Source organism: Dromaius novaehollandiae, chromosome 7, assembly GCF_036370855.1.
Source record: "Dromaius novaehollandiae isolate bDroNov1 chromosome 7, bDroNov1.hap1, whole genome shotgun sequence".
NCBI lineage: Eukaryota > Metazoa > Chordata > Aves > Casuariiformes > Dromaiidae > Dromaius > Dromaius novaehollandiae.
The window spans coordinates 13,769,633-13,829,055 of record NC_088104.1 but is presented as its reverse complement, the minus strand read 5'-3'; the positions used below and the strand labels follow the sequence as shown (position 1 = coordinate 13,829,055).

Below are 59,423 nucleotides of genomic sequence, written 5' to 3'. Positions count from 1 at the left end.
CACCGCAAAACTGCATGATCTCTGTGAAAGACTTTTTCTCCCTAGTAAGTCACCAGTAGGACTGATCTTAAATTGCTGTTAAAGGTGGTTTATGAACTTTGATAAATCAGTGGAGGTAGTCTGACTTTCTCTTTTTTTCCTCCTAACATGGTACTTCCAAACAGGATATGTCCTCCTTCTGGCCTGCTTATACTAGCAGGATAAGATCAGTTGGAAGGAGTCTTGAAAAGTAATTTTATTATCATCATTTATGACTTCTGAGAGGCATAAAAATATTACAGAGAAGGCCAGTTTGGAACAAATACTTTCTTGGCCTGTAGATGATCCTGTTCCTGAGCATCACAAGTTATAATAGCATTGTGTCAGGTCTGTTAATCAGAAATGGAAAAATACAGCACAACTAATCTCCAGGGCTGCCAAGTCAGATGTGTGCCTGTGATACCAAAAGACCTGGTGCTTCCCAGGAGAGGGATCATCCAGATTCAGAAAGGTACCTGAGGATCATGGAAACTTATTGCGTTGCTCATTGTGCTGAGAAATACCGATCACCCTTCCTGTGCGGGCTTACCCCACAGCACGAGCACTTGTGGGGCCAGAAACATTGTTCTGTGCTCGTGCTCCCTTTCACTACCAGTAATTTAAAAGCAGGCGAGCAGCTGAGTACACACCGGATACATACAAGATAAATACCATTCAAAACGTAACCTCTGTCCAGTTTGACAGGTTCCGCAATCAGTTTGTTGCTTATCGTAGCAGGCTGTCCAGGATCAAAGAGCTTCTAATGTTCCCGGACCGCAGGCTTTTTAGGACAGGGCTACAGCACCAAGTACACATCCTGCTCGTAACGTAACACAGGGCGATTATTTATGGACCTGCTTTTTAGGAGGGTTTGTCTGGTTCAGAGGAAATAGGCCGTGTTTACTAGGAACCTGGCTGGCAGGTGTTTCCTGTGATACCTAGAAAAACCCTGAGTCTGAAAAATTGAGTAGTTACACAAACACAAGATTGATACTAAAATTCAGACTTCTTACATATAACATAAGAGGCTCTTTGCTCTAGCCCTTTTTAACAGCCAGGGTGACTCAAGATACCTTGATTTAAAGATGTGACTGTTCAAACAGTCCATGGCTGGTTTTGATTGCTGTGGAGAAAATCACTGCACTGGAAAAATACTTGAAAACTTTCTGGAAGCTGCTGTATTTCTGTGGCTGGGAAAGCCACTCATCAAAATTAAGCTATTAGGCTTACTGTACTTATGTCTTCTTGTAATATAAATGCCACTGGAGGTAATGAAGGGATGGTAGCTGAACCATTTTGGTCATGGAAGAAAAAAAACGTGCTGCAAGTTGTTGCTTTTTGTGTGCTATGTGAACGAGGCTTGAGGCCGTTGGATGCAGACCTGTTACGAGACCGTCAGAGCATCTTTCTCCGGCAGCTGCTCTGCTTAGGCATCAATTTACTAGAAAAATAAACAAACAGCAAACTATAAAAGCACAGCCACATGCTATTCAGTGGCTGTTCAGCATGTATTTTGGGGAATAAATTGTTGCCTACCTCCACTAGAAATAGCAGAAGGGAATTCCAGGTCACTTGAGGAAGTCGAGCTACTGCCTCGACAGGCACTTCGCCAGCTATTACTCACGACAGTGCTCAGCGGTGTGCTGCCACCCAAATTCATTTGGCTCCCTGCACTATTCCGCGCAATAGGGTGAGTGCAAGCTTTCCTGTGCATTGGGGCAGAGGACTAAGGACAGTGCTTTGCACTGGGTTTCCCTCTTCTTTCATGCCCCTATCCAGGCTTTTTTCTTTCTGTGATAGCCTTGACTTGGAGAATCTCATCATCCATTGAATAATCCCCCAGAAGAAGGGTGTGCTGGTGTCTCAAGGGGCAGCAGAAAGTGCTGCGCAGGCCCAGCTCTCATCTGGGAGGACACAACTGCCTCCTCCTTTCCTCAGCTCTCCTCAGTCTGCAGAAAGGACCTTGTGGCTCCAGGTGGTGAGGGCTGACAGGGCCAGGGAGATGAGCTCCGTCTTACTGCTGCAAGGATGGGAGAATAGGTGCACAATCTCACATTTTCACCGAGTTACTTCATTTTTAATATATTCTATATTGCATCACCTTCAGAACCAGGCCACTGACTGCAGAATAAGTTAGGAAATTAATCGGAGCTATCTAAATAGCCATAAGACAGGGGTCTAATTCCATCAGACACTGTCTGGGTGCAATGTTCTGATCTAAAGAGATCGGAACAACCCAATTTGTTAATCCTTCAGTGGGTAGCAGGAGTGCTTCCTCTCTGCTGACAGCAGGGCTCTTTGTAAGCCTCTTCCTGAGGACAACGAAAGAGTGAACCTGCTTGCTATAATGTTTGGTGTGGCTAAGGACTTCACAAGGCTGCCCTGGAAAGCAGTACCTTATTAAAGAACTGTGAAACTAATGACATCAGAGACACGGAAAAATCTTACATTGTAACTGCTAAGTTTGGAGGCAAGAAAGAAGAAATCTATGCAAGGAAGCTATCTGCTGTACAAGCAGCGTGCACTGTGCCATGGGAGAAAAGGCATAGCTAGAAACAGAACACACTTCTGTATGTCTTGGGTATGTGTATGTAAAGTCTCCAGCTGATACAAAAAATCCAATTTCCTCAAGGACAAAATAAAGCAGTAAAACATTAGAGAGGGTGGATAAAGAGAAAATATAGCCTGTAAGCACATGTTTCACTGTTGGTTTCCGCCTCAGTGTCCAGAGTAGTGCAACAGGCAGCAGCGGCTGTGGAAGAAGGACAAAGACCTGCACACGGTGTGGCGGCCTGCTTGGGCATTGGGTCGGAGGTGACTTCACAAGACTGGAGTTACCAACACGGAGGTAGCCCCTCTCTACCTTAATTTGTGGGTTTGTTAATGTTAATTGATTTCTGGACAAATATACTAATATGTTTCCTTGTGTGGATATTCTTGTAAAATGAATGCCTGTAGCAGGAATATTTTGTTGATGGGAAATAAGATTGATTGGTTTTGTCTTTACCATGTGGATCTGAAAGAAAAACATTTATGGACTGCTGAGATCCACTGTCCAAAATTCAGGCTCCTTTAATTTAGCCTCTGGAGTTATAATCTGGCCTTTGCTGTATAAGTTGCAGCATGACATTTTGCTGATCTTGTAATCACAAGGCCACAGTCAGTGGTAATGTCAGGCTGAAAAGGTTAAAACCCTCTCTGCCTTTCTACCATTGTTCAGCTTCAAGTAATTTCCACGCTGAGGAACTGGGAGAGGGTGGGCCTTACAGGCGGGGCTTTGTGCCCCGGTTTCAGCCTTCGCTTCTGGCGTGTTGGGGACTGAACTGCCCCGTCAGGACTGTGTCCAGAGCGTAAGAGTTTGTGCCAGTCCGTTGTTGCCTAGTAATAATTAGAGAAGCATAGCTGTAGCATCCTCCCACTTGCATTAGGACTAGCTTCTGAATTGTCTTCAGGGGTCCAAGGAATGTACATAGGCACACTGCTCACCTGAATGCGATCCACGCCAAATGAAATACCAATTTCAGAAAACAAACGAACCCAAACATCAAGAAATACCCGCCTAGAGTCATTGAAACATAATTATTAAAACTTTTTATGTTAATCTACAGTACAATGTAAATTGCTCCTTTCCATTAAATTTTGAAATACACTAGATTACATCTTTTAAATAATCACAAACTTTTAAGTTCACTATTAGTGGTAGCAGAGCTATATTTACATACAGTTCTGGAATATTTCAGATGCAGCGTTATGTTCCAGTCCCTAAGTCAGTTAAATAACAGACTAAGTGGAGGGAAACTGCTCTTCCACAGGGTTCTAGACACATTTGGGGTGTATGTGTGAGAGAGCAAGAACTCCACTTACTCTTGTCTGCTTTTTTTTGTTTGCTGTGTGCATGCAGCTGAATCTGAGCAATTTGATACCTACATGGTTTGGAATAAAGACTTTTCTTTTTAGACAAGTATTTTGACTGAATGTACAGAAGTGAATAATGAAATATAATCCTTAGGAGTAGTGGTGGAAATCATCATTTTTTCCAACCTTCCTCCTGTTGGGTAATACTGCACCTAATTTTGACCCTGACTTTACCTAATGCTGATGAAATATAGTCAGTGGTGGAAACCTCTCTCACACGGTCAAAATCGGCTTTCAACGCAATCCATGCAATGGCAAGCATCATACACCATTCTCCCACAGTGCAATATTAACAAGTAAAATTCAGTATTTTCCTCCAGAGGTTTGCTCCTCAGGGGAAGCCTATTTGTGTTTATACATCAGCCACAAACAGACTGTGAGTCCTAAGGCTGGAGATCAGAATTAGGCTGTAACACTTGGTTCCAGTGCTGCAAAGAATTACCAGTTGACATGGGCCAGGCTCCTTCTCGTGTTCTCCATGGAGGAAAACCCAGAGCAAGTTCGAGCCACTGAGTCTCTCGACGGGCCTTGCACATGGCCCTGCTCAAGCTGAGTCTCTCCTGCGTGCCACCCGCGCTGGACTCAGGGCCGAGTGTGAGGAGTGCTAATCATGATGTTGGGCAGCGCGTTCCGCCGCTTCTTCCAGGAGCCCAGCTCCCTCGAGTACCGCCTGATCTGCCTGAACCAGTGGTGAGTCCGTGCCCGGTCGCTGTCCCGGAACACAAACGCCTCCCGCCTGATCTCAATGAGTTCAAAAGTGTCGTCACAGTCAGGATCCGTGGAGACGACGCAATTACTCAGCCTCAAGGGCTCCCTGAGCAAATGGAACTTCCCATTATTTTTGTCCCTGATGAGCACCAGCACAGCATCTTTCACGGGCCCTGGCTCAGCTGATTCCAGGCTGGACTCAGACACGCGCTTCATGTTCACCAGGAGGAGGACCTGCATGTTCTGGAACTTCAGGGTCTTGCTGCCTTTCTTCACCCACTGGCCATCGGGGGGCTGGGCCAGCTGCAGAGGCCCTTCCATCACAAATCGTGTCTCTTCCCGCAGCCAACCTACAGTTTTGAGGGCAGTTTCTCTCATTTCGATGTTGATGACTTCTCTTTTCTTCTTGCTGTCCTGGCGAAAAGAGCGCAGGGTCCATGTGTTCCCTTCCTGCTTGGTTTTCATGTTGATGTGCTCCAGGTGGGATTCGATGCGGCTCTTGGCCTCCCGCAGGCTGCCGTGATCTGGGTGGTACTCGGTGGTAGCCTTGATGATTCTGCTGAGCAGCAGGGGGTACTTGGTGACTCTTTGCAAAGGGGCCATCAGGAAAGACCTCAGGTTCATCCGCCGCAGTGCTGTGTTGTCATTCTGGGAGACGTTGAGGAATATTCTGCAGGGATTTAAGAAGAGCGAATGAAATGGTGGCTGTTCTGTCAGCAGATGCTGCATCCAGAATACAAATGAAGAGTGTGGTGTTGACAGATGCTGAACGCCACAACCCCCCTTTGGTTTTAACGGCTTTGTGAATTCTGTGTTCTCAAAAACTAACAGCAATTTCTGCAGCTGTGCTCAGCTGCAGAGCAGCGACAAGGTGCCTGGGACACCAACATGTAATATCCTAGCCGTCCTCTATTAAATTATTTTAAAACAATGAGGGCATGATCTTTCCCTGGTACACACTGACGTAGGACTGTGACAGATACATCAGTTTATATCAGATTACATTAATTCATAGGTCCTTTCATCATTAGATTACAAAGTATTCTGAACAGGAATTTGGTAGCATCATCATTTTATAGCTGTTGCAGGGAAAACAGAGAAGTGACTTGCCCGTCTTTATCCAACAGGCTGGGGCTGGAGATGGGAAACAAACTCAAGTCATATGTGCTTCACACAGTGGCTTAAGCCTGGTGCAGAGATTGACAGCTGTTCTCAGCTGGGTGTTATTTGGTGAAATTTCAGCCCAGTGGTCAGTGGGCAAACACTGGTACCACAAAATGCAGTATACAGCTGGGGACCAACTGGATATATCAAGGACTGAATATGTTCTGGAGAGTAAATTACTCTCTTCACCCCAAAAGAGAGCAGCTCATGAACAACAAATATTAGGCAGAATCAAAAACTTTGATTTAGCCGAGCTGAACAAAGGCTTCACCCTCTGGCTGGTGACTTTCATTCCCCAAAACCTGAAAAAAATACTCTCAGCCCTTTTCTTACCAGAGCAGCTTTTCTCACCTGAGCAACTCTTTCTCCTTCTCCAGTGCGTTCAGCATATTCACAGAGGAGGACTGCTGAAGACAGTAGGTCTGAAAGGCTGGCAGCATGTTGACGAACTCCAGAAAAATTTCGCCAATGCAGACGGTCATCAGGTCATCGTCACTCTGCAAGCATGCAACACAACCCTGCTGGGTTAGCTCAGGAGAGGTGGAAGCACAGAGGGTGTCCTGCTAGATCCTCTGCTCAGTCCTATGAACACTCTTACTTTAATTTATTTGGTGAATACCAGGCCAAAGATGGAACTGGGCTCACCTTTTGTGGTGGACAGGCAGTCCCTGCCGGTCTAGGGGTCAGCAGTGCGTGGGGAGGGGAAGGAAAGCTTGTCTAACTGCCCATTCTGCTACACGTACAGAGACCTAGGACACTCTGCTTCTGCAGGCTCAGCCAGGAATCTGGCCTCGGCAGACTAGGGGCTCAGAGGCCAGAATGAGCCTGCTAGGCAGGAGGGTGCACTGGGGCCCTCCTTGCCCCAAGGTCTGCCATGAGGTTAATGCAGCAAGGCTTAAATTAACAGCACTTGAGGAACAAATGGGCAGGGTAGGCCTGTAACTCAGATAACAGACCTGGTGTTTAACAGCTTCTGCATTTTTTCTGAGCAACCAGACTGGCTGGGAAGCAGAGTCTCCTTCAGTTGTGCTCCTACTGGCTACTTTGAGGCCTAAGTAAAAAATAAATGTCATGGAAAAAAATCTTTGATTTCTGGATGTGTAATAGAATAAGGGGAATAATAATAATCTGGAGCCATGTAATGCTATTAGCTTTGTCTAGGTGTATGCTGACAGGCTCTGCAGTTACTGCTCATTTCAGCAGCGAGAGAGGGAGCAGTTCTCTGGCTGCTGATGGCCTTTCAGTGCAGTGCTGAGCTCTGACTGCAAAGGGCAACGTGGAGGCAGAGACGGGGAGAGGAACCAGGGAAACCAATAGCTGTTTGTAGGAGCCATTGTCTCAATAAATTATTCATGGAGGACATCATGACTGCAGTACACAGCTGTCCTCACTGTGACAGGCATAAGAGAGTGGTTGTCAAGGTTGCCAGTTCTTGGGATGTGTGTTGCTCAATCTGACATGCAGGCTTTTGGAGGGGGAGATGACGAATGTGTTTCCTAGAGAACAAAACATCCTGGCAAAACTGATATAGCAACAAGTGAGCTGTGGTTCCTTAAAGAAAGGAGAGAGTGGAGCTGTTTATCTGTCCTTTGCTGTGACTGTCTGGTGCTCTGGAGTCTTATTTCTATTGCTTTGCCCTCTGACCACCATGCTGGGGGGATAGGGAAGTCCCTTGTGCTGTCATCAGAGCAGGAAGCACCCGTTGCTCCAGCAGCCAGCCTGGAGGGAAGCTGCAATAAACTTCAACCCCAAGGCAGGCATATCCAAGACAGCTTGAAATGAGCCAGCTCAGGGTTGGAGAAGAGTGTGGCTGGCTAGCTTGGTCCCCTTCACCCTTCTGGTGGCCAGATCAAGCTGAGCTCTATACCCCCATGGTCATACTCTTATCAGTGTCCAAGCTAACTGGCTTAAAGCTAACTTTGGTAACAGGACAGAGTTAGGCTGGTGGTCTGCTAATGTTAGCAGCATTACCACAGCAGAGGAGCAAGGCCAGCAGCTCTGAACTGGCAGAGGCCTACTGAAATCACTTGTTTACAACAGCTGAGAGAGGAAGGTATTGGGCAGATGACCAGAACCCAGGAGTCCTACCTCCTCATTCCCTGCTCTATGCTGCCTTCCTAATACAAAACCTGGCCCTGTGTCTGCCTAGTCCAGCCCCCATGGAAAATCCAAGCATTGTACCTGGTCAAAAGCCCGATCGATCTCCTCCTGGAGTATCTCCAGGAAGTTCTCATTGAGGTCGATGAGCTCCTGGATGTTGCTGAAGACGCCAAGGAGCTGTTCCTGGCTCAGCAGCCCAGCCGCCTGCATGGGGAGGTAGAACTCCTCTTTGATGATGCGCAGGTCCTCTCCGTAGCTGGCCTCCGTATTGACAAACTCCAGCACAGACTCCTTGCGCTCCGTCCTGCGCTTGCAGCACTTCTCGCAGAGGTCAGCCCGTCTCTGGTTGCAGTTCTGTGCATCCGTCTCCACTGGGAGGTCCCTCTCTCCACAGTCGGTGCAGGGCCGGTGGGCTTCCCAGGCCTGCAGGGAGCTCAGGGTCTCCGCTGCCCTGTTCCTCCACTTCCTGGCTGGTGTCTGGCCAATACCACTGTCTGCCCTCGCCACCTCCGCCGACCTGGTCCGGGTGGCCTCACTGGGATCTGGGTTGTCCCGGTCTTCGTTCACACCAACAATCCCACTGTCTGTGCTCAGGCTGCTGACGTTGCTCCAGTGGTGCCTGGAGCGGAGGGAGCCACGTGGGGCACGGTGCGTCTCATCGAAGCTGCCGCCATGGCCAAGGTTGGCTTTTGCTACCACTGGACCTGAGAACAGACACAAATCATTACAGGCTCTGCCAGCTGCAGAGAGCTCACCTGGGAAGTTCAAGCTGGCACAGGGGTGAGTGTTAGGAACCCTGGGGGCGAGATTTGGTGAAAGCAGGGCTGTAAGCCATCTCCTCTCCTGTTTTGCTACTAGGAAGATGGGATCAGAAGCAAACGGCCTCCAGGTGAGGCCTGGGGCCTGCCACCCCTGCACTGCCTATGCCTGTGGACTCGCTTGGGCTCCCTCTCCCCCTGCCATCTGCCAGGCACAGACAGAGACACAGCAGAGTAGATCCTGATATCTTGCACACCCGTGTTAAATCCAGAATGCCTCCCTTCCCCAGGTCAGGAGAGTTACTCCATATTTACACCAGCATAGCAGGGCTCAGCATCTGGCCCATCAGCCCTTCAAAGTGTGCAGAATGTGGGTACCATAGTCCCGCTCCTGCCGGCGCTTCTGTGCATGCTGCCGTGCTGCAGCCGCAATCTTCAGCTCCAGCTGCTTCCTCTTCACGGAGTCTGTTGGCATGGGGTCACTGAAGTGCGGCCGCAGCCGGCACTCTCGCTGGGCCTTGGCACTGTCCGTGCTCTCGTGGACGATGTCAGAGCTGGATCGGCGGCAGCCAGGGCTGGAGGTCTGTAAGAAAGACAAGTGGGCTTGCAGTAGGGCGGGGTGGACCCACTGCTGGGTGGGAAAAGCAGGGCCTGGTTTGCTGCCACTGCATTTCATTTGCCAAAGGGAGGAAAAGGCAATCCATCAGTGGTGGGGTTGTAAAGCCAGCTCTGCTACATGACCAACTGTAGGGAAATCTGTCCTCCCAGGTCCCTCTGTCTTGCTCAGTCCTGACAGCAGGGATCTCTCTCCCTCTGCCTTTGTACAGCACTGAGCACAGTGGCTCCATGGTGGCCAGCTCACATTTGTCAAACAGCCAGGAAGAAGGGAACAGCATAGCTCTGGCCAGGGACCCCCAGAAACGGAAGGTCCTAAAGTGGGAACCGGGCCTGTCCTCTGGGGATCTGAGCTAGCTTGGCTCTGTTCTGTGACTATTTCGGTGCTGTGGGTTCAGGAACTCCTTCCTTTTAGCCTTACGCTAGTGGCTTGACTGACTGGAGACTGAAGAAGGAGCCTGGCTGATCTCCCAGGCAGTGCAGCAATGAGGGGCTGGGGGCACAGGGGGGCTCATGAAGGGGTTATTGCTGGACTCCCTGCAAGCAATGTAGTGGCAGACAGGCAGGGGCACATAACTGACTCCTGTTTCATTAACTGTAATAAAAAAGGCATTAGAAATCCCATTTTTTTAACAAAGTTTGATTGATCATGGGAGTTGGGGTGACTTCAGATCCCAGGCTGCCAGCCTGCCCAGTTTTCTACAAGGGAGGGATCCTTCAGAGCCTCTGACAAAGAAAAAAAAGAAAGACAGCTCCTAAACACATGCTCGAGGTGACAGGGGAATTCCTCTCCCTTACGTTCCCAGCAGGTTGAGCATCGCTGGATGCCTCATTGCTTGGCTTGTTCTCCCAGGTCTCTGTTGCCATGGACATCACTGTGGGTTGCTGGCTGTCCTCTGGAGGTGGGAGATTGTCTTTCCTCAAATCACACTGTCCCTTGGCGGCGGATTTGGCAGCAGTCTCGGCATTGCAGCTGCAGGGGAAGGAGAAAATTCTGATTAACATCACATGTGCAGGACCTGCAGATCCTGACACAGATGAGGCTGAGCGGAAAGCCCGGGTTTGAACAACCAGCTGCAACAGTTCAGGGAAAGTTCAGGCAGAAACCTAGACTGGCTGGCATAGATCAAACTCCTGGTTAATTTTAGAGCTGTGCATGTGTTTAGGGACTCTAAACACAGCTCAGTTATACAAGCACAAATTAGCCAGTTGCACTCATGCCACCTTCAGTTTGGGGTATCAAGTCTCAGGTATTCACGTGACATTTTTGTGTCCATAAAACATGAGGTTCTCGCACAGGGACTAGAAAAAACTCCGAGTAGGCCATATCCATTTTTTGCACTATTTAAAGAGATGTTATCAACACAGAAATCATACTGCTCATCTGGAAGAAAGTCACCTGCTAAAAAACATAATACTTTGAAGAGATTAGAGGATTAAAGGAGCTTTCCCTCTGTTTTTCATCTCATATGATCCAAAGCCCACTGAAACCACTGACTGGGTCTTTTGGTGCACTTAAGAGTCCTGAAGGGATCAGCAGAGTCTGCTGTTCCCACCTGGCAGTTCTGGGATGCTCCTGCTCGCAGCTGTCCTGTCTGGGCCTGACAAGGGCCTGGCCTGCCTGATCCGGGCAGCCTGTTCCAAGCCCATGATCCCCTCCTTCTAAGTCACACCATCTCTCTAGTCACAGAAAGGCTGGTGCAAAACCACTGACTTGGCAGAGGAAGACACTACTTAGTTACACTACTTAGGATTAATTTTTTTTTTCTAAGATGCCTTATTTCCATGCGTAATGAAGCCTACTTGGAAGAACATCCAGATTTTTCTTTCATTTGAGGCTTATTTAATTTTTATTGGCTTAGATTCCTTTCAAAAGAAAGGCTGTCAGGCCTGGATGGGGATGCTTCCACACAGAGGGAGCCAGGGTCAGGAACATATTTCAGGTTATGCATGTATTTTATGTTTAACGAAAGTCTCCTATGATAAAATTTGCTTCTTTTAAAGGCTTCACTTATAAGCTGACTCTGGTAGGTCATATTGCTAATGTGCAATTCCAACACTGTCACCTACAAGCAAACATACGAGACAGATGGGCATTTTCTTTATAATGAGTGACAGTTGGCTCTGATAAGAAACCATCAGCCTGTACTGAAACCACTGAAGAGGGAACAAATGTCCCAGAACACAGACTAGCTCTGTTGTCAGGCCAAAAAGTTGGTTTGCAACTTTCCAGCTGATGCTTTTTCATCTTTCTCCATTTATGCTTCCAGGTCCCAGCTGACACTTCCAAAGGATTTACAAGTTTATAAAAGAGTTTAGCCATGGCTGTGCACATAACATGGCTGTGATGGCACAGTGTTAACAGGAGGCTCCCAGCTTTTACTTTTTGCTTGCTACTTCCCTGCCATGTGGATTCGGACAGGTCATTTCACCTCTCCAGGCCTTTCTTTCCCTGCCTGTAGAAAGGGAGCAGTCTGTATTACAGACTGTATTAGACCCCTTACTGGGCTGCAGTAAGAACACTACAGACACACGCAGCAAGGCCACAGTCCCTCGGTACTGTCCTGTGGCTAATCAATTTAAGAGGCGCCTGTCTCTTCCCTCCCACCTGTCCCCAGCCATGGTTGGAGGTACCAACCCCTTCAGTTGGTCTGATCTAATTGTGTGGCCATGATCTAAGAGCAGCCTGTGAAATGATCTGGGTTTAAAAAAAATACTCTCCCTCATAGGCACTTATTCCAAACCAGTTCATTTCATTGATGCTGTTTGGGGTAAGGTCTGAACAGTTCAGCAGGGCACAGCAGAGGGAGGGAAGGCAGAGAGCAGGGAGCAAGAAACCTCTTGAAGGGGATCTGCCACTGTCAGCAAACCGCCATTTCCAAAACCTGCTCCTCCCCAAACAGCTTCTGGCTGAAATACACAAAAAGAAAGGAACATGCTAAGACATGGAAAGGTCACAGGATGTATCCAAGGTCAGTAAAAGAGCTCAGAACTGGGATATGATCTTCTCTTCTTGACCACACCACCTACACACCGTATAGCCCATGCTGTCAGGGAGAAGCTGAGCTTTCATTTGTCATTTTTACAGTGCTTCAAGATCATCCACTGAAACATGGAAAGTTCTCTAGAGTATTACTGCTCCTCTAAATGAAGCTGACAACAGCTTTCCACCAATAAGGTCTGGGAACCATGTGCCATTGGTTACTGTGGTTTCCATAAGCCACAGGGATATTTAAAAAAAATCTCCAGACATGACCTGAAGTGGGAAATAAGAACCAATACCATTCAGAGAGCTGAGTTAAGGAAGAGTGATAGGATATTATCTGAGAAATTAAACCCACTCCATGGTCGGTCACTTAGAGGTAAGAAAGGCAATGATGGCAGAGCCCACGCTGTGTGAATAGAGATTTGTTCAGCCCTGGTTTGACTGCCCTACTTCTAATTGTGATTAACTATCTCCGCTATGACGTGCTGGCCATGCTGTGCACAGGTTACTGCTGCCACCACAGAGCAGTTGCTGTGCGCTGCACTGCCAGTGTGATCAGGAGGATGGAGCGAAAACAAGGAGGACACAGCAGTTTTGTAGAACCACAACTTAGGGCTGTTCCTTTAACCTTTGCCCCAGCTTAGGAGGGAGAGGGGAACACGGCCAAGAAAAAGGGATACTGTCCCCTTCCTACCTGCAAGCAGAGATCTGAGCTGCCAGGAGTGGTTCTCCATCAATGCCTATTTGAGCAACCCCCTCTGCTCTCACACAGAGCTGCAGAAGGACTGGGGGGCACAAGCCAGCTTTAAGCCACCTTTCTGCTCCCCCAACTCTGCTGCCAAGGGCCCAGCTCCTTGTGCTTATCTGACTTCTTCCACTTTTAGGTGGTTGCACAGCAGTGCTTCTGCTTGCATCTACAGCGGGGATCATTGGAAGGCTCTGGATGGAAAGGCAATAGCTAGCGGCATTTACATTATTCTTTGGGGCATGTGGCCTGTTTGCATTCACCTTCAAGCCTAAAGTGATCCCAGATCTGCCTGTGTGGTTCCTGTTCTTCTGTGGGCTCCAGAAAGGTATTGCTACTGTATGTCTGGAGATCAGCAGGCTCCTTGGAGACACAACCATCCCTTTCTCTCTGTCCTTCTCTCCCCTTTCTCTGACCCTATGCTGTAGGCCCTTCTTTCACCACATCTCACATTACAGCATTTCAAGTCCTCCGTCTGCACACTCACACCAGTAAGACCTGGTCTTCACTTCTCTTTCCCCAGCCAGGGCCCTCCCATCACACCATTAGCGACAGTCTGCCAGGCCAAGCTAGATGCTGCTTCTTTCCTCTCCCTGCTCTCTCAGCCTTCCTCTCCCTTTTCTATGAAATTCTTCCTCCAGCTGTACAGTTTTACCTGTCAGCAGACCCTCACTGATGCCAGCTTCCAGTCTACCATGGTCTCTGTTTATCTGAGCCTTAAAACTTAACACGCTGGTTTCTGGTATCACTCAGATGACGTACACAATGGTCTAAACTGAGTTTACTCTGGGTTTCAGAGCATCTTTTCTTTTACACCTTCTGCATTATTCATCTTCTCATCTCTGCCTCCCTGTGTGATGGTCTCTCCTTCCACCATCTTGCTATACTCCCTGCCTACTGCTTTTTCCTTGTGCTCTACTCTCTCTGCCAGCTGCAGTTTGATGGCTGTAAGCGTGACTGCATGGCTTGTGGGGATCCTGCCACCTGGGCCCAGAGACTGTCATCCCTAATGTCAGATTTACTGCCCCTGCTCCTTACAGTAATGTAAGGATAATGACAAAAGTCCTTACTGAAACCCTTAGAGTGCCTGGCATGTTTCCTTCTGTGGGATCAAACCACTTCCTGGGATAGGAGTTATTCTGGTTGGGGATGACATGAATTTTTCCCGTTCTCTCCAAGACACACGGTAGGCTCAGACCAGCACTGGGAGGGTAGGCTTTTTCTGAAAGTCCTTTTACATCTCTGGGCCATCATCTTTCTCTGAATCTCAAGGCAACAGAGGCACCGGGTCTGTGGTGTACAATTGTAAATGCATCTGCTTTCTTTCATTACCTCTATGGGATCCTTCATAAATGTATCATCTTCCAGGCCAGCACTTCTCAGCCCTGCCTAAATCTTTCTAGCTAATGGGAACATTCTTGTCCCTTCCACCACTGGCACTTTCCTTCCAGAATTGGGATTCTTTGCTGTGGGAAGCTGTGTCTGTACCCACCATCCTTGTGCCATCCCAAATAAAACCCAGTCACTCTTTTCAGAAAGCCTTCTTCCTCAGTTGTGTCCTTTCTTTGCTTTTGCAGGTTTTCATTGTTACCTTCTCACTCCGTTTCATAGACAGGAGTCCCTGGTTCTTGCCTATCCTTATCCTGAGCTCTTTGCTGCTTAAACAGGTTCAGAAAGTGGAATATATATTAAAATGCCTAAAGGATTTCCACCAAGATCTCAACACCCCTTCCCAGATGGGATTACAACCTAAGCTAAAGGTATCTAGCAACTCGTGAGGGGATTAAAGCTGCCATCATTATAAAGTTGCAAATCAAACAAATGCTTACTGCAGAAATATTAAGCCATTTAAATGAGTTATAACTAAATAACTACGAATTACCGGGGAGACAATTAAGTTGCCAGACAAAACTGCTTTGTAAAATTGTAACACACAAAACCACCAGAAAGAGAAGACAGTCTCAGCTCTCTTATTCTGTGACACTCCATCACAGCCTCTATATCAAAAGCTTGACCTTGTTCTTGCTGGGCTCAGTACCTGTGGAAATGGGACTGAATGCCTAGCTTTTGGCTCATTTCATTTGAGACCTAGAAAAAATGTAGCCTGGACTCCCGTGAGTGTAACTTGACAAAAGACCCAAAAAGCCAAGCCTCTGCAGTGAGAATCAGGTTGAGTTATGAATGAACCCTCAGTCAGTTTACAGTCTCAGGTGAAAATGACAGAAAAGTGAGAAATTTCTACCCAAAGGAAACTGGAATTAACCACTTCTTTGCCAACAGATCTGTTTTTCTACTGTTATCCTGAAGAAATGACAGCCTTTACCATTAATTGTTATTACTATCTAAAATAAACAGGCAAGGGTGGTTCCTCCGATAAAACAATCTCTCTAATCATGGAACCACTGTCGCTCATGTTTTCAGATGAGTTCCCATTTTCATGTTAATAAAACTACCTTATATTTTTTAACAAATCCAAGTGGAGAGACTGGGCACATGCACAGAAACTGAAATGACTGAGGATATTAAAAGCACAGAAACCACAATGAAATCATAAAGTCCCTTAGCAGAAGGTAGTTGGAAGGTAGGAGAGTAGTAGGAAGAAATACCATATGCACTACCCAGTTCTTGTACACCTTGCTGTGCATGCACCTCTGACTCTGGATACTAGTCAGACCTTTGATCTGCCTAGAGACAGCTGTTCGTATGCTCTTACTCACAGATTGTGTTATTAATTTCTGTGTATTTCATTTCACATCAATGATAAAAATAGCCTAGCCAATGAAAATGGTTGCATACCATACCTTTCTCATCTATTTCTTCATCAGCTTTTCATGCTCTAGTACAACAGCACAAAGGCTGGACTGGACAGCTGAAGGAAGCATTTATGGTTCTGACACCACCTATTTCCCTTTGGATTACAGAATTGCAGAAGTACTTCTGCTTGTCACTCTGGCTCTGTCTACACAGGTAGCTTCAACTCCAAAAAATGCCTTTAGGTGACTGTCATTCCTGTGTAGAAGTCCCTTTCCTCTAAAAATTGAGTCCAGCCCTCTAGCATTCCAGAAATACCATCCAGTGTTCAAGGTTGGAGCCCTGGCATTTCACACACCACATATGTGGATGTTGGGAGCAGCCAGGAACCATGTCAAATGTAACTCTTGGAAAAGTCAGTCCCGGAAGCCCAGTTTATGGAAACAAACGACTCCACCAACACCTACTCTTCATTCTTCCATCAGCCTTATCTAGTGATTAGCTAGTGGTAACTACTCCAAATTCCTAGCTCCTCTCCCAGAGCTTCATTGATTCCTGTTGGGCAACCTGCCTGTATAGGAAAGGGTTCCCTTCAGAAGGCAGGAGCAAGATTGCAATGTCCAAAACCAAGCTGGAGGAAGCAGTCCTTGTGAATGCCTTACCTAGAGAAGGGAAAAACCCTGGGTGGAGGAGAGGGAGGAAGACACTATGGAAGTATTTTCAGTCACTGCTTACACTGCCTGAGTTGGCAGGAGGATGGTATTTGCAAGCACTTTCACTCATTGTCTGTGCTGGTCTCTGGAGGGTAGTGAAAGAGAGAGAAAATGAGATTTTGCTCATGCAGCCATCCTACTCCCGCTAGTTTGCCAGTTCACTATGTACAGGCAGTAAGTGAAAGTGCTTATTCCTTTATGTCTCACCACCTGAATTCATGTCCTGTGGTGATGGGACCAAACACTACATCTTTTTTCTAGGGGTTGTAGTAATACTTTGTACCACTCTGCTTTCTCTGCTTTTAATAGACATTCAAAAAACGACCGATCTGTCAACAATTGATTATGGAAATAAAATGGGTGGGAAATTGGGGCATCAGGACTAGTACTGGCTGCTGTCTGGACAGGATTAAGGTGCACAAAGAGCAAAGTCTTGATGAAAATGCTTTTTGATGCTTAATTCCCATGCAAAGATGGAGTTTAAGCTCAAGAGCATAAAGACACATCCACGTAGATATCGGTCCCTAAAACAAGAGGCTCTGCCTGCAGAGTGTTCCAGCTACAGGATTTACATGTACATATCAGGAGACTAGATTTTTATAAGGGAATTGGTTTCAGGTGACCCCACAGACCATGTTACCTTTTCTTAATAAGTTCCAGGGCTGAACCTATGAATTCATCCTTCATTTTTTGTAGTTTAGCTCCATAGCTGGATAAATCTGTGGCTTCTAACAGCAGCGATGAACAGCAAGATGACTGGGCTTCAGAAGCTAGCGAATGCCCTCTAAGGTGAAGGACATCATTCAATTGTCTTGTCTCTCCTTTCCGCTGCTCATCACTGATGGTCTCCTGCCCAGCCCTGCAGATCGCTACTGCCTGCAAAGGTGATCGTGGAATTGGGCTAGAGCAAATGGGGACTGGGGACCTATCCGGGCTGGAGATCTGGTAGGTCATGTCCTTCACCTCAGGGCTGCTCATCCCAGAACCATCTGATGCGGCTGGATAATGGGAAAAGCCAGTAGAGATGTGGTTTTCATGGAACACATCATCATCCTCCTCCGCTGTGACAGTGGCTTCTTTCACAGCTTTGGTTTCCAGAGCTTCTGGACAGACGTTCTTATTGTTCTCCTCCTCCAGGGTCTTGTTTGCAAGAAGTGCCTTATTTGAGCACTTTGTTGGCCCACTGCTGCTGGCAGATGAATCTGCCTCCTTACTTCTCATTTGCTTGAATTCCTCGAAGGTGGGGATGTAAAGCCTCCCTTTGCAGCGGTCTTTCTGACTCTGCCCCAATGTCACTTTGACATCCGTTTCCCCATTGCATTGTTCCAAGGATTTTGCTGTTCTGGATTTGGCCACCTCATGGCTTTTCCCAGCATCTTGAAGGGGCAAACTGGGGGAGCTGTTCTGCCTTCGGAGCTGAAGCCTTCTCTGAGCCTCCTGCTTGATGTCTTCTGGACTGGTGATTTTGTGTGCAAAACACAGTCTCTGCCTCCCTGTGAGGTCGTGCCTGAGAGCAGTGCGTTCCACCAACACTGTGCAGCAGTTGAGAGGACAAGCATTTTTGTACTGCCGGCACGTCTGGCATTCAAAGAACTCCCGGGCCATCAGGTCAGTCAGGGCTGCCTGCGGGCGCACTGGCTTGCTGGGCTCTGCCACCTTGGTACTGTGCAGCCTCAGCTTCTCCTTCAGTTCTTTTTTGGCATCCCTGTGGAGGGCTCTTTCCTCTGCAGAAGGGAAGAGCCACTGAGGCACTTTGGCAAAGGGAGGCAGCAGCACATTCTGTGCCGATTGTGATGTCTGTTTAGCACAGAGAGAAAGCTTCCTCAAAGAGTCTGATGTGCTCTGTACCGGGGTCGCATCCACACAGCCTTCTGACCAATGCCTGGTGCCTTTATAGTGAAAAAAGATCTCATTATCCAGGCTCCGGCAGTGAGAATACAGCCCAGAGTCAGCTACCGTTGCCCAGTGAAGGTTCTCCACGCTTCGATACATCCGGTGTTCCACAGGATTTGCCAAAGGTGCCTTGCCTGTGTGGCAGGAGTCTAGGGTGTGGAAGTCCCCAGAAAAAATCTCAGTATCTAAGTTCTTTAGTGGATGCATGCTGCTAACTGAAAAATCCTTTAAGCCATGTTGTGCATAGAGCTGATTATTTTGGCAGCTCAAGATCACCCGGCAGTTTTCCTGTCTCTCATCAACACTGATGTATGTCATAGCAAATGTACATGGAGGCTCTAAGACACTGGTGTCTAGGGGGAGAGGAGGGAGCTGGGGTGTTGCTTAGATGCCAGTCAACGTCCACAGACCACAGACAGCAAAGCGTGCTGCTGGGTACTCACATTAGAGAGCTCTCACATGGGTCGAGTCACCATGCGCAGACCTGTGAACGGAAGGAAAGATGAGTTACTGAAGCAGCCTGGTCATGGCTCCCAGGATGCAATAGCAAGTCTGCTTCCAGGGAATGCAGAAACCAAACAGCCAACAGCGTACGGACAGAGCTGCATAACTAGGTGATGAGCTGCAGGACTTAGCGTCCTGCCAAGGAGAGTCTTTTCCACCTCTAGTCAAGCCAGAGGTGGCTTTACACTACCCGTTTTAATTTTGAAGCGATTCTTTCTACCATCAGCTATTCCCTCACAATAACACTGCTCACCTATAGTAACAGGTACCTCAGAAGTGCTTGCTGGGGCCCAGCTTACTCAAGCAGCAGCACTAAGGAGACAGGAGATTTACAAGAGACAATGAGGTTCTTTTCTTCAAGGGGGTTGCAGACAGTACTGTGGGGAGCTGAGGAGGCGGCTGGGGTGGGAAAGGATGATGTTGTCACATCATCCTTGAAGGTGTGGTCTCCTTGAAGGCTCAAATAGGAAGGGGAAAGAAGAAGGCTGACTGGTGGTGGTTTTGTCCCTGAGACTAACACTGCAGCCCTTTAATGCTCTGATTCACCCTTCACAGGGGAGGTGCAAGTGTTTTAGTGACAGGGAGACAAGCATTTCCAAGCCTTTTCATTGAAGAGCCTGAGGTACCTCACTGATTTTCATGTATGTACCCTCCTGACCCCTTAGCAATAGGCCTGAATGATCACCACGTGTTACAGCTCAGTGGAGGCACAAAAGGAGAAAGTGTGGTTTCCAAGGCTGTTCATATGCACTGTGTTCAGCATCGCAAGGCTCAGGGGATCCAGCTGACTAAATCCCATATTCAGAGAATGCAGAGAGTTAAAATCCAATTTAAATTCAGTGAAAGTCAGCAGGATGTAGGCTAAGTGTCTAAGTCATCCTTGAAAATGGAAGGAGCCATCTGAATCAGACAGCCCTCCTTGCAGTGAACTGATTTCTCCTCCTAATTTCTCTTCAGGATTTAGGCCTCATGAACTCACCCACAGTCACACAGAGCTTGTCTGCTAGAGCCTTGTCCACTCCCTTGGCATCTAAAGGCAAAGGCAATGAGTGAGGACCATACATACAGGAGGAAAGAACAAGACCTGGCAGGCAGTGTGGGGCTAGCCTGAGCTTCATAAGGCAGCACAGAGCTAGGATGGAGGGAAGGGAGCTCTAATAATGAGCCAGGCAAGAAATGGCCAGGTTGAACAGCCAGGAAGAGGTCTTGGTAAAGCTAGACAATATGACCATGTAAGTTACAGCCCAGACTGTTTGGTCTGTAGTGGGCATGGGTTGTCCACACACTGCCAAGCATTGAGGCAGCACAGACATCTTGGCCAGGAGGAGAACGAAGAGACTTGTTACTCTCTGAGGGCTAAGTCACCCCACTTATCTAACCATGTGTGGCACCAGCGGACATCTTCCATCTGAGGAGAAATCTGAGGCAGTGAAGATTGGCCTGGGGCCAATCTTGGTCATACCCTGGTAGCTTGATTCTCCCCTTGTTTACAGTGACTCAAGTTAAGGTAACCCCCCCCCCTCAACACATTAATGAAACTTTCTCTAACCTAATCCCAGAGAGGGAAGGCAGAGCCTCCTGTGGATCACTGATGAATGGAGGATATTACTGCAGTCCTTCACAATCGCTAAACATGAATATTAACTGAAACTAGCTCTCAGGGTGTGGCTGTTTCCCAAGATGTCACAGGCACTTCTCACCCAGTCTTCTCAGGTTGGGACTGGAATTCCCCTTCTTCACGGCTCCGGAGGAGCCCACAGGCAACAGCAGAGAAATGTGAGGACCAGGACTTTCTGTGATCATAGGTTATAACATGATCTGTCAAGAAAGAGAGAATGAGATGATATGAGAGCCAGACATGGAGCAGGGAATAGGGCTCCTGGTTGTGCTGAAAGGCTCCTGTGAGAAACTGTTGTTATGAGAGATGTCATGGCCTGTCAGGCAGGCCTGTGATCTGGTCACAACCACAGGACTAAAAGCCACAGTGGGCTTTCTGCACTCTCCTTTCAGACTCAGTAGAAAGAGAAAATGACCCTTGCTGTAGTGACAGCTGCAACCAAAGCAGCCATTGCCCAAGGCAGTGAGCTATACAGTAACGCCCGAAGAGAAACTACGGCCTTTGTGAGGCAGGTTCCCTGGCTACACACACAAGGATACCTACTTATTTGGTGAGCTCTGCGTGTGTCTGTGTGAAAGAGAGACAGCCAGTGAAGAAAGAGCAAGTGAAGGAAGAACACAGACAGGAGGAGAAGCAGTCATGAGAAGAGCAAGGAAGCAGAGAAACTCTGAGGCACAGAAATGACTGAGTGCAATCTGTCTGTTGCTACTTCTTTCAACTGAGTCCAGGACTTTGCATGCTGTCTTCATAAACAGATGGGGCAGCACTGAAAATATGACTGACTTGTGTCATCACAGTCTTTCTTCAGGTAGAAATTCACTGCCAAGCACTGTGGCTCTAACCCATCTTTGAGCTGCAGGACAGCTACAGAGCCACCAAGCTTGGGTGGCTGGAGCCCACTCTGCCCCTGCCTGCTCAGCGGCATGGCACAGACCCACCACACCGCATGGGTATTTGCATCCCTTGAGCTGACCTCTCTGTTATATGGGGGAACATTTCAAACCTGCTGAGAGGAGAGGGTACCCATTTGCCCTGCAGAGACTGATTTCCTGAGTGGATGTGGAACATGTTAGTGCTTGCAAGCTCCGCTGGGCAGCAGGGACCCACTGCTGCTTTGTCAGGGCAGGATCTTCTGGAAGGACATGTGTGTGCGGTGGTGGAAGTTGCTTTCACGGACGGAGCAGCTGGGAGAAACCTCCTGCTGGAATAGTGGAGTAGGCAGAGAGTGAGAGACAGAGAGGGGGAGCTGGAGGCAGGACTGCAGAGTGGAAGACCCAGAGAGGACAGGAACAGACAGAGTGTATGTGCGAGATGGAAGGAGGGAAAGAGAAAGACTTTCCAGAGGAGTTTGCTGACAGGTAGGCAGGCACCAAAAAATACTGGATTAAGTAAAGGAAGAGGGGAATTTTGTTTCCAGATCATTTGTGTTAATCTTTGTCACCCATCACAGCTGAGCTTTCTTTCTCTGAAAGGTAACTTTGAGCTCTAACAAAACACTTTAGACACTGAAAGTCCCTTTGATACTTTCAGTGGAGCTCAGAGCAAAGGTGTACATGGATGTACCTCAGAGGTCAGCACGCAAAGGAGAGTTCAATGCCCTGGGTAGACCGACGGGAGCCTCAGCAATAGGTGAGCTCTGATCCACCTCGTGCTTGCAAGCCAGCTGTGAAGATCTCATAAAAAACAGCTTGGACAGAAGCACCTCTCTTTCTTCTCACTCCGTCCTTGAAAGAACCTCTCTTTCCTACTAAACTCTTCTTATCCTACCCATTCCCCTCATGTCACCACCCTGAGGGCTACACACATCGTTTTAGGTGTCAAGCTTAGTTTCACTGAACACACAGGCCAACTGCTGCCCAAGCCATGATCTGGGAAGGGGCTGTTCATGCTGCTGCACAGCCTGCTTCCCCTACTGTCCAAAGACACTGGCAACAGGAGGAAAGCACCGGTGTTTGTAAAATGCCACGAATAACTGGGGTAATTCTGACCTAGACTGTAACCAGGAAACACCGAACCCTTTCCTCTCCTTCCCCAGCTCTTGTGCTCCTTTCCTGACAGCACACAGCAATAGCATCACAGCTTCAGCTCAAATGCCTAAGTTTGTCAGATCAGTGACACCACTACAATACAAAGCACGTGTCTTCAACCTCGGCTCTAAAGTAATGTTACTGCCAGCATGTTCTAGACACTGCTGGAGGAAAGTGGGAGATGGAGACAGAATAAACCATCTGAGTTAATATGCTTCTTACGTTTAATATGTTGAAAGATGATTTTTCAGCACATCCTCCCAGCTCACTGTACATACAGAAGAGTCTAGCTGCAGTCATACATGGTCGCCATTGAGCAAATACTGGGAACTGCAGGGACATGGAAGAGTTTGTCCTCCCACTGCCTCAGAGATACAGCTACAGACTGCAGGGGATCCAAGGTATGGAAACTAGCAGATGCCACAGAAGAAGTGGGAGGCAATGGAGAGAAATAAGGGCTGATCTCCTGCATGGTGTCCCAGGTCAGGGTCCTAACTTACCTTTTACTAAAGGTACACAGCAGAACTAGTGCACCCTGTTCTCTTCCAGTTAAACCAAGCAGTGACCTGCCAGTTCTCTATTGCTCCCAGGCATACCTGAGCACCGTGGGTTGAAGCTGCACTCCTTTGTTTACCCACCTGGGCACTTCCTGGCTGTCCCATCTGCACTACTCCAAAGCCGAGGCTTTCCTCTAGCCCAGCAATCCCCCAGGCCAATGCTAGCTTATTGCAGGCCAAATAGCAAAGAAGGGCTTATTGCTTACTGCTGCTGTGGGAATGACTCTTTGATCACATTGTCTGTGCAACATTTGCCTGTTCCCTGGCTCAGGGACTGAAAAGCTTCTGGTTGTTCTAAGCCACACGCCTTAAGTGAGCGCTGACTAAAGGCATGGTGCGCTCAGTTTATTTCCTAACATGTGATTCTGTTTAATCAACTTGTCCTCACTGCTACTCTGATAAGTGCCTGTTTGGAGACTTGCCACCAACCTTCATTTTCCTGCAAAATCCCCCCAAAGAACTTATTTATCAAGGATTAAAGCTTGAAGGATAAATTATTCCTTCCCATAAACACGAGAACTGTTCTGCCTGGCTGACCTTCCCAGTAGAGCACCAGACAAAATGTCAGGAGGACAAAGCAGGCAGGAACAAGAATAAGTTGTTCAGTTCTGGTGAAAATTACTATGGGGAGAATCCGTCATGTTCAAGGACTCTGGGGACATCAAGACAGGGGACTACAGAATCTCACAAGTTCTCAGGAAAAGAGGTCACAAAAATCTGGCAGGACTGAGCAGGTTTGCTAGTGCTGCTTTGCAGGGTTTACTGAAGCAAGATTTTCTTGACAGACTTGTCAAACATGGAAACTTGTTCCATGAGATGGTGGACAGCAGCTTGCTACTTTCTGGCCTCTCCTGCCTTGATCAGAGACATCAAGTGAGTGTGGTACATTTTCCGCTCTCCAGACCTGGAGTGAGAGATCTGAGTTGCAAGTAAATTAACTTATGAGTCATGCCCATCACGCCAAACTGACCCATGGCATCCTATTCCGAGGGACGGGAGGAACAGGAGCCACCTTACTGCAGCCTAGAATAAAGGACTGAATGAACCTTCAGGTCTTACTCCAATTTCTCTAGTTGAGGTTTTGCAAACTGCACCACTAAATGGAGGATGGTTTATTCCAGAGCACAGTCTCCCTCTTATTTGAGAGATCCAATCAGCTAGAGGGACGGGAAAGGCACATTTCAAAGAGCTGCACACTGGATTTTAGCAAGCTATGATACTGCTGTGAGTTTTGTGCTATCCGACACAGCAAACCTCATGGACACAGCATGATGTCTTTACTGCCATGTCATGCATGCCACTCCACTTTGGCTGCTTAGCAGATCACCAGCAGTCTCAAAGGAACGAAACACATCTATTTTCCAAGTCAAAGGCTAACAAGAAAAATAAAGGTGCCTTGATTACATTTGCTTTCTTGACTATTCACTTAGCCAGAGCTGTGCTACAAGAACTAGTTGACAATATAGGAGGGTTAGGTGCTTGCAGTTACATTTCTTGTTTTTTTTGTTCTAGCAGCTGAAGCAGCAATAAGGCTTATATACTGCCTGTTAATTGCAGCAGGAGAGGTACAGCCACAGCAGCTAATTTAAACGTGCAGTTTCTTTTCTTTCTTAGGGGAAACAGATAAGTGTAATGTTCCTCAAATTTATAGTGCCATCACCACTTTCAAAGTCTGCTCCATGGCAAAATCAGAATCACTAACAAGAGAAACAAGTGACAACTTGGTCTCAAAACTAGATGATACAGAGAAAACCATATCCACGACAGACTGTTCACAGTTTTTATAGTCCTTGTGTTCTCAGCTGAATCAGAAGCATGGACTATGTCTTCCTAGAGCCAGAAAGATGTCAGGACACTGTATAAATTGTCATGACAAAAGACCATGCAGATTGGCTTAGTAAAGGTGCCTTTATCAACGAAAATAACTGGAAAATCGGCCTTTTCCATTGCTTGGGTCCCAGTTCTGTCTCCTTGCTTGGCACATGAAACATAGTCTCTCTTGAACCTCTGAAGCTCCTGGAGTCAGATGACTCCAGTGGCTGATAATACACTGCAAATAGAGAGCTGTTTTAAGCAACCCAGAATGGTCTCAATCTGAGAATGCACTCTGCATCTCAGTATATGAGAAAAGGAAAGATTTTCAGTGTTGCCACATTGTAAATACTCTACTTTTCACTAATTGTATTTGTAGCTGATAATATGCTATTATTGACATAACATTTTGTGTGCAATACTGTACATCTACAATTATCAAGGCTAAATTAGCCACTTAAATATGTAAAGAACCTCTTAGAACAAGTGATACCTCTTCTTTCCCCACTGCCCAACCCGCTCTCCTCTTGGCAGGACAGACAGTTTAACTACACTGGCAACATCCCCTGGTACATCTGGAAGAGAAGAGAGTAAGGGGGACCCCCGATAACATGGAAAGCTCCCATGAGATTGTGCATTTCAGTGGGTACCTCCTCATACTCCCAAAGGTACTGTCCAGAACAAGCCACATACAGAGCAGCCCAGGGTCTAGAGGGGAGAGCACATACAACGATATTAAATTTCTGCAGTGAAATGAGCTGCTTGCCTGTCATGTTGTCTGTCTGTTTCCCTCCTTTCACATAATCTCTTCTTCTCCTTTTATTTCCTGCTTCCCCAACTCTTCCTCCACCCCACTGCATTCAACACAAGTTTACACAGCCCATCTCTGGCAGAAGCCGAACAGGTACCACTTCAAAAGCAACACCATCATTTACATTGCCTCCAGAAAAAAAAAAAAAACAACTTTGCTCTGATCAGGGCTGGCTGGTCAGTGCAGCTCGGAGGTATAGACTTGCCAGCTGAATGTGCCAGAGGGGAAATATCTCTCTACGTTATCTGTTGGTCATCATGGGAAAATCCTGCTAAGGGGATCTACCCACTGTTCCACTAGGGACAGTATAGGAATCGCCATAACTTCATGTGAACCTCTATTTTAGTTAGATTGGCTCCTAAATAATCTCAAGGCAGTGTAAGAGCTAATCTCAAAATTTTACGGAATCACTTGAAGGTCTTAAGCATTCTTGGCTCCCCTTCTGTGAAGTTTCTTAAGTTGCATGGGAAATTTGCTGTATTAACATGAAAGGTTTCACCTGAGAAGCCATACTGCTCCATACATCTTTGCACTTGGCAGTGGTGCTTTTGATGAACTTTTCTGGCTGCTCTCTAAGTCTCAGCAGCAGCTTTTTCTTGCGACACAGCATGGTTTTCTTCTTGTATTCCTCCTTCAGAAAGGACGTGATGACGTGATACTTCCAGCCCATCTCTGAAGGTAGGCATTCCAGCACACTGATTTCAGGCAATGGACTTTCAAGATGATCCGAGTTCCCACTTGTTTCCTTGCTCTGGGAGAGAGTATCCCCCTTTTTTTCACTGTTGCACCACACCATCTCTTGGACAATGTATTGGTCCAACAGTCCTCCTGACATAGCAGCTGAGGGGATGGAGCTTGCAAGGGATTACTAATCACCTTGCAGCACAGGAAGGCTGAGTACGTTAGCTACTCTAACTAATGCTCCTGGAGACACTGCCATCACACCTCCATCTTGTGTCCTAGTTGCTGCTGCTCAGCAACATTGGCTGTGAAGTGTCCCAGGAGACGGCATCACCCATCACCTCCCCAGCTTTGAGCGGATCAGGACCCTGGTTGACCACAAACCTCCTTCGGCTGAATCCTCCTCAGGAGGAAGAAAGGCCTATTTAGGAATAAAGTGCCCTGCTAGCACAGATCACCCGCAGCACCCATGAAGCCACCGCATGCATCATCTGACTGACAGATCCTGTACCTCACTGTAACACCATGAGCCGCTCTGCTCCCTTCTTACAGGTGGAGGGAGAGTCCAGGGGGGGTTTAACCAAGCAGAGCCAATGTTTAGATTGAGTCAGCTGATGTTCAGGCCCCAGGCAGCTTCCCCTGCCCTGTGTACACACCATGAACCAAGCATTCCCATGCCTTTGGGTCATATAGAGCAGAGCTTATCCACCATTTGCCCCAGCCCGGGCATATGCAGAGCTCTGTTAGCCTAGTCAGGAGCAGGCCTGAACTGAGTGCAGCCTCCAGCCTTGCTCCACACCTGGCTCCAAGATTCCTGGCTCAGACTCAGGCAGTTCATGGAGGCTAACCTGAGCCAGGAAAACCCATCCAGGCCCTCTCTGAGATTTGGGAAGTTCAAAGCCACATGTGAGCCCACTTCACATTCCAACATCTCTGCTCCTCCACCCAAATTTCCACTCTGCATAGACACAACATCAGCACTAATTGCAGCAAATGACAGCAAAATGACTACAAGCAAATTTGTTGTTCCTCAGCATGACAGAAAAGGTCAAGGCTGTCACTTCAAGCTCAGCTCTAGCAAAGGGTCCAGCATCAGCTCTAACTACCCAGGACCAGCTCCAGACAATTCTCCTCTGGCTTCCATCTGACAGAGGTGCACTCCTGGCACAACCCCACCAATGCCCAGCCAATTGCAAGACATGTCTTTGTGACCCAGCCCAATACTGCCAACCTAAAGTCCTGTCTCCAGCAATGGTCAGTAGTAGATACTTAGAAAAAGGGCAGACACAGGTAGATCTTTTCTGCATCAAAGTCCCCACCTCCTAGCAATCAGCACTTTAGGAATTTCCAGAACTGGAATGTGCACTAAGACCTTCATGTTTACTAGCCACCAGTGGTCCTGTGCTCCGTTATGTATAATTCCTTTTTGGATCTATTTAGACCTTTGGCCACCGAAATACCCCGTGGCAATGAGTCTCAGAGTTTAATCATGCTGTATTTTAAAGTGGACCCTTCAGGTTAGGCCCTGTCTCTCTGGCGAGATGAGGAAGAAACCCTGTTGGGTATGAGGTATGGGGACTGTCTTGCGCCAGTCAGGAATGGGAAGTTGGAGAATAGATGTTGTTAGGACTGAAGCAGAGGAAGTTTTGCAGGTGTAGGAAGGAAGGCTAATGAAAAGTAGCTAAGTATTTTTTCAGGTAGCTAATGAAAACGAAAGGAAGTAGCTTTCTGAGCTGCGAGTGGGACCTACATCCCAGATTATCTAAAAACTACCTTCATCCTTTGCATGTGTTTTATGAAGGCAGAGAGGATGGTGCATAAAAAATGCAGGGGGTATGCTGGGCTGGGGAAACATGGGAACTGAGAGAGAAAAGTAAATCAAGCCAGTAACAGGAAAGAGCTAGCCATTCCCTTCCCCATGCAGGATGTGATGAGGATCAATACAGTGTTCATCTAAGCAGTCAGCTGCGTTTTATTCCTGTGTGCACTGAAGACTGGCTTCTCAGCTCACAATTTTCACACACTTTCTGGCAAGAGCAAGCTGAAAAGTCAAGCTGAAAAGTCAAGGAAAAAAATCAGGCTTTTTTAACATCATAATTTAACTCATAGCTTAATCTTGTGATCTGCAGAGCTTGGCTCATGATGCTGAATTTTTTCAAAGTGAAAATACTCTTGGTTGGACTAGTGATACAAGACCAACAGGGGACAGGGTGTTAGCATGGAACCACAGCTCTTCACATGTTCAGCTATGTTGCCTTGACCTATCCCAGGCAGGCAACAGAAAACAAGCCCTACACAATCAAATCCATTAGGGTTGTTGAAGGGATTCTTAATTCCTTGTTCCAACATTGCCCTGAGAGTCTCAGTTTAACCCTCACAATGCACAAGGCAGAGAAGAAAAATCACACATTAATTCTAAGAATAAGATCTAAATGAAAAATTTCTCCTCCCTCCCTTGCACCGGGGGAGGTATTTTGCAGCATGATCATAAATTTCAAACAAGAAGAGCATTAGTGACTTATTGCATTGGTCTTTCTGACAAGACAACATGGGCCCTGACTCTCATCTCACTAGTGGGGAAAAAAAGTCCTTCCACATAACCCTATTGATTTTAGTTCATTAACTTTGTGCTAGGACCTGTCCAGCACCTCCCAAAGCTGACGGAAGGTGGACGAGCAGAGTCCTTTCAAGCTGGCAACACACGCCTGATCAGTGAGCTCAGAGTGAGGCCTGGGGGAGGAGGGATGTGTTCTTGAGGATGAGGCAGTTAGATGATCTCACTCTACATCTTGTTTGGTCACATCCCAAAGCTGACAGGCACTTCAGCATATTGCTTGTGGTGGCAGTTTCTCCGTGAGGAAAGCAGGACTGCGGCAGCATCAGCAGTCCTGTCTGGGGCGTGGATGGCCACAAGCAGTCATGTTTCCCACTTCTTTCAAGCGTGGAGGTAGCGTTACTTAGCAATGCTTCTAAGGAAAACCCGAGAGGCTTTTCATTTTCATTTGTCTCAGTCTAGGGATTTGTCCTCTGAAGGTCTGGAAACTGCATATTGCCTGTCACCAGGCAGTGAGAGCCCTGACAGAGAACTGCTGTGGCTGGCCAGGCTCCTGTTACAGAGCTCTGCCTCTGCATCAACCCCAGGAAACATCACAAGCCTCTTCCCCGGCCATCCTGCCTCCTCCCAGTCACCCCACGAGCACCACCCCAAAGGCCGTTCCAGTCCTGTGAGGCAGTATCAGAAACAAGGAGAGAGATAACAGGCCTCCCAGCCCAGGGCTGCTTTTCATCTTGCCAGCGGTGGGCACTTCCCCACCTGCTCCCCTGGGAGAACATGTCATGGTCACGCTGAGCTGTAGGCGCATTTGTTTTCTTCTTTTTTGCTCCCTTTCGACTCATCAGTCCCCAGCATCCCCCATGGGCCTCTCTAAATAACCCCCCTCCCTTTCAGATGCTGATGCTTTTCAGACGATTAGACTGCGGGCCAGAGCATCAGCTGGGTGTAAATCAGTGTAGTTTGTCAATGTTAATTTACACCCGCTGAGAATTTCCCTCCCTTCAGCACCATTTTGCAGAATTATACGACATGTCTTTTATCTTTCCTTGCAGTTTAGCCTGCCTTTCCCCCTTCCTGGCCCCCAAGTCTCTTGCTTTGCTCTGAGCTCCCTGTAGGTTGGCTGGATAAGTTGCTTATTTGCAATGTAAAGTGTCTCTCAGTGCCACAGCCCAGTGCAAACCCTGAGAGAGCACATTCATCCTTACTTGTGCAGCAAATTCAGCCCTGGCTCTTCCTGGTAGCAGTTCCTTATAGCACATACTGTTCATGACTTGCTATGGGAGGAGATGTGTCCTTTATTGCCACCACACAATGCAGGACCTCCCTGGGGAGATGTAGGAAAAGAAGAAAAAGAGGTCTGATCCTACAGGGGTCCTGAACTCTCTATTCTCCCTGAAGCTGATGGCCATGGCTCACCCAGCTCAGCATCGTATAGGAGCTGACTGTCAATAGGCAGGATACCATTAATGCCTTCTTGTTGCTATGGTGATATTGACAGATAGTCCCTGGGGTTTGTGGGAATTCAGGGAAAGCTAGCAAAAAAAGGGGACGGGTTGAAAAAAATCCCCCCAGAAAGTGTGTTTGCCTACAGATGAGCAGTTATGTGACACCCTAGGCGTATTTAGTGGCACTGACCACTTTCTAACTCATTTTCCCTCCTAAAAGAGCAATACGCTGTTCTTCAGGACCAGTACAAACACTCCTTTCAGCAGCAGGACTTGGGTGCACAGGCACACTGCTGTAAGTGGATTTCTGTAGGTCTTCCGCTACAAGATGTTATTTTTGCAGCTTCACCCTGGTAATTCATTTCACATACAGAGTAAAAATCTTGGCTACAGTGAAATCACTGGGACCTTTGCCAGTGGGCAAAGAGCCAGGATTTTCCCCTGCTCTCAGATGCCTTATCACAAGTGACAATTTCATTCAGCTGCCACAATAGCCACTGGGAACCTCCTGCCCTTCCAGAACTGTTTCAAGTATGGAAAAGCTGCTGTTACACAGAGTTTTTTACTTTATCTTCCAGAGGCTCAGTGAAGAAGTGCACTCTGTAAAGATGGTGCTGCAGCAGGTTCTCTCCCAGTTTCCTATTCTGCAATACACAGTTTAGTGTAATCTCTTACCCTTCCTCCTAGCCGAGTAACAAACGCTGGCCAGGAGGGACTTTGTTCCACTTGCGATTGGGCTTTCTCATCTTGTAAAAGCATTCTAAAGATTCAAGGGACAGGAACTGTCTTTCTGAAGTATCAGTTCTCTTTGGCCTTGCTTTCTCTGGGAAAAACATTCTTAATTCAGGTTAGCTGATGTGTTAACGAATGTGAATGTGTGTAACGAATGTGCAAGCTGATGTGTTGTATGTCTAGGGGTTGCACTACACACATATAAACTTACTAGAGAACTAGAGCACTCTTCTTTTGGGAAGTTGTTATTGTTTCAGATCTGTTATTATAGAATAAGTGTATCTACAAAGGAGTGATACCTATAGTGGCATCATTATGCTGACAGAGTTTTGCTAGTAAATGCCCCTGTGCAGATCAAGTCCAACTGATGTGTCAGCTTTTGCATCACTTTGAATGCTCAGATCCTTCCCCTCCATGTGAACTCAGGGGCAGGGTAATTTTTCCTTCAATTCCTCTCTTTTGCATCCATTGATAAATGTGGTTTTAATGGACTATGGAATCCGAAAGCACTTTACATCAGGAACAGATTCCAGGAGCAAAATTCAGTTAGTTTCTCCTACATTACATGTGGCTATTCATCAAATTTATTGGGCAAGGTTCCTAAGCGCACGGAGACCTGTCTGGCACTGACAGAGGCTTTCTCATGTATAGCAACCCTTTGATCAGACTGTCAGCATCATTTATTTGCTTGTGTTTCATATTCTTGAACGCTCCAGTAAGTTATTTTTCCCAGTTGACTACCAGAGGCAAAGGCTGCTCTTTCAAGTCGGATTTGCACCTCTTCCCTTCACTTCCATTCCAATTAGCTATGGGATTTTTTTTTCCCTAGCTCCTTTTGCCTGCCTATCTGTATTTGAAGCTTTAGGAACACTGATGGCTGGACAGAAACTCCAGTGGGTGACTTCCCTGTAGGAAACGTTTTGGCCTGCAATTAGCTCTGCTTGGTGTGCTGCTGGCCAGGGCAGAGCCCTGCCTTGTCCTCAGCCAGGAGTGAAGGGACCTGGGGGGGGAGCTGAGGGTAGTATGGGGGGTAGAAAAGAGGCATTATCACAAACAGGGGCTAGACAGATGCAGGTGCTGCTTTATTGCTCTGGAAGATGGGGGAGGCTGTAAGAACGTATTACTTTCTTAAAATAGGATGCCCGTCTGTGGGGAACTGTTGATACTTCTGCTGTGTATGCAGCTATTATTTTTCTGCTAACAACTTCGTGACTCTAGAGACATGGCAGAGGGTGAACTGCCCAGAGCAGCTCCGGGCTGAGCAGCAGTGGCCAGTCTGGACTGGGCTTGTCACAGGAATTCTGGATTCCTCCTGCCTGGAGACACCTGGGCAAATGCCTGTACGTGCAAATCCCAACAGGCTGGAAAGAGCACATATTCCAGAGGGCAACTTTGCAACTGCAGTCTGCCCTAAACACCTGGTCACCAAAGCTTTCTGAGAATAGATCCCTTATGTCAAGATGCTTAACATCAACAATATCAAATGCATTCAAGGCAGGAGAGTCCCTCTAAGTTGCCTTTGACTCCAGTTTGACATTAACTCAGAGGTTACCATAGGAATGGGATTCACAAAGATGGGACTGGAGGCAATACAGGTGTATGTGATTGTTCACCACACCCAGTCCTGGCCTCACCTGCTGCCATGCACATAATGTCACATGCACTTTATTGGGAAGATTTTTAAAGTCAACATTAAGAAACAAATTCCATGACTGACTAATACCAAAGCATATGCTCCAGGGATGGTCCTAACCACATCTATATGTTTTAACATATCCGTATTGTGAGGGGACACTGCCTTTCTGGTGCTCCACTGCTTCCTACTCTACAGAGGAAAGTGATGGAGGAGGAGGCAGGATATGCCCCTCTGTTTAGAGTTGGCTGTAGAAGAACATTTTGTTTGCTCAAATGCACTGGATGTTTTGTGTGAGTGAACTGCAGCTGGTCACAGGGCAGGTTAGCATGTATCACACTGAAGAAAAGAGAATGAATACAGCACTTCTGCAGCTCTTTCTAAGCAAGTGAGGGAGAAGATAAGGACTGTAAATCAGATGCCCTCTCTCTGCTCTGTGGATCTCAAATATTAACTATGCCTCACATCCTCCTCCTGAGGCTAAGTGGGAACGAGGCACAGATCCCAGACCCACGCTGCAACCAGAGGCACAAGATATTCCCATGCCCCTTCCTAGGCCACTGACAAGCTGCAAGGTCAGAAGCTGGCTGCTCCCAGCCCGCACTGGGCTCTATATTTCCCTAGTGATAGAGTAAGATACCACTACTTTCATCCTTTCTGCAAAATGTTCCCAGTGTCTCATTAAGGTTGGTGTACTCTGGTTAACCTTTACTTTTTGCAGCTGGGAAAAAATAAGGCACAGGCCATAGGAGCTGACTAAAACCATTGCATACAAATTTAAATTACCAAGGCAGTACTAAGAGCTGGACCAAGAGAATCATGGCTGAGCCACAGGCAAACGACCAGCTTTCGTCTAATGACTTGGCTCCTGCACAGCACAAAGTCTGCAGCCTTTGATGCTGTCTCGGACTACCCACACTTACCCAAAACTTAACACTACAGCAAGGATAGACAGCACCACTTTACAGATACAATTGGATAATATCAGTTAAAAGAGAGAAAATATTGTCTATACAGACACCCAGTCACTCATGGGAAACAGATGTGAATCCTTTACAAACTCCTTTTTTAAGAAGTGCCTTGAGATGGTATTTGCTATTCCTCTGAACAGGAGCAACATACAGCTTCTAACTAGTGCTGATTACTGAGAGCAAGATATAAAGTTGCTTTCAGGAGGGAAGGGAAACCTTCCTTTGAGGCAACGGGATATTTCTGAAAAGCCAGCCCACGGCGTGGTGCAATAAAGAAAGAGAGGATGGGGATGCTGCAGCCAGTGTGTGGTAAGAGTCTTATGCAACACTGCACCTCTGAAAAGCATTTTACCTCAACTTCATAAATACTGCCAATCAACACTAACTGCATGTAGCTTTAACATCTCAGAAAGTTTAATTACCACTCAAGAAATGGAAGACAAAATGAGCTACGTGACCTTTCCCACCCCAGATCCTGTAGGTCAGCATTATTTAAGACAACTGGGAGCCTGAAAAGCTAAACATTAGTGTTGGCAGATGAACAGATGGATGGATTGCTGCCAGCATAATCCATCTTCCACTTGCCTCTGTAGGACTGGGTGACATTCAAAATGAAGTACTTCCCTATGCAAAGAGAAATGCACGCAATGCAATGGGCAGGCTTTAAAACGGACTCATCAGCTGGCAGAACCAACAGCAAAATGCTTTATGGCTGCTATTTAATGTTGCAGGCAAGGCTGTAAAGAAGAGACATTAGGCTGTGACAGAGGTAGGGAACGTAATGACCACAGTGGATTTGCTATAAGCCAACCTTGAGCAATTGTAAAAATCTCGCAGTTTTCCTTTGTGTATAAGTGCTCTAAATCTAATTAACCTTTTAATCAGAGCAGATCAAGTTACAGAAGTATTACCAAAGGGGATTCTCCATCTGCACTTCCATGGAAAGTTTCCATCTTTGCTCAGCTTGGAATTTTTCTTGCTTAGGCTCTAAGATAAAATCCCCCTCACCTCTGAAAAACATAAAAGACTAAGTTCAGTTGGTGGGAGATTTCTTAATGTGGCCAGTTACTGGGCAGACATCAACTTGCCTGGAAGTTTCCAGATGGGACTCAGGCCAGAGCCTTCAGACCCAACTCAAATACCTGTTGCCCAAACTCCAAGAACAATCCTGCTCCTTGACCAGGCAGGCGCGAGAGGAGCCATGCCACACTGTATCAGAGTGAATCACACTACCCTCCTCGACAGACAAAGCTCAGGTGTCTGAAACCCACAGATTCCCACATATCCCAGGACCTGCTGATGCTCAGGGAGGACCCCAAACTAAAGGAGGAATTTCATTCAGCTATTAGGCTATGACAGACTGTTCTCTCAGCTATTACACCACAACACGATTTTTCTAAATTGACACAAATTACTCTGACATATATGTTTGTGCCTATAATGCTCCAAAGGATAGTCAGAGTTCTCTGTCTCTGATTGATCTGCAATATCACCCAGATCAAATGGTATATTGTAGGCTTTTTTACAAAGGGCTACATCTGCTGGCAAACAAACCCCAGTCAAACTTGGGACTTGGGACTCCAGGTAAATGAAGCTTCCTGACTAATCCACTACAGCACCTGCCTTTGCTGAACTTGCTTGCATAATCTGAACCAAAAAGAACTCATTACTATCACCCGTATGTCACTTCTAAATACACTTACATATTAGCATCTCTGCAACATTCAGTACAAAATCCATACGACTCCTTTCAGCAAGCAGCAGCAGCAAGAAGTGGGAGTTGCAAAGACAGTCTGGAGATGGAGTAGGTGAAGATTTCTTTCTTGGTGCCGTTTAAATCTTGTTGCAGATGGCCCGTGATGGAGAAGTTACTATGACCTGCCCTAGATGAGCCTTGTCTTCTTTTTTGCATGAAGCTGAAATGGATTTCTTTTGTGTGAAGTATATTTACTACTGTTTTCTCTGGAAAGCAAGTTGGGTAGCCTAGGAGGGCAGGTCCAGGACAAGGCTGAGGAGTATCAGAGCTCTCAGAGCACACCAGGCTCTAATTGCCCTAACCAGCCTCATCTCGAGCCTCCACCCTTGCTCCCACCAGCACTGGTGCAGGAGCTGCATTTAAGCCCTTGCCCTGATCCTTGCCTGAGCTATGCTCTATGTTTGCTGGCCCTAGCCAGCTTGGCTTCCTGGGTGGCTTGGACTTGTGTAGGGACTACAGGTTTCTCTGGTGCTTGCTTGGCTCAATCTGGCAACTACCACTGGGCCTGCTCTGCTCTTCCACTTGGGTGCAGTTCCCTTGTTTGAGGCTGCTTCTTTGGGCTGCCCTGCTGTCCTTGGCTCCCAGCTCACCTCCCCTTGTAGAGCAGTTCACTCTTCCTGCTCCCTGGCAAGGACCTTGTTGAACCCCTAGATTTGGAGAGTGCTGCTGTCCCAGGTCATGTGCAAGAAAGAAATGTTCACCAAGAAACAAGCAACTGGGAAGTCAAGAGCTTTTTAACTACTCAGTGCACCAACTTCCACCAGGAGACCTTCCAGACAGGGTATAGGAGCAAAGCAACTCAAGCCTGTTGTGGGCGGTCATTCAAATGAGAGCATTTGAATGCTAGGGGATTTGTGTTATAACAGATAAAGAATAAAACAATGTTTGCTGTCGGCTCCTAAATAACAGTAAAAATCTAGCAGCCAATTAACTAGCTCTGGATAATGCTCATCTGAACTGTCAAGACTGCAAGACAGCCACTGAAAGAGGCAAAAGGCTGCCTTCCTATAAGAGGCTGCAGTCAGAGTGGGTAAGTCAGAGGCCTCATGCTGCTAATACTCCCAGCCTTATAGATGATGAGTTCTTAACTCCAAAAATTGTTGTATCCCTTGTAGGCACATACTGTGTTAGACTTCATCTTGACAGATAGCAAGGAATTGATCAAAGCATTAAAAACATAACTGGTTGCTTAGTTACCAATGATCCCTACACAGTTATATTTGCTGTGTGCAAACAGAGCCCAGTACAAAGCAATTATCCATCATTATGACTCTAAAAATGTCATTTCAGAGAGCTGAAAACAAGGGCCTGGTCAGATAGGAAATCTGAGTAGAAAAATACAAACAATAATCAGGAGATTCTTTTTTTGTTAAGTGTTCAAATATCCTGCGACTGAGGAAAATACTGGTTTGGGGCGGGGAGGAAATAAGAGTCTTGTTCATTGGGAAAGTGGGAGCAAGCATGCTATGTATTTAAACACTGAGCAAATGGAAAGCAGGAAATGAAAATGACAAGTTAGGAATTGTGAAAAACTGGTAAGGGAAAGATAAAGGCACAGGGAGAATTAAAGAGCTGCAGGGTTAAGGATGGCATGAAGGAGCTGACATTTACTGAGTCCTAAAGAAAGCATAGTCCCACTGCAAAGATGAAGTGCAATGACTGTCAGCTGCAATGCTATGAATGTAGAGTAAGTAGCAAGTTACCCTCTGTCAGCTGCTCAGCAGTAACTGTCTTAGGAGCTCTGATATTAATTTCAGACAGTTCACTTTTTTTTTTTCTTTCTTAATTCCTAAAGAAGAGAAAAAGGTGGCCTTAGATTTAGGTCAGTTTGGAAGATGTATTTCATAAGAGCAACCCATTCCAATTGGTTAGGAACAGGCTCACCCAAAGCAGACTAAAGAAAGGTGCAGGTCTTTCATAGTGCCAGCTGGGATGTGTTTTTCATTTTTCATAATATAATTAACTCTGGAACAACTTTCTGGAGGCTGTGATGATTAATGGGAATGATTAAGACATGGGAAATACAGCCCTGCGTCTGTGTGAGGCAGGCTGGGAAAGCTAGCAGGTGCAATGGCTGTAGTCTCATGTCCCTCCCACTTCTTGAAACAGATATATGGATATTGCTATTTAATAGACTGAGGAGCTACACATTTATTTCTCGCCATTAGCTGCTATTTTTTTATGTGCCATCCCCAGAGATCAAATCATTAAGTCTTCCACAATTGTGACCTTCCTTTAGCAAGGTCTGTCTTTGATCTATCAATCAAACTGAGTCTTGGTGCCAGATATGTGGATAAGCTGCTGTGCTTAGATGCCTTATCAGCGACATATTCACGAGAGTATGCACCACACAGATGCTGGCAGCTTAGATACTCATGGGCTAACCTGTGGACTGAATTTATCACTGTGGCTGTAAATACTTTATGCTCAGCATTGCTGGTGTCCAGCCTCTTCTCTCCCCAGCAATTCATCTTCACTCTCCTAAAATACATGACAACAAAAGCAGCTACAGAGGGATTTCTGCCTTCCTTGTTTGCTCAGTAAAGTACAGCTATGCTATAGCTGATCATAGCAATCTAAGCACTCTGAAGATGGGAATTGTTAGGGCTGGATGCAGCTGCAGTAGAAATGGGGTGGGGCTGGACCCTCTGCTTCTCTCAAGTAAAATCTGCCTCTATCCTATATACAGGATAGAGGCCCGAAATGCTAGACCTTGCACAAGCTCTGAGCTGGAGAAATCCCCTGCCCTGAGTACCCTGCAGTTTACAGGGAAGGAAGAAAAGAGGAAAAATAGGTCAATTTGACTTCTTTATGCAACACGGCACAATACAGTAGAAATAAATTCTTCAGGGGACATTTTTTTTCCCTTTTTTTGCCTGACTCCATTATGAGACTGCTTCTTATCAGGCCAGGAGAGTGGAAGTGAAGAACAGCCCAGGTAATTTTGAGCCTGATAGTGAATGAATGGAGATGAGTGTTCTCAGCTTACTCAGATGTTCAGAAACTGCTAATAGCACTTTGTTGTTAGAAAGTATTTTCTATTGCTGAGTTCGAGCAGAAGCTCTGAGAAAAGATCACAAGAGTCACTTGAAAAGTTTTTGGGTTACTGTGGCAGCTACTGCAATGGGAAGAAGCTTATCAGCAACCTGGGTAGGATGTATGCAGTGTATCGAGAGATGCTGTCTGCATCTGTGTTAACAGTGGTGTATGGCAAGGTGCGTGTGTGTTACATATAAGATTGTCCCATGCAGACAGATCTAAATGGTCCTGATTCATAAACACCACAGTCTGCCTTGCTCTCAAAGCAAGTTCATGAGAGTGAGTCTGTGTGAAACACGGGAGGTGTCTCTCTGAGCTGTGGTGAGGTCCAGGCCATCTGCCTGAAGGGTTATGCTCTACCCTAATGGTCAGCATTTAGCAGCTGAGGCCGTTTCTCAAAATGCAGAGCCATCTTCTCTGTGTAAGGACAGGACTTTGGGACCCTCTGAGAGACATGGGAGTTTTGTTGTTTCTTTTACCCACTGTGGATCTGTCACAAATGAGCACTGTCTGCTTCTAGTTTCTTGTTAATTATAGGGGCCCTCATGCAGGTAAACCTGTATCTAAATGAAAAAGGCCAAAAGGCCCCAGGAAACTATGGGCTCACCTTGTCATATCCCAGCTGGCAGCACTGCCTAGAACATGGTGGAAAAGTTGATTTATTAAAATTAATGAAGGAGCTTGCTATTCTTGAATAATTCATTACCTATCAGCTGCTGCTGAGGTAATATGAGCTCAGCAAGATCCTCTTCAGCACTGCACAGTGCCTAAAAATCTTTAAATAAAATGAACAGCGAGGCTGGTCAAAGACTGAAGGACTGCCTGTGTCCAGTCATGAAGTGAGAGGCCCTGATTCCCATTTCTGGAGCCATCCAGCTGCCATCTATGAAAATAGCTGAGGTATCTCAAACGGAAGTGGCCCAGTTAACACCATGGACATCTGCCAGGACATGAAGCATTCTGCCTCAGCCATCAGTTTCTGCAGAATATAATTGCTCCATTTTTCACGATTCCTACTGGAATCAAGCATAGATTTTCATATTCACCGTAAGTCAGGCATGTCTGAAGATGCTCGCTTGAGTTTCTGGTCATTACATTTGAAAATAAATCAGCTGGACATGGAAAGTAGACACTATCATCCTGAGTCTGCAGATACAGGTACAATCTCTGCTACTGCTCTGGGCTTTCTTCACTGGTAGAAGAATCAAATCATCCACAGCCTGGGCAGTGTCAGAGCTGGATTTTGGAAGGATGTCAGTAGCCCTAGAACAGAATCATGTTAACTTACTCTTGTGCCGCTTGATGAAACAAGGGCTCTTTCTCAACTTAGTTGAAGTCAATGGTAAAACCTTTGATAAATCCATAAAAGCAGCAGAAAAACCAAGCACTGTAATTAGATGGCTGAGGTGGAAAAATGAACCTTCCTCTCCCTGTACTCTCTCCTTTCGCAGGGATCAGGGGGATTATAGTTAAGAAAGAAAGAGGAAATAGATAAATGCAATGAACACCCTCCTGCCTCCTAACTGTTGGGGTAGGGTCTCCTACAGCAATAACATAACTCTCTACTAGCTGCAGATTAAAAAGACTCTCACTGAAGTCCAGTGCTGTCCCTCTTTCCAGCTGGTGAAGGATGGGAACTGGCTCCACAGGCCAATGCCATGACCTGCAGTGGTCGTGTCCTCAGCTCCAGCTTTAGTTAGTACTGCATTTAAGGGATCCTTTGTCCCCCACTAGACACCCAGAAGTTCGTTATACCCTGACGGTACAGCAGGATGTACTGGATGGCACTAGGCCTGTTACATGAGCAGGCCTTTGACTTAAGATCCTGATGAACAGGGAGAGATCCCTATGCCTTGCTGATTGCCTCAAGTCAAACTTTATTTCCAGATGTGATTCTTGCTTCAGCCAGAGAAGATGGATTTTGTACAGGCTTCAGCGGCTGAAATATTTTGGTGGAAGAACTCTGATATATGCAGCTGGCCTCATAAGACATTTGACCTAGCCCTATGAGAGAAGACAGTTAATTTCCTCTTTCCACTCCTCTCCAAAAATACTGCTTCATCAATCACTTGTGTCAGCGCTTTAAAAATTAAAGCCTACTCCCTTGCCTCAAAATGGAGGCAGCACTTTCTGCTCTAGCTGTCTCTGCCATGTTAATAGCCTCTCTGGGAGAGGTCACAGGGCCTTGATTTATGCTGCTGAGCTCTTTGTGGACATGGATTAAGATCACATGGAGAAGCCAAAAACTGACATTATGACTTCTCACTCTGAAGTGTGCGAATGAAGCAATTATTGTAACTCTCTGGCCACAAAGACTGGGAGATGCTGTGAACAGGTTGCAACTTGGTACCCATGAAACCTGAGGTCTGGACCCTGATCTGCCACTTCAGTTTGCTGTTTAACTCCTCGGGTCTTCCCTAGGCAAGTCACTTCACTTCCCAAGTTTAAACTTGGAGACTTGTAAAAATGGACTATTAAACTACCTTCCAGCACCTGCAAGAACTAGCTCCTTCCTTTCTTTCTGGTCTTGGAACACCAAGAAAAGTAGGGTGATGTTTTCTACAACTGAAGTGCGGTTATTTGGAATTAACTGAACTCTAGGACCTGTGTTCATGTGTAATAATAGCTCCAAGCCACTCTCTGAGCAAAAGCTGGCATGGCTCTAGTCTCCTTGTAAGACAACAGCTGTGACCACAGGAGGCCTTCATAGCACTGAGAGCCTGTCCCAGCACATCCATGCTGTTTGGACAAGAGTCAGATGCATGCTGGTGCCCTCCCACCTCATGATAGAGAGAAATGCAGGTACGTGGGCAAGGACAGGACTGTGGTATCAAGGGACCAGTCTATAAACACACCTGCTTGTCTTTACATACCACCAGAGTAATTGTGCGCATGGTTTTGTAAGCACAGCTGCCTTTGGATATAAAGAGTTTTCTGGCTTTTCACCATGGTTTTCGTCTCCTTTCTCTCGAAGCTATGGTGATCTGTTATTTTCTTGAAGGGGCACCTGACTAGTGATGCTCCAAAATTAGGAGCAGGTTTAGGAGGCATGGTGCTAGCCTTTGCTTAGCCCTTAGCTAGCCCTTTGGCTAGCTAGACAACGCAGATACGTGGCTTCCTTTGGCTTGTTCCTTTAGGAGATTATTATGTATTTACAGTACTTCCTCCGAGCAAGGCATCATCCCTGAAATACGATAATGTGGCATTGCTCCAGGGATTTCCAGTTTGGAGGTGATAGTAAAGGATTTGATCATTAAAAAAAACCCAAAAAACCAAAAAAAACAAAGACATGCTGGAGGAGGTGCTGTTCCCTTCAAAGGGATCCTGTGAGGTAGAGACTGTAAGGGAAGTGAGGAAGCGAGCATTTTATCTGTTCCAAAATAACCCTATTGTGTTCAGGAAGATATTAAAAGCATATTTCAGTGGAAACAACTTTGAGGAAGAGTGGAGGCTGGAGCCTGTTAAAACATTCACCTTTTTTTCTCTTTCCCAGCCTAAACAGTAAATAAAAGAAAAGGGAATAAAGCACCCTAGTTCTTATTCCAAGCAGAAAGGAAGGCAAACATAGTGTAAATCAGCAGTAGCATAAATTAGATGCTTATGTTAAGTTTTATTCACCTTAAAAAAGGAATAAATTGGATGCAACTGAGCTGGCTGGGACACTGAGGAAACTGGTGTGGTTGGGCAGAACTGTGCTAGGATCACAAAACAGCCTGCAAGTTGCTCGAAGGAGGAACATTAGTTTCCCCAAGTCCAACAGTGAGGGAACAGAAGGGCCCTTTTCCCAGCTGGGCTCTTTTCCCAGTTCTGCCCTCTGTGGTGCTGTGTTAAACACACACTCAGTGCTGCTGAAGGATAAGCCCAGCCGAGTGTTAAACTTGGCTTAGTCTAAGCAGGAAAAAAATGTTAAACACTTTTTTTTTTTAAACTTTCCCTGAGGATATGGTGGAACTAAGCCAAAAGTGTATTCGTACTGCTCTGCCTAAGGCAGTGTAAGTGCCTTCTCTGGTGAATCACTAGGTCCCCAAAGCTTTTGCTCTTCCTAAATGAACTCAGAGTATTTTGAGGGAATCCTGCCAAGTACAAGGACAGTGTGACACCCCTAGGCTAATGCACAGTGGGTGTCTATGGCTGAGGACTGGGGGGTATTGCCCAGAACTCTCTAGGATGCTGCCATCCCCAGTATCTGACTCTTCACTGTGCCCAATTTACCTCATCTTCTGGCTATTCTATTTCCTAACCTTTCAAAAAGCATTTTGCCAATCTGCTGCCTAGTATCTCTCAGGAAGTTGATGGGAGCAGGTCCTCTTAGTTAATGGGTAAGCATGAATAGGATGTTGGCAGATAGGTGCACAAGGTGGCTTTGGAGGAAAAGGAAGATCAAAATGGATGGAAAACTGCTGCCACCATGATGCTATGAACAAGTCACATGTAGCAAGGTTTGGGACCAAAAGCTCTCTGAGATGGAAATGAGGGAAGTGGGGCCAGCACATTCGGATAAACCTGAAGCTTCCCTGCAGCTACAGTAGCCATGTTGGCATGTACTAGATGAAGACCAGGCTCAACTGTTTTAATGTGAACTGCCTGGCTGCTGTAATTGGACATGGGATTTTGAGCCCTAAAGTCAGCTGTGTGACAAGACAGACAAATATTTACCTGTTATCTCCTTTATCTCACCTTACCCAGTGCTGCATGGACTGCACATACGTTCCTACGTGTTAGAGTTGGCCAAGGAATCAACAGATTTTTTTGGGGGGGCAAGAGAAGGAACAAGTAATTTCTCACATTTAAAAGAGCTGTTCAGACCCTCTGTGAATTGAAGCAAAGCCACTGTGGCCTCACATCAGTCCCTTCTCCAGGATATGCCTCCAAGGCACTGATAACAGCAACTGGCTAATCACTGAGCTGCAGGGCTACTCACCAGCAGCAGTGACCGCACCTGGATATCTGATGCCCTCTGATGTGACACTTGCCTCACTTATGCAGTGTAGTCAGTGTCCCTCTGGACTTGCTGAGGGACACACTCGTCTCCTGCTCTAATGACACATGGAGCTAGAGGATCAGTTACCATGAGGGGACGTTTTGAACTGGAAGGGTATCAGCATGGCTGAAACAAGGCAGCTTCATACAGACAGGCCTTGGCACACTGGGCTTCCTGCTGCACACCATGCTGAGGGGTCGGCACAGGGTGGGAACCAAAGCAGCCAAGTCAGATTCCTGCTCGTACTCACACATTGAGGGATACCCCCTCTCTCCTTTGGCTCTTTGCTATTTAAGATGATGTAGGGTAGGAATACCATAGGGTACAGAAAATGCACCCCATGCTGCCTCTGAACACTGCACTGCATGTGGTTCCCAGTCAGGGTTGGCCCTGCACTTGTATCATTATACTGATACACCCATGCTGACCCTCCGGGGCTTCTTGGGGCCTGTAAATTCCTTCAAATGTGGCTGCATATCATCCTGCAGTCAGTCCTGTCACAACCAGCAAGATGGTGTCTCAGCCTCCATATCTCCTCCTCTGGTTGAGCTCTGGATTGAGAGACCCTTGGCTCAATCCACCTCTCATTACAGCTTCACTGAAGCAATAGCAGAGGGAAAGAGACATGAATTACTCTGCTCTAAAGAGTGCAGGGGTAAGGGTCCCTCAAACCAGTGTAGTCTCATACCACAAGATTTTGTCAGGCTTCCTCACCATGAGGGCGGCCCTGAGGCTCACAGCCACTGCCCCCCTTCTGCTCCATGACCCCATAGGCAATGGGGCAGGGCAGTCTGCGATGTGCTCATCTGCCAAGCCTGGCACATGGGGACAGGGCCAGGAGGCTGACCACCACCTTGTGCAGCTAGGAAAGGTGCAGGTTTGGAGGAGATTTGCTGGAAGACACATGTGACCTGCAGCTTTCCTACCCCCTTGCAAGATGATTTCCCCCAGTGAGGACCACCCATGTATGCAGGGCCTAGAAGCAGGTTCATCTCCATCAAATGACCACAGACCTGGCTTCACACATCGCATATAACCCAGTACGTCAAACAGGAAGGAAGCTGGGAGACCTGGACTACTGCATACAAAGAAACATCACTGCAGGCCTAATTTTCTTCTTGGTTATGCTGGCATAAATAACCCAATCAGAAGGGAGCAAAGGTACCTGACTTCAGCTACTGCTGGAGCAAGGAGGATGCAGCACAGGGTACAGAACTATCAGGGGAAGCTACAGGGAAACTGGCCACCTCTTTGAGCCATTTATCACATCATGAGGCAAGATGAGTCAATAATATATATCGAGCTGGGAAAGTTAATCTGCATCCAGAGCATTATAACAAATTAAAAGGAAATAAAATCAGTACAATTCCATAGGCTCTTATTATCACAGTGGAGAGCAATTAAAATCCATGGGCCAAATTCAACACTGGAAAAACTCTCCTGAAGCCAGAGGCATTGTACAAGGGCATCACTTTTTTCAGATGCTAACTTCAAACAGCAGCAGGAATGGCAAAGCGAGCAGTGTGGAAAGGGCAGGGGAAGGAGGGGAGTCCGGGAGTGGGGCATTCTGCTCCTCGTTCTTCATCCTGTGGAGCTGTGCTGCCTGCCTGCTGCTTTTGTGCTTGATGGGGTTGAATCTCAAAAACTCTGGGCATTTATACGCTGGGCTCCAGTGACTCAGGAACACTGCAGAATCTGCCTGGCATTCCCAAGCCAAATATGCAACTGCTGTTCATCAGTCCTTGCAAGCATCCCTGTCCTGCCTCTTCACTGCCTCATTCTGCTCCCTCTGAGCTGCACTGCCCTTTTCCCTCCCCACTTCTCAGCACAGCCACCCCTGCTACACCCTCTTTTCCTTGCTACAACAATCCCCTTTCCCGACCACACAGCACCCTCTGCTATCCTGCTGCCTGCCTAGGCTCTCAACACACCTTTCTGTGCTTTGCTATAAACTCTTCCTGCGGCTTCCCACATCCCTGAAAAAGAACAAACTGAGGGAGGACTATCGTCTACCCCAAAAACAACACTCAGTTCCACTTCCATTAGCACACACAGCAGTTCTGGTCCAGCCCCGCACGGTTACCTGCTCTGAAGCAGGGATTCAACCTGAAGTAGCATCCACTGCTCACACCCGGGTACCCCGGCCCTCTGTGAGGCCTTGCTGCCCCACTTGGCTCTGCCTCAATTCAGTTCAGGGGCTGGTTCCCACAAGCAGGAGGAGAATATGCCATGCACAGAAAGCACATCCTTCCTCACTGCCCGCAGCACTGTGTAATGGTAATCAGCCACTGCAGCATGAGGTGCAAGCGCAGCCATTGGACTGGCACCCAGAGAGAGGCAGCTGATGGAGATGCCAGCTCCTGGCAGCAGGTAGGACTGGGGACGTGAATGCCAAAGTTTGGGTCACAGGGCTCAGGGGGAGGAAGCAGCCATTAAGGGAGAGAGACATTGGATAGAAGGAATCAATGTGGGGAAATCCTATGGCCCACGTCTAGCAAAAGGTCAGACGGACCGAGTGTTCTTGTCTAGTCTTCAAGTTTATAATGAACCTCTTATCTCTTGTAGCCTACACTCTGCATTTCTTCCATCTATGAAAGTCCTGCTGATGTCTGTGGGGTTATGCAGCTGTTAAACACTGTGTACGGCAAACTCCAGTCTGCATACATACTTCATTGCTGGGGATTTTTATGCATAGACATATTTATAACGCAACAAGTATGATCTTCTACAGAGATAATCCAATGTAGATTGTTAATGCTATTTTACAAAGGAAGGTAGTGTGGCCCAGCAAGTACAACCAGATGCTGAGTTGTATTTCTAGACAGCATGGTCTTGTCTGCTGTCTGGAAATGGTGGACATCTCACTTGACTTGGCTTTGCCTCAGTTTCCCTTTCAAAAGTTAAATCACTCTACTAACACACACATCCGCCTCTGTAAACATATCCAGACCCACTAATAAACAGCGCAATAAGTCTCATTCTTAAAAGTGTTTAGCATCTATATTCATAGCCATATCATCACAAAATACCATACATCATTTCACCAAAAATAAGTGCTTGCATCTTTCAAAACAGTTCAGCAGGGGCTGCAGAAAACCTCTGGATTTGTCCCTTAAATAAGTGCCTATGTAGTGGCAAACCTCCCTCATTTCTCTGATTTCCATCAGAGAATAGCAGAGCGTCTCTCAGTCCAGAAAGTCAGGATTTTTCTGCTAGGACACCTTTTTAGCTAGCCCACTGGGGAGCAGCAGCATGAGCTTCTGCTGTGTCATACAAGCAGGTGCGTTCCCTTGGCAGGTGCATTCACCTTGGATATAAGATTTGAGGGATTAGCTAGTGTGGGAAGGAGAGGCTGGGTTTTGCTCTGGGAAGAAAAGACATGACTGGGTAAGAGGAGGTGGTGCTTTAATAGACCCTAAGAAGGGGAAGTGTGTCTATGTTTCTCTGCTTGTGGTGGGGTGGGAACATTATATTTAATGATGTACTATTTAATATATGTAATTTGTCTTTCCTGTTGCAACACTGAGTTGATTTGTGTCACGCTTAGACATTCTCAAAGGACCTACTCTTTATGGTGGTGTTAGCTGAATGTATAGTTGGAGTTTTGTCCTGAATGTGGCTTTACTCATGAAAGACTGTTTTAACATGTGATTATCTTTACTTGAGGTGAGATACTGCATTAAGAGCAGTGCTTTCACTTGTAAAGAAATAGAGCTACTGACTCTTTTTCCCTCTGGAAGAAAGAGAGTTTCTTCTGACAGAGGTAAAAAGTTGCCTATTAAAAAATCCAGACTATGTACTAACGTGTACTCCAGTGTAATAAGGATGGGGGGGTGCTGCTGATGTGGCTGTGGGCTGCACAAGTGCCTGTGGTTGCTTCTGGGCTGGCCTAGCTCTATCCTATAGATTTCTTTTGTGCTACTGCTATAATGAAGACAAGCCTGAGGAGTGCGGAGAGCCCACATAACAGCGTAGCAATAGCTCTGCAACATTTCTTTGCATGTAACCAGAGATAGCACAGTATTGCCTAGAAAAGCAAAGACTGTGTGCCTTGGGGCCACAATTATATGTCAGCCAGGTAAGAGAACTTGCAACAAAGGGCAGAAGATCCTCCCTGAAAAGCATGACTGGCTGTGGAGATACTCCTGTACTAACAGACCCAGCTCACTGAGCCTGGACTGGGATGTCAGTCCTTGCCTTAACAGCTGGAAAAGGTGTCCTGAACCTCAAAAGGCAGATCAAACAAATAAGCTATGCACCTTAACTTTCAAATGCTGATCACTTCGGGGGTTGCTTCTAGGAAAGGGAGGCTTCCACAGCCTCCTCCTTCCCCTTCCAAAGATAGCTGTGTGTGGTTTTGAGGGCTTTTTGTTTTGTTTTTTTTTTTCCTGTGACTTTGGCTGATGTTTGTTCTCAGTGACACTGCCTGAACTTTCAGAGAAGCTGAACTAGTGACTTGTGAGGTCCCCCACTGCAGGTGTGGCTTCTCCAAGTGTAAAGCACTCATCTCCAAAACCACAGCTTGTCTTAAACTAGGCAGAGGACTGCTGCATTGTAGCTTGCAGACAGGTTCTCTTGCATAGCAGAAACCTGAACCCTGTCAGCAGAGGAACAGGGCTGCTGCAACAGCAGCAGGGAAAAATGGGGCAGATCAGTGCAAAACAGTTAAGTACTGCTAACCAGGCCTCCTGAGGGAGCGCTCTTGAATATCCTTGTGACTGACAGGTCTCAGGTGAGTTCAGGACTGACTCCTTCCTCCCCTTCCCCCCTGACTCCACCGGTTAAACTACCATAGTAAGAATGAGCCGTGAAACTATTGATCCTGTAAGAGAAGCAGGGGGACTGAGTCCTAGGGCAAAGATGAACATGATCTAAGAGTGACTGCGACAAATTACAATCTAGTAACGTAGATTAAAACAAGAACCTGGCTACTTACAAACAGGACTCTAGTATGGGAAATCTGTTGTATGTAGTGCCATGTCAGGCAAAGGGCTTGAATCCAGTATCCAGCTTGAATTCTCTGACTTAATATGACCAGAGACAAAAGAGTCTACAGCAGGTGGATCTGAGAGGGGAAGTATCCTGCAGGAGATGATTTGGCGACTCCTGTCACATAGAACCCTTCTTCTGTCTCCCTTGGAAGGGATCCATCCCTCTGAGCACTCCAGTTTTGCATTCCCATTCCTGTGGATTCAAGGGTAGAGAAAGACCAAGATCAAGGAGTCTCCTGGAAGACTGCCCACTGTGCGCTGCTTCTGTGCATCCTTGCCCCAAAGTTACACTCCCCACATCTCGGGACTTGAGCAGAGCATGATGTGGGAAAGGGAGTGGCCTGTCTGCTGCTCCAGTGTCTAACAGATTCTGCCAGCAGAAAGCCTTGTGCTCTGGCTGCAGAGTGTGGTACCAAGAGCCCCGTCCCTTCCCTGGCTCTTGGAAGGGACTCCTGGAGGGGTCACTTCCTTCTTTTCCTAGAAGCAGACTGAAAGTGCCAAGCTAATCTTGATTTGGAGAAAAAAAAAAAAAGTTACTTGTTCTTCACCTCTTAACTTTCATAGCTAGGAGCTGGGAAGGGAGAAAGGGCTTGCGAAGGAGCCACAACACCATGAGTGACAAGAGTACTTCAGCATACAGCTGATCAATATACCCAGGCTCTGATGTCCTGTTAGTCCAGTGGACTCTGCTTTAATCCAGTATCATCTGTGGCTAGTACTAATTCTGCTCCAGTCACACTTGCAGCTGCTGCTTTGCCTCTAGACTTCTTTGCAGGTGGGTTTATTGAGTGGGATGCCTGAAATGTGAAGATCCTCAAGACGAGCAAGGGTGGGATTGGAGGGCATGGTGGGTAAGTTGTCCTTGAGGTGAGCTACAAAGTCAGCAGGCAAATCTGTCACAGCAGCTCTGACTGGCTGTGACACTAGGAACTAACATGCATCACTTCTGCACTAGGTCTGAATGGAGCGGTCTTTCTTCAGTGTCAGAGGATCCTCAATTCCCTTCTTGGGGGAGGAACTTGCATGAAGAGATCAGCAGTGCTCAGACAGTCTTGTGAATCACTTTCTTGTGGTCAAAGCCACTGTCATCTTTCCGGGAACTAGCTGGCTTCCTAAACAGGCCTGCAGGAAGAGTCAGACTGCTCTGATACAAACAAATGTGTCTTGACAGGATGCTGCCAGTGCTGCTCCCAGACCCCACGGAAGCTGCAAGACGGACTGCAGCATGTGACTGGAGCAGCTTTAGCAGCATAGCTACAGCCAGTGCAACGTCTAGCTGTTTCTGCAAGCACTGCCGAAGAACCACGTGGATAAACTCCCACTAGCCTCTGCTGGAGCTTTGTATTCTAAAGGAAAAATTAATCTTCATGTCTATCCTTAAGCATTTCAGCACTAGGGGAAATAGGGGTGTAGATGCTCTCTCTAGTTAAAAACAGTTGCAAAATACAAAGGCATGACAACTTACACGAAAATACTGACTGATGCTTCCTGACTTGCTGCCTAGGGTGGGAGATGATTTTGAAATCCTTCTCTATCTTTAGCTCTTTCCTGGAAGAAAGTCCTATGAACAGGTGCTATTTATTTCCAGACTAGGTTATTACTAGACAATAAAGGGCTGCCTTAAATCTAGCGTCTACAAAGTCTGCACAGGGTCCTGAATTGTTGCAGGCCCTGAGTTGTTCCATGGCTGGAACTAATAATAGAAGACAGTGGAGGAGATTCTCTCTTTCCCCTTGTGCTTCACCTTGAAGCAGCTGTTAGCAAAGCCAGAAAACTCCTCTGCCCCTCAGCGTATTTAATGCAGCCTTGGCAAAGGGACCACAGTCTGTCATCTCATGAATATGGAAAGTGTCTAATTCTCCAGCAATTCTCATTACCTCAGCCTGAGGGTCCCAGCTTTCTATAACTAGTTCCTGAAATCACATACTTTTCACTGTCCTTGAGCAGCAAATCACTGCTTCTCGCATAACTGATGCTGGTATCTGCTTTGGTAACACAGGTAACCCTGGGGCCCTCCCCGAGCCACGATGGTGCTGCCGACAAGGCTACTGATCCCGGCTCTCCCATGCAGTCCCTGCAGCTACTTACCCTGTGCTGCTGTGACTTCCAGCAGGGTGTTTTGCAAGTAAGAAATGCTGTGCTGTGCTCTTGCGGTGACCTGCGGCTCGCTGAATAGCTCTAAAGTCTGGATGGTGGCTGGCAAGCTGGGAGCACTAGTGCAAGCAGTCCCAAGCAGCAGAGGAGAATCCCTTACCCTGTTCCTACAGGCTGAGGAGCTCCCTGCCTCCTTCCCCTTCCTACCCTGGTTGTGATTCTCCTTCTCTGCAATCCTACACAGTCTAGTGACTTGCAGTGCCTCCCTCCTGTCGCTCCATTTTCCCCTCCTTGTCGCATATGTGCTCAGTCTACCTTCCTCCCCTAGGTCCATGCATCTGTTTTCTGCTCCTTCCTAATCTCGCTGATGCTGCCAGCCCTGCCCATCTTCCCAGCACTTGGAGCTAAAGCTGTTCCCATAGCTGCCAGGCAGTTAGGGCTGCTGTGAACTGCAAGGCAGCTGGAAGGCGAGGCTGAGCTAACTATGAAGCAGGGACTGTGAAATTTGCAGAGTCTCTGGCCAGAGGTGCATAACGTACACCCGGAGACAACTGGGTGCATCCTCTGAATTTTAGCAGGTGACATGTGAGCAGTAAAGTCACTGAGCTGTGGACAGTTTTACCCTGGCTAAAGAGTGCTGCATGTTTATACCTTACCATCTCAAACACCCACCACTGGTGCTACCACAGTGCTTTGGACAAGGAGAACGTGCTCGTACACTGCAACATGAGTTGGGGAAGTCTTAATGCTGGTCCCAAGCACCGACTGCCTGCAGAGCACAGGCTTGGGTAAGAGCTCTTCTTGGGGGCCAAGAAGTAGTTACAGCAACACAGGTTACTGAGTCATGATTGTGCTAAGGTGGAAAGAAGCATAACTTCTTTCTGTTTCTTCTGCGATACCAGGATTTTTTTCCTAGAGCTTGCCAAAAGGTACCTGTGTCAATGTTAAATAAACGGTGGACTGGGTCTTTGAACAGTTCATTCCCTTTTGTGGTTTGAAACTGGCCTGTACAGAAGCAGCAGAAGGAATCACCTTGGAAGTCCATTGCTCTGTAATCAGAACCTCCCTTTCAATTAGTCCTATTATGGGGCTGTAAATACAATAATTCTATCAATATTATGGAACAGTCATGCTGCATTTGCATTAGCATAAATGAGTGCTAATGTGCCATAGAGCTAATCTGATATGACAGTAATTGGCTGATGCCCAGCAATGGAGGCCCTGGAGCTACACTTGCCCTCCTCTACAACTATCCCTCTGAAACACTGGAGAGGAAACAACTTGGGATGATATTAGTGACTCCAAACTCGTTACATCTTGTCTGCTAGTAATAAATGATGCTTCCTTGCAACTGCAGCACTGAGGTGGGTTTTTTTATTATTATTTTGGTTAGAGTGGAACTTGAATGCCTACAAGCTTACTCTTAAGAAACAAGGGTCTCCAGAATACCTTGCAAGACTACATCAGCCTGGCCAGAACCCTCCGAACACCCAGAAAAGATGTAAAGACATTCAATCCGGCCTCCTTTCTCTTCCTTCAGCAACTACTGGGAGCTATACAACATCACCTACTCCTTAGTAGTCTTGTCTTACACAAGCATAAAAAGCCTAAAACTTTGCAGATGCTTTGGCGCAATTATTGTCTTATGCTACTCCCTACAGAAAGAACAGCAAGACTTAAATCTGAGACTGGGCTGCAGCTGGGCTCCTGATTGATGGCCTTCTCCTAGTTTCTGATAACAATGGATAGAGATGGCTTGTGGTAACTAGCAAAAAGCAGTTTTAGTGAATAAATATCATAGCTTAAACACAAAAGACTCAAGGAGAGCAATGTAAGCAACGCCTGAAGATGGGAACCAGATCTCAAACACAACCCAGGCCTTGCCTGGACCATAACCAAGTGGGCATACTCTCAAACAGGCCAGCACCTGGATTCTTCTGGACTACAGTCACAGTAGGGATTTTTATTTTTCCTTACAGCCCTTAAAGAGAGTTAGCTCTCTTTCAAGAGAGAGACCCTCTCTCTTGTGTGAGGATGGCTGTTGGAGAAGTCATGCTGGAAGCTCAGATACCTGCTATTTAGCTCATCAGCTCTGTGACTGTATAATGCCTTCCCTAATACAGCCTCATCCATGATGGAGCTCTTAGGTTCTACCTCAGTACAAACCAAACAGTAATCGGAAACCTATTTTAATCAGCAACCATCCTTCTCAACAGTATAACACTAAAGGCACACAAGTTTTGAAAGATGCAGTAGTATCTCAAAAATCTGAATGCACCAGGGCCTGTCAGTGCCCAAAGCTGCTACTGGAGCAGCTAGTGAATTTAAGACACAACATTGGTAGAGGAGGTGGGGAGGAGTACCTTAAACATAGGATTTAGGATCTGTGTGATCCTGGTTGTGGTTCAGGATTTGACTCTAAGCTTTTCAAGCCTCTGATCTGCTCCTCCATCTGTAAAATGGGATCAATAAAACCTCCCCAACTTGCAGCAGGGCTCTGAGTTTTAACTGAGGTGTGAAGCACTTTGAGAGCTGCAAATGGAAAATACCATTACCTGCCCCTCAGCCCCTACTGTAATACCAACAAGCAACGCAGAGCACTGTGGTATACAATGCTTTTCAGTGCCACAATGACTAGGAAATGAAGGAAGTCCAAAAGCGCAGGGACAAACAGTGTTTTGCTGCAATGTAAAGAAAAATGGTAGAAGCAGGCTTAGAGATGCCCCAGGGAATTCTGCTGCAATCTGCACTGTTCTCGATAATCCAGTAAAACTTCCACCTCTGAGCACTCAAGCCCATGCCCTCGCTATCAAACCCGGCTACGAATTTGGGAGAAATGCATTCTGGAGTTGGGAACGTTATGAATCACCCTGATGAAACGAACTAAGAAATGACGTCTTCGCATCCCGCGGAGCTTAGAGAGCTAGGTGCTGCCCAGGCCCCCTTCGGAATGATTTTCGGCTAACGCCACACAAGCACGCAGCATCCCTCCTCGCTCAGGACAAAAGCCACCAGGTGCCAGCAAAAGGCTCTCGACCTGCCGAGCTGTCAATCCGCAGAGTTGTCTCCGAGGCTGCTCTACAGCACCCACGAGAGGGGAGACGGATGAACGCGGGAGGCCGGGAGGGCTCGCGAAAGCCGGGCGGATGCGTGAGGAGGGCTCGGTCCCCCCCGGCTCCCGCAGCGCAGCGGCGCCCGAGCCGGGTGCTGCAGACACCGTTTCACAACGACCCCCCACCCGGGGCTGCTATTGAAAACAATATATATATGTATTTTTTAAAGCTGCACCTGACCCCCCCCCCGCCGCCGTTTGCGGAGGGGAGGCGGGCGGCAGGCGGGCAGGGGGGGCCGCCGCCCGCAGCCCTCCGCGGCGCGCAGCCATTTGCCTTTGTTGCAGCCCCGCGCCCGCAAGGTGCAGCGCGGCGCCGCCACCGCCTCCGCGCCCCCGGGCGCTGCCGCGGAGGGGAGATCGCCTCGGGGAAACGGCTGCCGCCGGGCGCCTCCCCGCCCCGCCCCGCCCCGCTCCCGCCGTTACCTGCGGAGCCTCGCTGGGGGACGCGTCGCCTGCCGCCTTTGTTGTGCATGCCCCGGCAGCGCCTCGCACGGCGCCGAGCCGCCGGCCCGCCGCCGCCCGCCCCCGCCGCGCCCGGCCCGCCGCAGCCAGGCCCCGGCTTAGCCCGTCGCCACGGCAACGGCGGGCGCGCGGCGGCGCGTGCGGCGCTGACGGGTAACGGCCGCCGCGCAACGGCCGCGGGGGCGGCGCCGGGCGGGGGGCGGTGCCGGACCCCCCCGGGCATGGCCGCGCGGGGGAAAAGCCGGCGGTTTTTCCCCATGTCGCTGCGGTCCGAGCCGGGAGGAGGAGCCGGAGCCCCTCTGAGCTGCCCGGGCAGGGGGAGCCCAGCGCCCGGACAGCTCTGTCTCCTTGGGGCGCGTTTCAGAGCCACCGGCACCTTTCCTGAGCCCTTCCTCCGTCCTTTCCTCGTTTGCCTCAGAATTTCCGGGACATTAATAAGAAAGCTGCTTTTCAGTTAGTTTTTAGCTTCCTCTTACATTTCTTGAGATCCTCCATTGTGCACATTCACTAGATTTTTCTTAGGTATCTTTATTAGATTAAACGTGTTGGAAGTCCTTAACACGATCTAATCACAGCTTGCAGGTTCTTTTCTCTTAAATACGAAGCGAGCATGGCTCTGGTGATTAATTTTGATGATTATCTTTCTGTATCAGCTTGTAAAATCTTCACAGGATTTTACACATGATGAGTAGTCTCACTCAAACCAGTGGAGCTGCTGGGAGAATAAAGCCAAGGGGGTGATAATACCTGCGACATTTTACCCTTTCCATGAGCGTGGAATTGAGCTGCATTGCATTCTGCATTTGCATCTATTTTATTTTAATTCATCATTAATTTGAGGGATAATAGTGCCAGACTGAACTCCCTTTCCCTGTGAGACAGTAAGGACTTGGCAAACTTAATGATTGCTTTGATGGTTTCTAGGATTAAGTGTTGCAGTTCACTGGCTTAAACATGTAATACCAGATGGAGCTGTGTCTTATTATCCACCTTGTATACATGTATGTGTTCAATAAAATTTCCCTGATCAGAATTTCTCATTTTTATGGGTTTATTTAAGTGATCTAGCGTGGGTAAAGAAATTGTTTCTGTTTAAAGATGTAATCAAAAAGAGCAGAACTAAATACTGCAGAGAGAAATAGCATGGCAGCCCTTAGCTCTTTCTGTCTGTTCAACATTTGATGATACAAGTGTTTCTCTTTTTTAGGCCTGTCAGACTCCCATTTCAACTTGATAGAAAGGGATTTCAGTAGCATTAGGCTCATACAGCATCCTCCACTGAAGACTCTGAAATTACAAGTAGTAACACACGAAACCTCCTCACTTAGCTGCATTTTAAAGAGGAAAAGACTGAGGCAGAGAAAGAACTTGCTCAAGGTCACAGAGGAATTCCCTGGCACAACTGGCCAGAGCCGCAGTGTCTTGACCCAGGTCATCACCCGCCAGACTTTGTCCTTCTGCCCCGAGAAGGGAGCCAGAGTGAACCCAGCCCTGCTTTCAGGCAGGGAGATGGGAGGCACCTGTCCTTCGGTTCTCCTTGGTAAATCCGGGCCTGTATATCGATCATTTGCTAAACGATCTCTTTATTAAGAGTTTTTCAGTGTAGTGAAGGATGCCTGGAGGATGACCCAGAGTTATTGTGCTATTACGAACAGTAATAAGGAGAACTTGGAGACCTATTGCAATGATCTTTACAGCTCCCCATGCAAAGAGCTGCCTCATTATTTACCAGCTGTGTCGCTGCCTCCTTTTCTTACACATGCTAATTTATAAACAGCCCTGAGTCTGCTACTTGGGAAAAGCTTTTGTTTTTCCTTGTGCTTGATGTACATGTTATTCTGCAGGGGAGAGCAGATGTCCCACAGAAATCAGTGCTAGAAGGCTCAAAGAGCTCAGAGGTGAAATAGCTAGTGTCTGGGTTTTCTCCTGTCCTCAGTTCAGTGCTCCAGTTGCAGCTCATCTGAAAGGCCAGGAGACCCTCTTGGACCTAACAGCATAGCCTCAAGCTCACGCCTGCATCTCTGCTGGAGATGAGCATCCTGTTGTTTGCAAAGTCCAATTACAGCTAAAGCTGGAAAAAAGAACGATCTGTTTGTGTAAATAGATATTGCAGGAGCCAGTGGAGGACACTGCTTCGCCTCCTGCTCTGAAAGGGCTATGAATTTTTGGGTTCCATTTGCTGCCATCTTCCTGCTTTATGACTCTCTGGTGGCACCTTCAGCAGGGGAACAATCATCGTCCCTTCTTTATCCATCAGAGGATTTTGTTTTCCAGATTGTTTGTTGTTGCTGAAGGTGTAGCAATAACGGTCCTGTATAGCTTTACTTAAAGGAGGGAAGAAACAAAACCACATGACAAATTGGTCCAATTTATCACAGCAACAGAAACCTGCAATTCAGCTAAATCGCCCCCACAGGCCAGCTTAGGCTGCGTCAATATTTAATGACCTGAGTGCTGCTGCCTTTGCTGCTCCAGCTTCACCTCTGTCCCTCTCACCTTGAACATGCCTCACCAGGACTGGGAAGGTTCGTCTCCCCCCACAGCAGGGGAGAGCACCGCCACACTTTCTCTGCTGCAAGCAGCAGTCCTTCTTCAGGCTGCCTGGGCAGGTCTGTTTGGTATCCGAACCGACACAGCCCAGTCCCACTAGGCACATCCAGATGCAGCCCCTTTTTGCTGCCTGGCTGGACAATTATGTCTGGCGCATTATGCCTGAGGAGCTGCAGTTCTCTCGCTGTCCGGGCATACCTGTGGTCTGCGGCAAGCAGTAACACAAGCGGCAGCAGGACTGGACCCTTCCCTGGTCATGGTCTGTCCTACAGCCCTTTTTTGGGTGAGTGCTAACATAACCCAGACAGGACTGTTCACGTGGAAGCAGGTTGGAGGTGGGCTCTGTTCAGCTGCCTGTGAGTGTTCCCATTACTCTGGCAGGGGTACTTTACCCCAGAAAGAGCCACAGTGAAATCCCCAGCTCAGGTCTCCCTGTCCTGCACACGGTACAGGAGGACCTGAACTGAGGATTAGCCGAGTTCTGCCAAATCCCTCCCACCCGTGAGCAAAGGGAAGGGGCTGTGGAGCGCAGGGATCTCTACAGCTAGGTTGCTGGTTCAAAGCTGGGCAGAGACTGGCGTCTGACAGCTCCTTCCAGCTCTGCGTAACATGCTTAGCCACAGTGCCGCAGGGGGACGGCATCCCTGGCCTGCTGCAGTGGCTCGCTTCTGGTTTGCTCTGCCTGGGACAGTAATGGGAGCAAGTGACAGGCTGTGCTGGAGCGCAGGGCTGGGCAGAGGCTGAGCAGCCGTGCAAGCCCCACGGCAGTGGGAGGCAGTATTTTTTGGGGAAAAAGCACCATCAAGAGGCTGGCAGATGTGAGTCTGCTCCTGTTTATAAATAGCCACAGGCATGTTACCTCATGGCTCTGCTGCCTCAGTTTCCTTGGTCTGTGAAATTGAAGTGATGATTGAGATCTCCTGGTGACAAGCACAAAGTAAAAAGCATTTTTATTTATCAGGGCAGTGGTGGGGTGGGGGAGTTGCACTGCTGGACTGGTGATAAATGACCCTGCAACTCGAATTCCTCCAACAAGACAGCACCTTCCACCAGACTGTTTGCTTTAAAAAAAACCACTATCCAGAAAATTACATATTCCAATTGGGGAGTTCATTATCCACTCCAATGGCAGTGAGTGGCAGAGGCCATTAACATTACAATAAATGTCTTTTTGGTGAGATGCCTCTATAATTCACTTGGTATTTAACACTGGCCAGGGGGGCTCATCTCTTTACATAACATACGTTAAGCAAAGCACCTTTGCGAACATCCATCTGTGCTGAAGAGCTGTTATAATGAGGGTGATTAGGAATAAGCATACAGCACAGGCTGCTGTCTCAAAATAGTCCAGGTCACTGGCTGCAGAGCAGAGGGGACAATGACGTGCACAAAAGACTGGTATTCAGGAGGGAAAGCTGGCTTGCTGCAGTTCATCCCAAGACGCTGGGCATCTTCCAGCGCCAGAGCTCCCCGAAGGCTGGGACTGCAGCTGCTGGAACGCTTGGCGATTCCCCCCACCAGCCCCTCTGCTCTGGTGTTTGTAGGGCTTATTACGGGCATGGCCTAAAACCAATAGCAGGCCTATGCAGAACAACATGTAATTCAACAGATGTGCAAATGTGCTGGCAAGTGCTTAATGCATTGTTCCACCACTTAATTCTCCCAAGAACGGGACTGAGAGCCAGGTCAGTGCCTTCCAAATCACAGTTCCTGTTAAAAAATTTAACCCAGAGCATGGCTGTTCCCCTTAGCAGCTGTCCAATTATTAATTTTAATGTATTGGCTGCATCTGAATAGCCTTGAGCCTCTGCCCACTATTTCTATTTATTTGTTTTCCATTCATCTCTGCTAAAATTAAAACTCCAAACCTTCAAAAGAGGATGGAAAACAGACACTGAACTAATACTGCTGCCCACATACAACTGGCAGAAATCACTGTGTTTTTTATTTCCTCTGCAGTGAGGTGAGATCTCTTTAACACTTAAGACTCTCCGGACCTCTCACCTAATAAATACCTTTATTAGTAGTGCAGGCACCTACATCACTAGCTGTGGCCTTGAGTTCTCCTTGCATTCTGGGCACGTCTATAAGCAGCAGCCTTTGGCCCTTCACTATAGGTTTTTACTATGGAGTGGGTCACAGTAAACATGGACACCCTGTGCTGGAGAATTTTCTGGATTAAACAATGTCTGCACAGTTCAAGAAGACTGTGCTGATGATCCAGATGGCCCTGTGTAACAGTTTGGACTGCACCTATATTATAATGCTCTATACCAGCTGTGGAAAGAACTGCATTTTCTTAAAAGAAACATATAAATCCAAGAATAGCTTTCTTTTTTTTCCCTCTCCTGGCTTGTGAGAAGGATGTGATTCTGCTTCCATATAACTGAACAGGATTTTTGCCCACTGGAAAGCAGGGCTGTGATTTTTTTTTCTTTAAAGATAGCAGCTTTTTTCCTTTTAAAACATTAAATGCTCTTTAGCAGTGTGAAAGGGCTTGATCAAAAGGCAAAGTGCTCTCTAAGCATCTGCATGGGCTTCCAGCAGCCCTAACGTGTTCTGCAGCTTGCAGGGACACAGCCCAAAGAGATCACATTTGTGTTTTGCCTTCCTCTTAAGGTATCTTTTAAATAGTTTTTCATTTGTTTTTAAGCAAGAGGCTGGTAGAGATTCCTCAGGCCAAGCTTTGCCCATGCTTGGCTGCAGTTAGCTCTAGTGCAGTATTCT

At 47.2% G+C, this 59,423-nt stretch overlaps 1 protein-coding gene across 3 annotated transcripts; it reads right to left on the bottom strand.

Moving 5' to 3' along the window:
- Positions 1-3,586: 3,586 nt before the first annotated feature.
- LOC112994256 (uncharacterized) lies at positions 3,587-54,332 on the bottom strand. Of its 3 annotated transcripts, none has more exons than XM_026118492.2 (8): positions 54,108-54,332; positions 20,420-20,688; positions 17,114-18,850; positions 10,077-10,251; positions 9,042-9,246; positions 7,987-8,609; positions 6,157-6,302; positions 3,587-5,311 (listed from the first exon to the last, which is right to left on the bottom strand). In XM_026118492.2, exons 3-8 carry the CDS (start codon positions 18,682-18,684, stop codon positions 4,516-4,518), a joined length of 3,516 nt encoding a protein of 1,171 aa, XP_025974277.2. In that variant the 5' UTR covers positions 18,685-18,850; positions 20,420-20,688; positions 54,108-54,332; the 3' UTR covers positions 3,587-4,515. The 3 variants fall into 3 exon arrangements, with proteins under 3 accessions (XP_025974277.2, XP_025974276.2, XP_025974279.2); XM_026118491.2 differs by having other exon boundaries at positions 20,571-20,688; XM_026118494.2 differs by lacking the exon at positions 20,420-20,688.
- Between the last annotated feature and the right edge of the window lie 5,091 nt (positions 54,333-59,423).

Bases quoted from the DNA above. Each gene is read 5' to 3' on its own strand.
- LOC112994256 (XM_026118492.2), bottom strand. From the start codon at position 18,684: ATGACATACATCAGTGTTGATGAGAGACAGGAAAACTGCCGGGTGATC. The intron at 8,610-9,041 runs GTACCCACATTC...GTCTGTTCTCAG, and splicing joins CCGGCAGGAGCGGGACTATG to GTCCAGTGGTAGCAAAAGCC. The intron at 5,312-6,156 runs GTGAGAAAAGCT...AAATCCCTGCAG, and splicing joins AAGGAGAAAGAGTTGCTCAG to AATATTCCTCAACGTCTCCC.